This window comes from Spermophilus citellus (genome assembly GCF_964194105.1).
Source record: "Spermophilus citellus genome assembly, chromosome: 6".
NCBI lineage: Eukaryota > Metazoa > Chordata > Mammalia > Rodentia > Sciuridae > Spermophilus > Spermophilus citellus.
Window position 1 is genome coordinate 36,503,228 of NC_138187.1, and position 72,089 is coordinate 36,575,316.

General features: G+C 48.6%; 1 protein-coding gene across 2 annotated transcripts; it reads right to left on the minus strand.

Annotated features, from left to right (window-relative positions):
* Window positions 1-3,500: 3,500 nt before the first annotated feature.
* On the minus strand, window positions 3,501-46,801 carry MMD2 (monocyte to macrophage differentiation associated 2; the record flags this gene model as incomplete). Of its 2 annotated transcripts, XM_081297752.1 has the most annotated exons (7): window positions 3,501-3,704; window positions 6,050-6,188; window positions 6,801-6,902; window positions 14,740-14,814; window positions 17,123-17,283; window positions 19,497-19,578; window positions 46,755-46,801. In XM_081297752.1, 7 exons carry the CDS (start codon window positions 46,799-46,801, stop codon window positions 3,501-3,503), a joined length of 810 nt encoding a protein of 269 aa, XP_081153878.1. The 2 variants fall into 2 exon arrangements, with proteins under 2 accessions (XP_081153878.1, XP_081153877.1); XM_081297751.1 differs by lacking the exon at window positions 46,755-46,801 and having other exon boundaries at window positions 6,050-6,119.
* Between the last annotated feature and the right edge of the window lie 25,288 nt (window positions 46,802-72,089).

Here is a 72,089-nt window from a genome sequence, read left to right on the forward strand (position 1 = left end):
GTCCTGGTTTTAAAGCTTTGCTCAGCTGGGTGCCCTTGGGAAAGTCATCAGACCTCTCTGTGCTTTGGCTTTCTGCTTTGTAAGATCCTCTAATGATCCTCCCCACACAGGGAGACTGAGTCAGTCAATGCAGGGGGCATCTAGGAAACCACTAGCAAAGCCAGAGACCGCCACCACCTCCCAGTAGGAGCTGATACGGGGAACCCCACCTCCACAGCTTCCTGCTCCTTATCTGCATTGGAAGTGACTGTTGGGATTGTCATTGGCTTTTTCTGGCCCTCACGGATGCTGTTCCCAGAACCAGCACGTCTACATCAGGCTATTTAGTCTAGGGAGAGGCCTGCAGGTAGCTTCCCAGTCAGTGATAAATACCCCAGGGGAGATGCAACCCTGAGATCCCCAAGAGTTCTCAGTGCTGGCGCCGCCCTACTGTGCGTGGCCCCGCCCACAACCAAGGCGACTTTCAAATTCAAATCAAGGCCCACTGCAATTCCCAGCTCCACATCCTCCTCCCAACTGCCTAGAACTTTCCTGGGTTTCCTCATCGGAGCCCCAGGGGATAGACAGAAGCTCAGCCTTGCGCATGCGCCAGACCTTCAACTTCCAATCAAGAGGAAGGGCAGCTCTGAGATTTGGGGGGGGGGGGACGGGTACCAGGGACTGAACTCAGGGAAGACTCGACCACTGAGCCACATCCCCAGCCCTATTTTGTATTTTGTGTAGAGACAAGGTCTCACTGAGTTGCTTAGCACCTCACTTTTCCTGAGGCTGGCTCTGGACTCGCAATCCTCCTGTCTCAGCCTCCAGAGCCACTGGGAGTACAGGCGTGTGCCATGGCAACCAGCCAATTCTGTGATATTGATCCAAATTCTTCTGGGGTAGCCACAGGAACACAACCTAGGATGCTTCTGAGACAGCCTTACCCACCAGAGGGACTGGCCAGATGGAACTTCTCTGAACTGTTTGTGATGCACTGGGGGAGATCCAGAGTCTGGATCCTGGGAAACTCAACTTCTGAATGATGCTGGGAAAAGAAAGGTTTATGGGAAGCATGTCCTAAATTGGAACTAGGGCAGGAAAGGTGACCAAGACTCCTCAGAACGCTGCCTTCCAGAGTCCTCACCAGCCTGACCACAGTCGGAAATTCTACCATTAGGGATTCATTTCTTTGGCTGACGCCCCTGAGAGTGTCATCTTTGTTATCACAACTTGCCTCTCCAGTGGACAGCTAGCAGAACGAAGGAGCGTGCAAGGCCCCATGTCACACTTTCCTTATCCTGCTGTGTCTTCAGGCAGCCCTGTAAGGTGCTGACGTACAGCTGTAAGGTACTCATCTTACAGCTGGGGACATTGAAGCTCTCTCATGGGGATGCCAGGTTTGGCCCCAAGCCTAGGGAGACACAGCTCTTCCCTCAGGGAGCATACAAGTACCTGGATGACAGACAGGTCCCTGAGCACTGGTGTAGGCGAGACAGGGAGGCACAGGAGGCCGAGCCTGGAGTCAGACCAAGGACATGCACCTCAGTGCTGATGCCCGGGCTGGGTTTTGAAGGATGCGTAGGAGTTGGGTGGATAAGGAGGTGAACAAAGTTCCCTGCAGAGGGACTGGCACCTCAAGAGGGGCACACAGGGGTGGCTGTTTTGGGAAAATGTACCATCAAGTGCCTAAGAGGAGGAGCACAGAGAGATGCAGGTCCCAGACTCAGGGGCCACTAGAGAAGCCCAAGTCAACATTCCCAGCACCTGCCACTATTTCCGGGAACCTGCCTGTCCCCAGCAGCATCCTGATGTCGGGACTTTTGGTTGGCCTGGCATGGTGCCACACTTCCTTCCCACGCAGCACCTCAGGACCTCCGGGACTCCCTTTCCCAGCCTCAGGCCCAGGCAGAAGTCGGTTCTCTGTGTCTCTGACCCCAGGCGGGAGACAACCTCTCCCCGGCTGCCCTCGCCTCCAAAGCTTTCCGTTCCCTCTGACCTCCAGTCCTGGCCCCAGCTGATTGGAGACACCTAGGGAGTCACAGGGACAGGCTTACCCAAGACACCTGCCAGGAGACGGAGGGCAGATATGCAGGTGTGCACACATGGACAGGTAAACAGAACCAGCCCAAGGCATCCCCCACTCAGAAGCCAGCTGTCTGAGGAATGTGTCAAGATGATTTAACACTGGCTCGGACCAACGGGATTCCAGGTCCCCGGGAGCTCAGAAATGCCCTGGAATGTCCTAGAAGGAAGCATAAGGCACCCTGTGTCGGTCCACCTTTGTCCACCCCAGTCGGGTTGGAAGTCGTGGAATAAGAACCTTCAAACTTGAGACAGATGTGTTATTACCCAGAGGTTCTGAGATGCCAATTCAGATCCCAGAGCCGGGCAGCCACTTCTGTCCTGTCCCCAGCAAAAGTCCAGAGAGAGGCTGGCCCCGTCCCGCAGGATGTGGGGTCAAGCCCTTGGGGGCTGTGGTGTTGGCTGGGTGGGCCCTCCAGAAGGCCAGGACCCGGATGCTCTGCACAGGTCCACATCCAGGTGAGGCCGAGGAGCGCAGCTGAGTGGCCTCTAGGAGCCATGACCTGGCACCCGGAGAGACTCCCAATGTTGGCACCACCACAGGCAGAGGAGCAGGTTCCCAGGGACCTGCTTGTCCCCTCTGATGAATGAATGAGTCATTGTTTCTCTGGACTCTTCAGGATGAGAAGAAATGGCCAAGAAGCAGCACCCACGCCTCTCCTGCTCCCTCCTCCTCGGTGCTGAGGACCAACTCTGGTTCTTGGAGGCATCGGGGGCTGCCCAGCTGGGGTGCCTCAGTCCCCGCTAGTGCCCAAAGCTGCCCACTCCAAGAGCTTCTCCAGAAGGAGAAAGGAAGAGGGAGTCGAAGGCATTAGTGCCATTAGCCCCGTGGTGACTTCCATCTGCTGTGTCCGTGATCCCTTCAGAGGACGCCAGACTGGACGGGCTGGGAGGTTCCATCCGCAGTGCCAAACCGATGGGTAGTGGGCACCCAGGGCACCGAGTGGAAAAGAATTCTGACCCCAGGCACATGCTGTGATTGACAGGCGCTCTCTTCCACGGTCAAGGGTGTGATGCCCCACCTCTCATCTGAACAGGGGACAATTTCCCAGCTGGGACTTTGGCAGCACAGAGAGAGGCCCTGGCAAGTGGGTTCTGTGCCACCCACTAGACTCCTCAGGACCTTCAAAGGCACGGCTCGGCCCATGGTTCCCCAATCTGCCCTTTCTGAAGACGTTAATGCTGGTTGTTAGGAAACGCTCGTCTACGATAGGAACGCACGGCAGGGTTAGTTTCTCCTTCGTGGAGATGACTAAAAGCTCTCCTTCTTACCAGTCTTCAGGGATGGCCTGGCTGTCACCAGAAGGAAACTCATACCCTGCAAAAACTCAGTCCAGGGAAGGGCAGGGCCTCGGCACTGATTCCAGTGACAGTTCACAGATCATGTCCAGTGATGCTCTGATCCAAAAGCCCAAGGGACGGGTGGAGTCTGGGCCATCTCATTTGGACACCTTGGTTTGCAGGGTGCTGGGCAGGTAGAGGTACCTCCAGATGGCGTAGTAGTGGGTGCCAGCACCGAATGCCACAAAGAGGTGCCAGATGGCGTGGGCAAAGGGGATCCTGCCGTCACTCTTGAAGAACACCATGCCCAAGCAGTAGAAGACCCCTCCCGTCATCAGCTCCCAGATACCATCCGTGTTGGGCTGTTAGCAAGGACAGGGTGGGGCACAGGTCAGAGGAGCAGCCAGCAGCCCCTACCACCCAAACCAAAAGACAAGTAGGTGTCGAGCCAGCCCAGAGTCCCCATGGGAGTCTTGAAATTGCTGAGTGGACAATCCAGCTGCAGTGTGATCCTTTGGGGATCACTCCCCAGGTCCCCGAGGGACCCTGCCCACCTGCCCACCAGGTACTCACCAGTCAAGAACCTTCAAACTTGAGACAGATGTGTTACCCAGAGGTTCTGAGATGCCAATTCAGATCCCAGAGCCAGGCGGCCACTTCTATTAATTACACAGTCATAGTAATTCCCAGTACTTTCTATGGGCCAGGTACCATCTTAAGTGTGTATTTGAATTGTGTAACGTCATCTTCATGAGAATCTTATGAGGTGGGTTTTATGCTGTGGACAGCCACGGGGAAATGCCCGTGACATGGTGCAAAGAAAAACACAGGTATAGAATAGTCCATTTCAATCTTGTATAATAAAAATAGACACCAGACGTATTGGTGCACACCTGTAATCCCAGCAGCTCGGGAGGCTGAGGCAGGAGGATTTCAAGTTCAAGGCCAGCCTCACCAACTTAGGGAGGCTCTAAGCAACTTAGTGAGATCCTGTCTCAAAAAAAGGGGGGGGCTGGGGATGTGACTCAGTGGTTAAGCACCCCTGGGTTCAATCCCTGGTACCAAAAAAGAAAAAAAAATGAATAATAGACAAGGCAGTATGTGTCTGCCTATCCCCAGATACCTGCATCTAAAATTTTAAAATGGAGGGCTGAGGATGTAGCTCAGCAGTAAAGCACTTGCCTAGCATGCACAAGGCCCTGGGTTCTATCCCCAGCACCACAATAAAAGTAAATCTTACAATAGGAAAAGATACACAACAAACTGTTCATGGTGGTTACAGCTGGGGGTATTGTGCTCTGGAGAGGGTGGGAGGTGCCATTTTATGCAGGACTTCTCTGTTGAGTGACTACATGATTACACATGCATCTACTATGTATGTATCTAAAGATATGATACATAATTTAATGAATATGTTATAATTTAATAGATGAATATATATATTTTTAAACAAAAATAAACTCAAGTGGGGAAAAAAGGTAATCTGGAAAAACAAATACAAATATAAAGGGAAACTGTTGAACAGGTAGAACAATATGGAAAGATTTCACTGCCCAGTATGAAAATGCAGTTAAAGCTGCCCACGAAATCGTTTGGTAAAAAGAAGCCAAAAATGGAATCTAAGAAACAGTTCTGTCTATCTAGGTGGACATTTGAATTTCCCATATAATGCAAGGAAGATTTGTAAATGGTAGATAAATGAAACAATGGCTGACCGTTTGGGGAGGGATCACCATATACAAAAGAAACCACAATGAATAGAAAAGTAAAATGTGGCCAGGTGCAGTGGCTCATGCCTGTGATCCCAGAGATACGGGAGGCTGAGGCAGGAGGATTGCAAGTTGCAGGCCAGCCTCAGCAACTTAGCCAGACCCTGTCTCAAAATTTTAAAAAGTTAAAGGGCTAGGGATGTAGTTTAGTAGTAGAGCACCCCTGGGTTCTATCCCCAGTGCCAAGATAAATAAGTAAATAAAATAACAACAAAAGGTAAATGTAAAAAACAAACTATAAAAGAAATAGGAGAGGGCTAGGGCTGTAGCTCAATGGTAGAGCGCTTGCCTAGCATGTGTGAGACACTGGGTTTGATCCTCAGCACCATATACAAATAAAATAAAGGTATTCTATCCATCTACAACCACACACACACACAAAAAAAAAAAAAAAACTTAAAAAACATTTAGAGACAGGGTCTCACTGAGTTGCTTAGTGCCTCACTTTTGCTGAGGCTGCTTTAAACTCGTGATCCTCCTGCCTCAGCCTCCCGAGCTGTTCAGATTACAGGCATGCAACATTGCACCCAGCCCATTTTTTTAAATTTTTGATTTGCAGAGCTGGGGATGGACCCCAGGGCCTTGCACATACTAGGCAAGAGCTCTCCCACTGAGCTACACCCCCAGCCCATTTTTTAAAAAATTTTGAGACAGGGTCTCACTACCTTGCTGAGGCCATCCCTGAAATTGAGATCCTCCTGCCTCAGCCTCCAGTGCAGCTGGGATTACAGGTGTGCACCACCATGCCTGGCTCATGGGTCTCCCACTAAATCCTTAAATTCAAAGTAGACCTGAAGCACAGGAGTTAGCAGACCCACTCGGGGTTGGGTGGACAGGGAGTGGTGGGGAGCCCAGGGTGGGGCCCCAGGATTAACTCCCATGTTCTCCTGCCCCCTCCAGGCTGACTGGACACCCCGTGCTGGACATGTGGGACTCACCATGGAGAGGATGACCAGGGCCGGGAAGAAGCCCATCACGACGTAGCAGAGCAGTTCCACGAGCTTGTACCTGGCAGGAAGAGAAGCCGTGTTGGCCTCAGGACGAGACTGCCCACGAGGAGACCGCTTCCTGCTCCCGCTGTTGGGGAAAAGGGGTGCCCTGACCAGGAAAGGGAGAAGAAGGGACCCTCTCTGCAGCACTCCTTGGCCCAGCTTTGACCAACTGCATCTCCAGGCAGTCGTGTGGCTTTGGGAAAATCTCTTTCCCTCTTGAGACTTAATTTCCACACTTACAAAATGACATGCTGGAGCTGGACCAGGGACAGCCAATATTAGAGCAAGCACATGGGCTCTCCCAAGGCTCAGTCCACAGCAGACATTACTATTCGACCCCAGCATCTCTTCCCACAGGGCACAAATAGCCAGTCTCCATCGAGTGAGTTACTTGATCAATGAAATCTGGGTGCCATCCTGGACACTCTATAGAGTTCTCATCTGCTGACACAGTCCAGGGAAGGCAGGTTACAGTGACCCAGTTCAATGGGCCTAGCAACCTGTGATGTCTTTTTGAAAAATCATTCAAATTGAATCTGTGGGCTGGGGGGCTAGGTCCAGTCTATGGGCCTGGACATTGGGGGTGCCAGGCAGAGCTCTGCTCTCATTTTCTGGGGTCATCCTGGGGTCTCATCTGCCTAGGACACTAGGAGGCTTCCAGAAGCACCCCAACCTCCAACTCCCAGCCTGGGCTTACCGCTCATGGAAGAAGAAGACATAGATGGTGCCAACAGAGGCCATAATCCAGACCAGCCACCGCATGTGGGAGGCCCAGGGACCCAGCTCCCGAAGGTTCAGCCTGGGGGAGAGAAGCCGAGGGCACAGGCTGAGGGAGGTCCATTGGGACCCAGCCCTCCACAGCTGGCCTGCTGCAGGAAGCTGACCCCAGAGAAGCCCTGTCCCCTGCAGCTGCCCAGGCAGGACAAGGATTCTCCGTGGAAAGGAAGAAAGGACACGGTAATCCCAGCAGCTTGGGAGGCTGAGGCAAGAGGATCGCAAGTTCAAAGCTAGCCTCAGCAATTTAGAAAGACCCTGTCTCGGGCTGGGGATGTGGCTCAAGCGGTACCGCGCTCGCCTGGCATGCGTGCGGCCCGGGTTCGATCCTCAGCACCACATACAAACAAAGATGTTGTGTCCGCCGAGAACTAAAAAATAAATATTAAAAATTCTCTCTCTCTCTCTCCTCTCTCACTCTCTCTTTAAAAAAAAAAAAAAAAAAAAAAAAAAAGAAAGACCCTGTCTCTAAATAAAATATAAAATAAGGCTGGGGATGTGGCTCAGTGGTTAAGCACCCCTGAGTTCAATCCCTGCTACCATAAAACAAAAAAAGGCACTAACTATATTGAAGGGGCAAACACTCACAGGCTGAGGATCCCTCATCTAAAATGCTTGGGACCGGAAGGGCTTCAGATCTTGGAATATTTGCATATGCATAATATGGGATGGGACCCAGGGCTAAACTTAGAATTCATTTATATCTCCTAGACACTCATGCACATGGCCCGAAGGTGAGGTTGCACGATATTTTTAGTGTTCCAGTGTTTGGGCTCATGTGTGGTCACGGGTGGAATTTTCCTTTCATGATGTCCCAGAGGTACTCACAAAATTTGGATTTCAGATTTCCAGTTTTCAGATAAGGGGATGCTCAACCTGGATCAGAGGGAAGTTGGCAAAACAGGTCATGTCCAAGAGAGAAGCGGAGGAGCACCTCAAAAGAGTGGGACATCAGGGGGTGAAGCATGTTCAGGGGGAAATTTGGTAGAATCCATAGAACTTTGCAGTTTGCATCCCCAGGATTCCAGTTCCAGCCGAAAGCCAAGGAAAGAGTTGTGTGCTCATTACCGTCCTACTGCCAGATCCACCTCTGCTCCTTTTGCCTGCACTGGGATAATGCAGCTGGGCCTTGGGAATAGCCTGCCTTTGTAGAGGGTGCAATATTACGTTTTGGCAGTAGAGGGCGGTGGGGAGCCGCTCCTCTGCAGGAGGCTCTTCCTCCTGGCTCCCATAATCCTCCGGCTTTTTTCCTGCCTTGCCCAGCCCTGTCTTTCTCCAGTGCCAGGTGCGCGTGAGGCACAGCTTTTTCTAGCACCTGGCTTCAGTATGATTTAAGTAACCACGGCACAGCCAGGGGCCCCAGACAGAGCAGGCCTGGTCTGTGCTCTAAAGAGTGACTCCCTGCATGGTGTTCTCAGCCCTGCACACATGCTTGGGGTTCCCACAGCACTTCCCATGCAGCAAGCTGACCATCTAGCTGCCCCAAGGGTCCCTGCAGAGGGTCCACTCCACTGCTGTTCCAGCAGCACACAGTGACCCCCAGCATGGAGCAGGTGCTGACTCAGCACCTCCCAGTGGATGGCCTCCTCTGGCATCTTGAGGGCCGGGTGCCAGCAAGTCACATCAGTGGGATCTTCACCAACGTCTCTGTCACCCCATGTACTGAAACTGTGCCCTCTCAGGAAAGGTGAGATCTCAGCCCTGGGCAGAGGGCTCTTCCTTGGGCATCAGAGCTCAGCACAGGTTTCAGAGGTAGTTGTGATCTCTTATAACTTTACTACCACTGTTCTTTAGAATTGTCTCTTTTTTTTGAAGGGGGGGGGTACCAGGGATTGAACTCAAGGGCACTCGACCACTGAGCGACATCCCCAGCCCTATTTTGCATTTTATTTAGAGACAGGGTCTCACCAAGTTGCTTCCCACCTTGCTTTGGCTGAGGCTGGCTTTGAGATCCTCCTGCCTTAGCCTCCAGAGCCGCTGGGATGACAGGCAGGCACCACTGTCGTGGCACCCCGCCCTCCACAGAAAATCTTAATGAAGCTTCTCCAGAAACCCTCAACATAATTGTCCTTAGACTCACAGCAAAGATCCTGCAAAAGGATTTTCAGGCAGGGGGTATAATTGCAGCCTCAAGAGTTGGAGAAGAAAAAGTAACTAGGGCCCAGCCGTCACAGAGGCGTTTGCATTTCAAAGGACAACAGTCAGGCCCTGTGGAGCTAGCTGTGGGAAAGAAAGGGAGGCAAACTCTCCCTTGCTTGGCCGCTGGTTTTCCCAGAGAGTGTCCTTGATTTTGTATCCTGGCCTGGGTGGATTTGCCCAGAACAGGGAAAAAAAGCCGCTTTTGTGTGGACATCTGCAGATTGTGAGCCTCTGAGCCCCTCCCCCTACACACTGGGTCTAAAGTTCTGAAACTTTCTGAACTTGGGGTTCAGAGGGATTGACTGATTGGAGCGAAAGCTTTTCCCCTGTGGACCTGGCTGCAGCCAATAAACCTGCTTCCTGCTAATTCCTCCGTGTCCATTCCTGTGGTCCCACCACATCCGGCTTAGAGCAGTCTTTTATTCTTATTAGCCAATCCCCTGCCACTTCAGTTCTCCATTAATAATTCTTAATATTGGGGCTGGGGTTGTGGCTCAGTGGTAGAGCACTTGCCTAGCACGTGTGAGGCACTGGGTTCCATCCTGAGCACCACACAAAAATAAATAAATTAATTAATTAAATAAAGGTATCATGCCCATCTACAAGTAAAAAAAAATATTTTAAAAGTATCACATTTAATTTTTTTTTTTTTTTTTTTGGTATGGGAGATTGGACCCAGGAACACTTACCACTGAGCCACATCCCCAGCCCTTTTTTATATTTTATTTAGAGATAGGATCCTGCTGAATTGCTTAGGGCCTCACTAAGTTGCTGAGGCTGGCCTTGAACTTGAGATCCTTCTGCCTCAGCCTCCCTGTGGCTCAGGAGGCTGTGGCTAGAGGATTGGGAGTTTAAAGCCAGTCTCAAAAACTTAGAGAGGCTCTAAGCAACTCAGTGAGACCCTGTCTCTAAATAAAATATAAAAAGAGGGATGGGGATGTGGCTCAATGGTTGAGTGGCCCTGGGTTCAATTCCCAGTACCAAAAAAAAAAAAAAATTCTCTTAATTGGTTAAATATTGTTGCAAAGTAGTTTTTCCAAAAACTCCTGAGTACTGCATTCCCCGACTTCTCTCATACATCAGAATGGTCACCTATTGCTCTCATGGCTGTGTGAGAGCCTCCCTAGATGATGTTCCCTGAAAGCCTCCCTTTGAGAAACTGCAGAAGACTCCATTGTGTTTCAGGATCAAATAGTGCGGTGGCCACATTCAGAGGCTGGCCTGATTTTTTTTTTTTTACCCTTTGTCATTGATTTATGATTATTTTCAGTCTCTGCCTGAAGAACTTACCTGTCTTTCATTTCTTTTACTTCCTCTCTGATTGCTTGACCTTTCCGCTTTTTATAATTTTGTGTATGCTCCCTGATCATCTCATGCCTGTTCTCTGTGTCAGCGTGTGATTTTTTTGGTAGTTGTTTTACTGGTGTTTTTTTTTTTCCTGAATTGAATTCATTAATTTATTCGATGTACTATCCTATCGTGATGTGGATTTGTTCTTCAAATTGTTTCTTTGGGCTTGAAGTCAGTATTTTGGTTTCCATTGGTTGTTCTGTTATCTCGTTTGGGGGCTCTTGTTTAACTGCGCTCATTTTCTTATTCAGGGCTAGAAGCAGCTCGGCCCAGCCGGGCAGCAGTCGGAAGGAAGTTGGAACTGAAGTAGAGGAGTGGGGACCGCCAGCCTGCATCTGCCTGCCACCACCTCTAACCTCCAAGACCTAGGAGCATGAAGCAGGGACCAGCAGCAAAAGCTGGGAGACCAGCACTGAGCTGCAATATGTGCTTCTCCCGAGATCAAAGACACCTGAGAAAGAGATCCTAGGTCATCAATTAAGGACGACGAGCATGAGCAGCAGCCCCGGTGCCACATACAAGAGGGCGCTGCTTCCCTTCCACTTTCCAGGGATGGCAGATCCGGGCCGCAATACCCACGACGCACACCAGAGGGCGCTGCTTCCCTTCCACCTTCCAGAAACAATGTCCTTGAGCAGCAGCCCCAGTACCATGCACCAGAGGGCGCTGCTTCCCCGGAATCCACCCACTGCTGAACTCCTCACACACACTTTTCTAAGGAGCCTTGTCCAGTGTCCAGGACAGAGCAGGATGTCACCTGCAGGGGTGGGGTTACTGGCAGCGTTTCTCTAAACGGCTGCTAGAAAGTGAAGTGACGCATCCAGCTGCCGCTGTGCTCTGCCCCAGAACGTTCCCTTTCTGAAATCTCAGCCTTGGGTTCTGTGCTTGTCCAACAGGTGATCCTGGTGACAGTCTTTGCCCTCCAAAATATTTATAACTGTATTTTTTTTTGTTTGTTTAGTTTGGTGTGGTTTTTGTTAAAGCCCCAGGAAAGCTTGTGTCACATGTGATTTTCTACACTTTCCTGCCTCCCTAATCCTGGGACTGGTTGGGGCGATGGACAGTGTGTTCTTATCTCATTTTTCCTGGCTGCTGACAGGGGCGACGGGGTGGATCACCACTGTCCCCACCTCACAGGTCAGGAAAACTGAGGCTCAGGCTCAGTCAGTTGCTCAAGAAGCAGCAAAGCTGGGACAAGAACTCCCCATACAGCCTGTTCTCTTTCGATTACAACAGAACCTTTCAATGTTCTTTTGGCCACCCAGCACCCTTTCTTTCAATAAACAAAATCTTATATATAAATCCAATGTGTAAAAAAAAGGAAAAACAAATGTTTTTTGGTGGGAATGGGAAAACCCAGAGTCATTCATGTCCAACTCCCCTCCCTGGTCCTCTGGGGACCCTCCAGGGCTCTGCAGAGAATAGCTTAAAAACCAGAAGAATGCAAAGAAAAACACCCACCTGGTGATTCCAGGCCACCTCACCCCACACTACCCTGTCACCATGCACCCCGTAGCCACTTTCTCTGTCTCTCTTGCCCCCGTGTCAACCCTCCCGCAAAGTCCTGCCAATTTTCCCCCGGGGTGCGCTCACAGGGCGCGTCTCCCCTCCTCACACCCAGTTTACTCAGTGGTGTGAGTATTGGACCAGTGGCTCTGTGCCCTGTTGCTGCACAAGGACAGGCTCAGGCTTCCGGTGCTTTGGTTCACAGCGATCCCCTCCCACAGGGTCCCAACGGAGCGGTGCACAATCAGGGCAGAGAATAGAGGCCCGGGCACTCCATCAGGCAGGGGAGAAACTGCGTTGGAGGGAGTGAGTGCAGCTAAGCACACACTCAGCTTTGCTTTTCTTGAAAAAGACAACCAAAAGGAGCCAAGGAGATTGTCAAGACAGAAGGTAGCACCCAGAGACGGCACGGGGCCAGGAGAAGCCGCTGCTGGAATGAGCATCCTCCAGGGCCTCTGACTGCTCTTGCCTTCTGCTCCCGGCAGCCCCTGCGGCCTCCACCTACCTGCTAAGACTGCGGCCCTCAACCTCGGCCTAAGTCTAGACTTCTCTGCGGGCCTGCCCACCTGTGTCTGGCAACCAGAAGTCCTTGGCTTTCAGGCCCCTTCTGTCACTAAGCCAGCTGTGCATGGGGATCATGTGCCACCATGTCCCCAGCCAGATGGCACCAGGGCTGCTCTGCTCCCAATAGACACTGACCTCTAACCCCATCCCCACCTTCAATTACAGTCCACTCAGAGGTTCCTGCTAAACTTCTTCTTAGTCCCTCCTCTTGATCTCCTTGGCCACCTTGATGGCCCAGGCTACTGCTGTTTCTCCCCAGAGACCTCTGCACCCCCCCCCCCGGGCCCTTTCCTGGTGCCTGGGCAGCCCATCATCGCAAAAGACAAAAGCACACCAGAGTCCTGTTCAGACCCTCCCGTCCACTGCTCAGTGCTGACCCAGCAGGACCACGTACTCCTGACCTATCTGCAGGGACAGGAATGTCTATGGGTCCATCACCCATGACCCTGAAACCTGGGAACCATGCAGACCCCTATCAACAGGAAAAGGACCTATTCACCCTGAGCAAATGGCAGCCCTGCCGCCATCTGCCTGGGGAAATGGTGGGATACCAGCGCCACGCCCAGCAAGAAGAAACAGGTGACTCTTGCACATGGGACCCCATGAGTCCCTGCCTGACTGACAGGATGCCCTGGAGAGGAAGGAGGTGCTCAGAATGGAGATTCCTGCCTGTGGGTCCCAGCAGGGGGCCACACTACCCTGGGACTGCAGGAGTCAGAACTGCAGCTGGCTTTGGGGCTCAGGGCCAGGGGCAAGGGTCTGAGCACAGTTTCAGGGCAGCTCTGCCAGGTCAGGTCCCGCTGAGCACTCATGGCTGCTGTGTGTCACTGACCCGTCACAAGCCTCCCTCCACCCACCAGAGCCTCAGCAGCTTGACCCTGGCACCGATGGCCATGGGGACACTCATTCCACAATTCTATGCAAAATCATCTTCCCCCTCAGTGGCCTATGGGGTCCTTGGGCTACAGGTGCTTGGCCTGAAGCTCAGTGTTTGTTCCATCCAGAACTGTCTGGATTTGTTCCTAGATCAAGTTCAAAGCCCCTGAGACATTTACTGAAGGAATTTAAACTGGACACTTTTTTTTTTTGTTTTTCTTTTTGTACCGGGGATTGAACTCAGGGGCACTTTACAATTGAGCCACATGCCCAGTCCTTTATTTTTATTTTTTTTATTTTGAGATACAGTCTCAATTGCTGAGACTGGCCTTGAACTCTCGATCCTCCTGCCTCAGCCTCCAGAGCTGCTGGGATTACAGGTGCGCACGCCACCATGTCCAGCTTAAACTGGACAATCTTGGTGGAGGGTGATTTGGCAACTTGTACCCGAGTTATTAGTACCTACCCTCCAGGCCCAGGAAGAACAATTCTAGAAGCATTCTTCCTCAGAGATGAAGCTTAACCACATGAAGTCCCTGCTTCTGTAAGCCAAAGGTTGGCTATCAGCAATTTCATGTGATTGTAGACAACACATCCATGCACCTTTGCTAAATGTTACATGAAGATGTGCACTGATAGGCACTTTCACATCGAGAAATAGACACTATTTATGGGGTAGCAAGGGAATATTATGCATCTGTTAAAAATGGAATATGGGGGCTGGGGTTGTGGCTCAGCAGCAGAGCGCTTACCTAGCACATGCGAGGCCCTGGGTTCTATCCTCAGCACCACATAAAAACAAATAAACAAAATAAAGGTATTGTGTACAACTAAAAAAAAATTTTAAATGGGATATGATCTTTTTTTATTTTACATACAATGGAAATATTCAATGTGCTAACATGCAAAGATATCCCTGGCTTCATTCCTAAGAGTTACCAAAGTAAATTGCAGAAGGGTTTGTATAGCATTCTTCCTTTGTATTAAAAATAGGCAGAAAGCAGAACTATAAATATACACTTCATAAATATCAAAGGCACTTATGGGGCTGGGGGTGTAGCTTAGAGGTACAGCTGAGGATGCCTGAGGCCCTGGGTTTGATCCTCAACTCCACAAATAAGTAAATAACTTTAAAATACATGCATGTGTATACACATGTATACACCTATAAGTATTTATTTATACATGCATAGACACAAGCACATACATATATACATATAGTACCTATTTGCTCTTTTATGCATGCAATAACTCTAGGTTATGCAAGAAATGTAATCAACAGCAGCTTCCTGACGGGAGAACAGGGCAGAGGGTTCTTGTCACCACCTCTTTCTATGCCAAGTCAACCTATTACCCAGTTAACTATAATCATGAATGTGCAGAGCAGCGAAGCCAACCCACCCAGGGTGGCCACACAGAGTACTCACCAGGGCGCATAGGAGGCTGCTATGAAGAAATAGATGACCATCCGGTCAATCATATGCAGACAATGTTCCACCATCCTAGGGAGGCAGAGAAGGTGTTGGTCACGACCCTGGGCTGGAGTGCTACCTAGGGACACCTGCAGCTTCCCCACTGGGAGGGGATGGGCTGGGGCAGACTCGCCCCCATCCAGCCAGTGGGACCCCAGGGGCCTCAGTCTCCCTGCCTGTAAGTGACCAGAGCAGCAGTTTTCAAACCCGGCTCCTTGCTGTTGTAGGGGTGCACGAGTTGCCCCGGGGTTCCCTGAGGTGACTACTGACACACTCCCTGCATGCAATTCTGCATTTGGGGTTTCTATACTGGGATCTTCAAAAGATGCCAGATTGAGAGAGAATCCTATAACTCAAAAGCATGTACCACTGCAAAAACAAACAAACCAAAACCGACGACACTATGCACCCCTGGGTTCCAGCATCCTGCTCAGAAGACCTCCATGACTGGCTGCCTGGCCTTGCCACCCAAGGACCTGGCAGGAGTCACCAATCCTTCTTAGCTCTGTAAAATAGGAAGGAGACTGTATCCCAACCACAGAGTCCTTGGGAGCACTAAGTGAGTTACTATTTAGCACATCGCACAAGAAGTGCTCAATTAATGCTAAATCCTGCCATGGCCTCCCCTTGAACAGTTGAGCTGTGGCCCTCATACTAAGGCTGGTGACCAGCCTCCAAAATGGCACCATGAGCCCTGCCTCCTGGAATTCTCACCCTGTATAGTCCCACCCACAGGGGGAAAAAAAAAAAACAGGGCAAACTCATGCAACCAACAGGCTCTTACAGAAATAACAGGGTGTGATTTCCAAGGCTGGATCATAGGATATATTACAGCATCTACCTTGTTCTCTTGGGCCACTAACTTTGGGGGAAACTAGCCATCATGTGGTGTGGGGAAGTTCATCCGGGGAAGAAATATTTAGTTGGCACTAAACATCCAGCGCCAACTTGCTAGCTCCAGCCCCGCTCCAGCCCCCCGTCCGGCCTTCAGATGACAGAGCACCAGCCAACAAGTGACTGACCCCCAGACCACAGCTGGGGAGCTCCCGATCCTCTGAGGCATTGACAGAGGACGCACATTTCTTATTTTTAAGCTACCACATTTGGGGGCATTTTTGTTAATGCAGCGATCAAGAACTAATACAAACTGTGATTCTCTCCAGTAAACCGCAGTCCTGAACAAGCTTGAACAGGGACTCAGCAGGGGTTCAGCCACACCTGTTTCTAGACAAGAAGACAATGATAATGGCTGCCACGTGGGGAGCCCATGCCACCATCAGCAAGCATGCTGTTCTAGGCCCCTACTGGCGCTGACTGGCAATCTTACCTACAAGGCTGGTCCTTCATTTTTTTTATGGGGGTGGTAGTTACCAGGGATTGAACTCAGGGGCACTCGACCACTGAGCCCCATCCCCAGCCCTATTCTGTATTTTATTTAGACACAGGGTCTCACTGAGTTGCTTAGCACCTCACTTTTGCTGAGTTTGGCTTTGAACTCACGATCCTCCTGCCTCAGCCTCCCGAGCTACTGGGATTATAGGGGTACATCACTGAGCCCAGCAAGGTCCCTCATTTTTATCTTCCACATCACGGTGAGGACAGAACAATCATGCTGCTGGCTAGTGGGCCCTAAAACTAATGACTGGTATCTTTAGAGGAGGAAAGAGAGAGACATGTGGACAGAAACACACAGCAGGAAGCCGAGGCAGAGGAAGATGGAGGCTGAGTTAAGAGTGCTGTGGCCACACTCTGAGGAGCTCCTGGAGCCTCCAGAAGCTGGTGGGGACAGGAGGGAGCCTCCCCTGGGGCCTTGGGAGGAGGCCCTGCCCACACCTTGATCTCAGACTCTGGCCTCCAGGACTGTGAGGAAATAGATTTAAGATGCTTAAGCCTCTGGGTCTATGGTCATTTGTCACAGCAGCAACAGGACACTCAACCTGTGGGGCTCAAGAAGGACCTGAGAAGGATTGAAAGGATGGGGACAGGAAGGGAGGGACAAGCTTCATCGGGAAACCGGCATCCTGGAGAAAGCTCTGCTCAGACAGGAGCAGCTGTGTGACCTTGAGCAAGGCCCTGTCCTGAGCCATGATGTCACGCTCTGAGCGAGAGGCACATGTGGGGGGCTCCTGTGAGTGAGGGGTCTGTCCAGGTGGGATCAACCCAGCTGCCCAAGGCAAAGCTTGTCCCCCCCCCAAGTCAGCCTAGGGGTCACCCCACCCTCAGTCACTCTGGGCCTGGTTAAGCAGGTCCCTGGCAAATTCAGTTCCCTGCCCTGTCTCTTGGGCTGAGGCCACCCCATCCTGCTGGTGTCCCCTCCCATGGGTTGGACAGAGGCTACCTGAGGTGGCTCTTCTTCCAGGAGACAGTGTGGAATATGGTGGACACCACGAAGAGGGCGCAGAGGCCAAGGCCATAGATGGAGGCGGAAATGGTCTCCCAGCTGTCGTCGGACAGGAAGTAGAGGTTGGAGCTTCCGAGGATGCTGGGGATGATCCAGAGCTGGGGACAGGGCGGGACAGCGCTGTGGGCCACTGGGACGCGCAGCCCAGGCCACCACGCTTACCCCCCCCCACTTCCTCTAGACCACACTGACCAATGTGGCGCCAACATGGTGGCCTCGGGGCATGTGATGGGTGGCCGGTGGCCCTGCAGAACTGAGTCGGTTTCTTTAATTGCATGTGAATGGATTCACATTGACAGTCCAGTGGCCACATGGGGCTAGCAGCCACCAAGGTGGACCACGGAGATCCAGAGCATTCCTTAGGCTCTCCAGGTGCGTAAGAACCACCACTCAGAGAACAGCAACTCCGTAGCCCTGGCGCCACTCGGAGCCACCACCTGAGAGCCAGATGGGCCATGTGTTATACCATCACCTCCTTGGACTTCCCTGAAGGCCGAGCTCAGGTGCCCAGGTGCCACGCAGCTTGCAAAGGGTTTAAATAGCAGATGATGCATTATGGTCGGCCATAGAGGACCGGAACCGCAAAGTCCTTTGCCTTTACAAATGCATCATCTGCCCCCTGGGTCCTTGAACTTGACCTCCAAGCCCTTCCTTCCTGCTCTGCCCAGATTACATGCTCTGACCTTACTGTCAGCCACTCCAGGGTGACAGTTTTCCTGCCTCAGAGCCTTTGCACATGCTGTTCCCTCCCCTCCTCGGGTGGCTGGCTTCTTGTCAGGTGAGACAGGAGCCGGGACAAAGGGGTCAGAGTTATAGATGTTCAAAAATCATTTTTCTTAATCTTCTATGTCACCTTAAAAAGTGAACCGCCAGCATCTCGTGCTTCTGCATGAGGCTGTCATCCTCTTTGTGACCACCTCCTGGCCCTCTTCGGCACCTAGTCACTCATTCCTTCCTTCCTGTGAGCGCTGATATACCCTCAAGCGAAGAAGGACTCAAAGCTCACTGCGGGCATCCTGCCCCCCCCAGGGGCTCCCAGGGGCTGGCTAAGAGGGTGTACAGTAAGTGCTCAGTTAACAGGGGGCCAGGTGGTGGCTCAGTGGTAGAGCACTTACCCAACATGTGTGAGGCACTGGGTTCGAGTCTCAGCACCGCATATCAATAAATGAATAAAATAAAGCCCACCAACAATTATAAATACATATAAAATTTTTTTAAAAAATAGAGGGCTGGGACGGGTGCTGCTCCATCTCCAAAGGCTGCTGGGCACAGCCATGACTGTCTGCAGCTTCAGGGCCCAGAGTAGAACAAAACAGAGGCTCCTCCTCAGCCTCAGGCCCCACCCCCCACCCCGCTCAGCACCCCTTCCCCCCCCCATAGGCACTTGCATTTGCCAGGAGGATACATAGTGGCTCCAGGGACCCTCAAGCCACCCTTGAGAATGACTCATGACACCATTCTGCAGACGAGGAAACGGAGGCTCCAGTCGCTCAATGACGGAGCTGGGGTTCAGAGACAGGTCTCCCCTCACTGGAGGTTTGCTCTTGGGACTTGGGGCAAATCCTCTGGCCCCAGCCTGTTTCCTCCTCTGTAAAACCTAGAGCTCCTGTTCTAAGGGGGTTGACTAAGAGCAGCACGGGCAGGATGGGGCATCTGTGTGGAGCCGGGCACTCACCATCTCAGTGCCATCCAGACGAACCCCTCAGTTCTGGGGCTAAGAGGTGGGAGCGGGGGCCCAAGAGGGGTGGGGCCAAGAGAATTGGGCGGGGCCAAGGTGAGTGGGCGGGGACAAGTGGGGAGGGACTAAGGTGAGTGGGCGGGGACAAGTGGAGGGCGGGGCTGGGTGAGTGGGAGGGACCACGGGTGGGTGGGACCAATGAATGGGCGGACTTAAATGAGTGGGCGGAGCCAAGAGGCGGGGGCGGGGCTGAGAAGTAACGCAATTCAGCTCGCGAGTTCACTGGCAGCCTCCTAAAACGCCAAGGAGCCACCTCAAGGACTCTAACCTTGTCTGGTCAGGACATGGGCAGTCTGGCACCTCCAGGGAACCGGGAACGGCTTGCAGAATGGGCGAGCAATGGGCACTGCAAGGCAGCAGGGCATACCACTCAGGGCTCCCCAGCAGCGGGGCAGCCGGGAGGGACTTCGGGGGAGTATCTCGACAAGGCCACAGAGGACGAGAAGGGCTCCAGGGGCGGAGGTGGCAGGTGTTCCCGGCAGTGGGAACGGCATGTGCAAAGTCGCGCTGTCTCCCCGGCCCCACCCAGCAGGGTCCCCCTCGCAGCCCTCGGCCCCCCGAGGGCAGACTCACAGCGTGGGTGGCACAGTTGGCGGCATGTTCGTACTCGGTGGGCTGGTACCGCTTGTGGGCGGGGACCCGGTGGTTCATGAACCTGGAACAGAGGCAGAAATCCAGGGAGCTCAGCTGGGGAGCCAGGGGCCCTGACGACCTCCCCCCTGGGGGAGGGGACAGGCGCCTCTCCTCCCTCCAGTTCAGATGGAGCCGCGTCCCAATAAAACCCCTCGGAAGTCAAACGTGCAGTTATAGCCCGACTCACCCATCATGAGGGAAACCCCAGACTGAACCAGCGTTAGTCAGGGGCTGTCAGCTGCAGGATGCCATATTCTATTGCCCTCCCTCCCCTGGGGATTGAACCCAGAGGGGTGCTTAGCCACAGCTCTGGGTTTGCTCCCAAGCCGCTGGGATTACAGGTGTGCACCACCGCATCTGGCTTCTAATTTTTTAAAGTATAACTCACACACAGTTTGGCTCCCCAGGGGTAGAGCTCCATGAATCTTTACATACACACACCCACATAACACCACCCGGGACACAGCCAAATCCCCTTCTGCCCCTCCCCAGTGTGCACCTTTCCTCAAAGAAATCACCTTTTGACATTTGACTGATTATAGATCAGTTTTCCTGCTCTTGAACTTGCTATTAATGGATATATATTGCACACAGTCTTTTATTTCTGGCTTATTTTGTTCCAATGATTTTTGTGATATCCATCCATGTTATTAGATACAGCAATTTGTTGTTTTCGTGGCTGCATAGTATTCCACTGGGTAAATATACCACACATGATTTATTCAAACTGTTGCGGGTGGACATTTGAGTTTAGGACAACAAGGGATAATTCTGTTCATGAACACTTTTGTGCACATCTTTGGGTGAACATGTGTATTTGTTTTTGCTGAGTTAGGATCTACCTGCAGAATTGCCAGGTGACTTCATTTTAAAAATAAACATTCATGATGTTTTGGTGATTGGAAACTTTAAAGTGTCACCACCTCTGGTCCTCACGGGAGCACCACGTGGAATTATTATTGGGTTTACGGGTGGGGAGACTGCCGTGCAAAGAGGTGAGAAAGCGAGGTCGGTCAGCAGGTGACTTGGGACTCCACCTGTCCTAGCTGACTTCCAAACCTGGCTTCACCATGACATGGCTGTGTGGGGCACTGGGTCAGCTTGGGATGTCACACAAGTGAGAGCTGGTGGTACCTGGCTCTCAGGACAGGGGACAGGAGCAGCGTGAGAGCAGCATTCAGTTCCTGGAGCGCATGGGCTCAGATCAGGTAAGTAACCAGTTCACCTTGAACTTCACCAGCATCGTCTACCAGAGGGATCAGCCGCCACTCAGCGCACCAAAACACTCTCCCCCAAGATCTCCATTATGACTATGTAAACACACACACACACACACACACACACACACACACACACGACAGAAATGAGTGTGTTGAGAGCCACAGCCGAGTCGGAATGGCCCCTGGCATTTTGCCAGAAGTAATGGTTGAGAGGTGAGGCATTAAGATGATGCTGGATTAATTCAATTGTACATTAGACCTTTGCTGTCAGGTTAATAGGATGGCTCTTGCTGTGTCTGGCACCCCGCTACTTTGGAGTTCCCGTTGAGTTCTCTGAGTTCTCGCCGGGTAACAAGAGTGAGTGCGCAGGCAGCCCAGGGGAGGGAGTTCCGGTTGGTGTGTGATGTTCCTGGAGGAGCCACGTGGATGGCATTAGGGAGAGAGTTCCCGGGGAGCATGTGTGGAGTGTGCTGGTGGAGTTCAGAAATAAAGTTCGTTCCTGCTTGAGTGGCTTGTGATTTGTGCCCAGCCAGACTGCGGCATGAGTGTATAGTTCAGAGCCCAGGGCTCCAAGCAACTTGGTTCAATGAGCATTTATTGAACACCTGCTGTATGCTGGTATCATGTGGTCCAGTTTATGGGGGCATTTATTGAGCACTTTCCATCTGCTGGAACCATGAAGTAAAATCTCTGGAGCACTTGTTGAGTGCCTTCTGTGTGCCAGCTTTATGTTAACATAGTTCATGGGACATTCATAGAGCCCCTTCTGTATGCTGGCTGTGCATATACTAGTGTGGCCAGGGCAGGAGCAAAGGCTGGAGGAGGCTCTGCCAGGCACTGACACTGACCTCCCCTGGGGTCCCCAGGGTCCGGTTTCCCTATGCTGGTCCCCTGGCACCTGGATCAGGTCAGGGGTCCAAGTCAGCCCCCGCACTCCTCCTGTTCTGATCACTGACCTGCCTGCATCAGGCCCTGGCTCCATGGTCATGTGACTCCGTGGTCAGCATCAGGCCGAGCCCATCAGACCCAAGAAAGCTAAGACCCCAGTCACTGGTCCCAAGGCTTCTGGGCTGAGCCTGCCCAACCCAGTGCTCCACATCCCTGCTCTGAGCACTTTGGCAGGAGGAGACTGAAAACGAGGCCTAGGATCTCAGAGGGAACGGCAGGAACCCTGCAGAGGGGAGCCCCCAAAGCAGAGCCTCCCTGCAGATCCAGAACAGCAGGCCCAGCAGCCACCCTCTGCCCAGGTGGCCCGGGACGTCAGCAGCAGCCAAGACCAGCTTCTCAACAAAAACCATGCTGTGGGGCGAACCCAGGGAGAGACAGCCACGAGGTCACACGGGCAGAGACAGGAGTGAGCCTTCTGCAAACCCAGGAGCATCCTGGGTGCCAGCCGCCACCAGAGCCAGACCCCCAGCCTGCTCATGCCGTGATCCTGGATTTCTGTCCCTGGAACCAAGTTCGTGCTCCTCTGTCACTGCAGCCAGAAGACACTGTCCCAGGTACACGCTGTGGGCATGGCGATGGGCTCTGCCCAAAAGCCCCCAAGGAGATGGTGCTAATTGCCATCTATACCGCCGCCACCGGGCCGGGGACCGCAGCAGCCAACTGCGAAGGGACCACAGGTGGGCGCTGCGTCTGTACCTGCTCCAGGTGTGACCTGGCCACCTCTCCTCCCCTGCACTCAAACAAACACCCTGAGCCACCCACAGCGCCAGCCACCAGGGTTCAAGGGTGATGTCATGGTTTCCGTGGTGACCTGGGACAAGCCGTTATTTATTTGTTTCTGGGCTCCACAAAACTCCCCTTGTCTGTTACTTATGCTGCAGCTATTGAAGGCCAGCGAGGGAGGGGATGAGAGGCCAGGAGACGGGGGCCAGGCTGGGCAAGTGCCCAAAAAACAGTTCCCACCACCCCAAAGACCTGGGGACGTTGCCTTTAACCCCTCGGGGACCAGTTTCTTCATAAGTCCCACTTTAAGACGATAGAGATTTTATTTTTTTAAGTTTACATCCATAAGGTTTTATTTTTCTGCTATAGTTTTATGAGTTTGGATCACAGAAACATCACCACTGTTGAGATAAATAACAGCCCCTTCAGATCCCCACGTCCCTAGGTCCTTGGTCCCCAACACCTCTCCAGCCTCAGCCCCAGCGATGGCTGTTCCATCTCTTTCTAATTTTTGCCTTTTCCAGAATGTCACATAAACAGAGTCATCCCACAGCTATAGAGCCTTTAAAAATGTTTGAAGAGATCTTATGATATCAAGTAAAAGTGCATTTTCCAATTTTACTTATTAATTTATTTTGGTACCAGGGATTAAACCCAGGGGTGTTTAACCACTGAGCCACATCCCCAGCCCTTTTTTATATTTTATTTAGAGACAGGATCTCGCTAATTTGTTTAGGGCCTCATTAAGTTGCTGAGGCTGGCTTTGAACTCACAATCCTCCTGCCTCAGCCTCCTGAGCCACTGGGATTATAGGAAAGCATCGCTGTACATTTTTAAGTGAAAAGGAACTGTGTTTTGGATGCCAAACAGGACTTGCTTATTTTCTACTAACATGAATCTAAGACAGACTTATTTACGCTAAAGGCAAATGGAGTCTCCTGAAGAGAACCTCACCTTTCTGAGCAATTGCTCCATATCTTTCATTCTGTTTCCACATACAGGCCTCTGAGCCTGGCTTCTCTCATTTAGCATTTGGGAATCATCCTCAATGTTGTATGTGCCTTCATTTTATCTACTTTTATCTCATTTAATTATTTTATTTTATGGGTGCCGGGGATTGAGTCCCTGGCCATATTATGTACACATTTCACCTCTGGGCTACACCCGTAACCCTCCTTCCTTTGCAGGACTGAGCAGTATTCCATTGTATGAATGTACCAGAATTTATGCATCCCCAAAGGGACAAGGGGACTCATTTTTTTTTGTACCAGGAATTGAACTCAGGGACACTCAACCACTGAGCCCCATCCCCAGCCCTATTTTGCATTTTATTTAGAGACAGGGTCTCACTGAGTTGCTTAGTGCTTTACTTTTGCCGAGGCTGGCTTTGAACTCGAGATCCTCCTGCCTCAGCCTCCCAAGCGACTGGGATCACAGGTGTGCGCCACCTTCAACAGCTTCATTTTTAACAGATGAAATTATAATTGAGATGTTTCAGAACAGAGTTGGCCAAGAGACAACCTCAAGATTCCAGAAAGTTTCTCTTGAAAGAGGCCAATACTTCTAGCAGCATGTTGCTGGTTAAACCAAAGAAGGAAACTGGGGTTTTTTCTCCCTCCTCTCTGGAGAACAGAATCCCCATTCTGTGGCCAACCTTTGTAGCTTTGATGACCATGTGGCCACAACCACTTGGAGGGCTCCCAAACTGAGCCAGGATCCAGACCCGAAGCTGGCAGGAGTTGAGCACCCTATGCTGAATCCTGAACTGGAGGGGCCAGGGCTTTGGAGTGAGGCACAGTGAGGAGGAAGCCCTCTGCATGGTCACTTAGCTGCTGTGCCAGCTAGTGGAAATTACTTAACATCTCTGGGCTGCTGATTCCTGGTGACTGAAAGGAGATAAAATACTCCCTAGCCTGCAGGACCCACAGGAGAATATGGCTCAAGACTCACATGGGACCAGACATGGCAGGTGACCAAACAAATTCTCCTTTTCCCTCCTCCCAGAGAGTTCCCCCAAGAGCCCAGCACCTTTTTCTTACTGAAGCCTAACGCACCCAGGTACTTCACATTGGTTGGCAGGGGGTCTCACTTATGTCCACAGCACGGGTATAAAGCACACAGTACCAATATGAAGGGAGGTTGGGAAAGGTTAGGCCACTGGTACTCAATCTTGGTTGCCCTGTAAGAATCACCTGGATGCCAAGTACAGTCCCAGCTACTCAGGAGGCCGAGGCAGGAGGATCGCTCTAGCCCAGGAGTTCAAGACCAGCCTGGACAACATAGCGAGACCAGTTTATATGTATCACCTAGGAAATGGCTGGGTGGAGAAACAAAATGTGGTCTACCCATACGGTGGAATATTACTGAGTCATAGAAAAGGATGAGGTACTGAGAGATGCTACAGCTCCAATGTACCTCAAAAACAAGACACTAAGTTAAAGAAGCCAGACACAAAAGATCACATATTATATAATTTCATTTATATGAAATACCCAGAATCAGTAGGCATGCACCGCTGCACCTGGCCAAGAATCTTTGTGTTAGCCAGGTGCAGTGGTGCACACCTGTAATCTCAGTGGCTCGGGAGGCTGAAGTAGGAGTATCCCAAGTTTTGAGGCCAGCCTCAGCAACTCAGCAAGGCCCTGAGCAACTTAGTGAGACCCCTGTCTCAAAATAAAAATATAAAAAGGGCTGGGGATGTGGCTCAGTGGTAAAGCACCCCTGGGGTCAATCTCAGTATCCTGCCCCCCAAAAAGAATTCTCTTAAGGGCCCTGGGGGAAGTTGATGGGAGATGGTTGATGATGAGTATTGACTCTGATGTGGAAGATTCTGGGAGCAGTGTGTTGAGCTTCTGTAGGAGAACGTATGCTGATGGATTTAGGGAGGAAATGTCAAGGCGTCTGCAGAGAAGAGCCACAAACAGGGCAAGACGTTGTGAAATGTCAGCAGCTGGTGAATCTAAGTCAATGGCGCGTGGATATTCATTGAATTTTTCTTGCCGTTCTCCCTTAAGCAGAGGAAATTCGAGGCTACACGAGACACCCCCAGCAGGTTGGGCAAGCGGACCAGAGCGAATGTAGCCACCCAACTCCGTCACTAGGCCAGATCTTAAGAATCCCAATGCCCAGGTCCCAGCCCAATCGGAACAGGATGGCTGGGGTGAGGCTGGTATGTTTCACAACTTCCAGGTGATTTCAATGCACAGCCAAGGTCAAGTGCCCCGGGACTGGTTGGAGAGCCCTGCAGAGGGGGACCACATGGCAAGGGACTCATGATTCCCAAGGCCACCATGCCAGCGCCTGGCCCAGCAGAGGTGGCAAGCAGGCTCCTGCCCACAAGCCAGCTCTCCTGGATGTCACTAGAGGTCCTGAGTCTAGCAGCTGGAATGAAAGCTGTGGGGAATTAGCAACGTCCGCACTGACCCAAGGCAGGCCGGGCACAGCCGCCCCGGCTCAGCCCAAGCAGCTGACACCACCTTCACTTTATCTGGGGACTCAGAGAAGGTATCTTGAGACTCCAGATTCACCTTCTCTAATGCATCCACTGGTCCTTTCCACACCATCTGTGCTGCTAATGGGAGAGTCCGCATCAGCCCTTCACACTATAGTATAATACAGCTGGCCATCGCTCCCAGAAGGAAGATGGTTGGGGCCCTGAGGCCAAGGAAGGGAAGAGGCAGAGCCCTTTTTCCGGCTTCTACATCACAGCTGTGAACGATCCCTGCTCTCTCTGAACCTGGTAGGCCATGCTATTGTTTGGATGTGAGGTGTCCCCAAAGCTCCTGTGTTCATGCAGTATATTCAGAGGTGAGATGATCACATTATGAGAGCTGTAACCTAATTGGTCCATCCTACTTTGAATGGACTGGCGGGGTGATAGGTGGGGCGTGGCTGGAGGAGGTGCGTCACTGGGGGTGTGTCCAGGAAGGGTCCATCTTTCCCGTGACCCCCCACCCCTTCCCTCTGCTTCCCAGCTGGCCACCATGAGATGAGAGGCTTCCCCCCATCACACCCTTCTTCCCTGATGTTCTGCCTCACCTCTGCACAGAGCAATGGCCTCAGCCACAGACTAAATCTCTGAAACCTTGAGCCCAAATAAGCTTTTCCTCCCCTAAGCTGTCCTTGTCTAGTATCTTGTGTCACAGTGACACAAAGCTGACTAACATAGTTCCTTCACCTTAGAAAGTCTTCATCAAATGCAGTGTGAGCTCAGGAGGCTGAGGCAGGAGGATTGAGAGTTCAAAGCCGGCTTCAGCAAAAGCCAGGCATAAGCAACTCAGTGGGACCCTGACTCTAAATAAAATACAAAATAGGGCTGGGATGTGGCTCAGTGGTTGAGTGCCCCTGAGTTCAATCCCCGGTACCCCCAAACCCCCCACAAGAAGAATGCAGAAATGCCAGATGAGTTTAAAGGCCCTGTGTTCTGCAGAGAATTGCTTCTTTTCTTTCCCATCCTTGGCCCTGCGATTACCCTCACCCTAGGAAAGCTGTCTTGTGGCCCACAACTGTCATGCCTCTGGGCCTTCGACACATCATTTCCTAGGCTTGATAGTCCCTTTCACTCTTTTCTAGTTGGAGAACTCCTATTTGTCCTTCAGAGCCCAGGTCAAAAGGCCCCTAATCTGAAAAGTGTTTCTTGACTCCCACTCTCACACCCTGTCCTTGTCAACTGCCTTCTCCTATCTCCTAGGCCAAGGCACAAGCTGTTTCCTGCCTGGGATTGCCCTTCCTCTCTTTGGAGAACTTGTAGAGAGACCCCACAGCTTCCCATGTGACCTCACAGCACCTGTGATGCAGCCTTGCGTCTGTGTGTTTCTGGGGTCTGCATGGGCCCCTCGGTTGCAAACCTGGTCCTGATTCATCTTTATCTTCCCAGTACCAACCAGGGCCAGGTGAGCAACAGATAACTCCTGGTAAATAAACAAACAATCCATCATCTCAGAGAGTTTATTAAATCCTTCACAATGGGAGATAATGAGTTAGGAACAGACTCTTCAGGGCTGTGAGGCATGGTGGTGCACACCTGTAACCCCAGCAGTTCTGGAGGCTGATGCAGGAGGATCGCAAGTTCAAAGCCAGCCTCAGCAACTTAGTGAGGCCCTGTCTCAAAATTGAAAAAAAATATAAAATGTCCCCTGGGTTCAATCCCTGGTACCCACCTCCCCCAAAAAGAATCTTTTGGGGCACCAACTGAGACAGTTTCATCTAAGCAGGTCCACAGAGTCACACAATCTTTATGGGCCAAGGTTAATTTGCCAACCTGGAAAAAAAAGAAAATACAAAGGGAGGCAAACTGGACCTTATCTGAGCTGTAGGGAGGTGAGAGGGGAGGAGCAGTGATAAATACCATTTCCTTGATACTCCTGTGTTACTGGCCAGTTACAATGTTCATTTGCTACTTTAAGGTTCTTTTTCTTTCTTAGTCTTTTTGCAACACTGGGATCCACAGGGCCTTCCTCAGTTCTAGGCACTGAGCTCCATCCCAAGCTCTTAAGTGATTGTTTTAAAAATCTAATGGAACAGAAATATTTTAGCACTTGTGAGGCACTGGGTTCAATTCATAGCGGAGGAGGAGGAGGAGGAGGAGGAGGAGGAGGAGGGTGAAACAAAACAGAAATGTCTTAAATATTGAAATCTAGGTTTGAAATCAACATTCAAGACCAGAGGTTCTCTTCTGCATCAGAATTGAGAAGGGAAGGTGCTGGCCAGAGAGACCTGGCAACTACCCAGATACCTGTCACAGGAGAATGGGAATAAAGGGGAACAGCCACACCAAGGCATACTAGATGCATCCAGAACAAATCTCTGCGCCCAGAGACCCGCATGCAGCCCAGAGCGAATGCATGCCCACTTTGGTCCTATTTGTATCGCTTTCAAAAGCAACATGAGTCTGATGATTAAAAAGCAGAAGAGGGTGCTCCCTCCCTGGGCAGGGATGACGGGGATGAGGGGCAGGAAGAGTTTCAGGGCCTGGGTGCTGGGCTCAGCCCGCTCCAGCTCCCTCCTCTGCAGTCTGGCAAGAGCCAGGCCCAACCTCAGAGCCCAGTTTCTGCAATTCCTCCTTCTGCTGGCCTGTCCCTGGTGGGGGTCTGCACCCCCCATAAAGGAGGCCCAGAGAGAAGGGCAAGCTGCTAAGGATGCCCCTTCCCAGCTGGGCTGGTGCCTGTCAGCAGTGACCCTGAATTCTTTGGACAATGCACTAAAGAGGTTTGCCCAGGCTCCTAGACAAAGGGGCATCTGTCTGTCTGTCCCACAGAGGCCAAGAACAGCCCAGGGCCAAGCGTCCCTGGGAACCCTCCCCCCACCTCTCCAGCAGAGCCCCCCCCCCCCCCCCCCGTTGTTTCTTTGTGTCCATTCATGAATTCAAGGCTCCTCCTGAAAGGCCCAAGCATCCTGGCTCAGTCTTTGGGAAAGAGCCCTTGGGCTGGTGCCACGTGGGGAATGGCCAAGAGATCAAACCCTGGGGGAGGGGGGCGGGAGCAGGGGATGGGGGGCAGGGAACGGGAAGGGGAAACTGAGCAAGAGGTTTAAGATGGTTGAGGGGAACATGTGCCAGGTCAAGGGACTCTGGCATTCTCAGCAGGACAGAGCGCAGGGCCAGACCAGCCAGAGACAGCGGTGCCATCCATGTGAAGGGCCCCATACCTAATGGCACTGACCAGCCAAGCCTGGGACCAGCCCTCAGCTCTGCCACGGGCTCTGTGACTCTCTGAGAAATCTCCTCCTCTCTGCAAGCATGCAGGTGCCTCCATAACGAAAAGCGAGTCCTGCGGTGGCTCGGGAGGCTGAGGCAGGAGGATCACGAGTTCAAAGCTAGACTAGGCGCTAAGCAATTTAGCCAGACCCTGTCACTAAATAAAACATAAAAGAGGGTTGGGGATGTGGCTCATGGTTAAGCATCCTGGGTTCAATCCTTAGTACCAAAAAAAAAAAAGGGGGGGGAGGGGGGAGTCCCATGCCCAGCCTTCCTGCCTCCGGGAAGATGGTGGGTGAGGAGCCATGGAATGCAGGCGGCTCTGAGTGGGGCTAGGATGAGGGCTCACCCCACAGAAACCGGGCCTCTTTCACTCCCCTGTCTCTCCCTAGGTGTTGGGGACCACGGACACCCGCCCTGGCCCGGGAGCCCTGCTCACCCCTGACCTGGAGTTCTCATCCACCAATCACGGCCCAGCTAGTCCGATGACGTCACCAGCAGCCAATCCCTGACGGGCCGGTCCCAGATGGGCGGTGCCGTTGTTACTCTTAGTTTGGGGTTTGTGGGTCTGTCCTGGGGTTGGATCGCACGGCCAGCGCCCCACCGCTGGACGGCCCCCACCCAGTCCTAGTGTCACTTTTAAAGTCCATGAATCTTCAGCCAAAAGGATACTTTGTAAATCCACCTGTGGGAGGGATTTCTAATGCCCTATGTTTTCTGTCCCGTCTCGGACTCCACGCCGCCCAGGATGACCCCTCAGAAATCTAGGACCCCACTTCAGGAGGCCTGCCTGGCCCAACTCCTTCCTCCCACTCCCCAGAGAGACCGAGGCCCTACACTGTCCCCTGACGCCCCGTCAGTGCCACCACCGCAAGAGGCAAAGGGCGGTGGGGGGATTGAGTGGCGCTGCACTCTGGGCTTGAGGAAAGCTCTGGATGAGGAGCCTGACCGCCAACACTACTAGCCCTGCAGTCCAGTCCTGGCTGTGTGACCCAGGGAACAGCACTTAGCCTCTCTGAGCTTGAGATCCTTCTGGAAACTTCACAAGCTACCTGTGAGAGTGAGCCAAAAGAAGAGCGTGGCTTGAAGATAGGTCCGTGTCTTCAGTCTTATCTTCTGGTGCTCACCAAGCTCCAGGCACTTTATACTAGTTCTCTGATTTTCTCCCCCCACTCTCCTTTAAGGACAAATGACAGCAGTTATTTTCAATGGGGTATGTGACAGAGTCTGGGCACCACTGTAGGAGGGCAGACACTGAGTTGAGAGCTGGACATGGCAGGAGGGGTTGCTTCTGCCGTAGAGACCATGGGCCCTGGGGCTGCCTAGTGGCTTCTGGGCTGTTCTCTGGGCAGGGCCGAGGAGGAACTGTGGGCCATAATGAGGGGTGGGGAGAGCAGCATCCAGTGTCTGAAGTCAGGGCCAGTGTATGGGTCATCCACATGGGTCCTGCATGACTCTGCTCTTGCCCACCCCTCTGCCCCATGACAATGTCACCATCATCCCCCATCTTACCAGCCCATGGTAGAGTGGGGAGGTGGGCCTGACACTGAGGCTGCATCTGAGAGCCAAGACCAGCACACCTTAGAGAGACCCAGGAGGACGAGTCTTGCCAGGGTCACTCAGGGAGCCACCAGTGGGGCGGAGTCACCAGACTCCCAGCCCCTCACTCTGGGTCACTTGTCCTCCTGCAGGGAGGTGCCAGGGTCCACTGATCAATCCAGCACCCACAGAGGCCCACTGTGTGCCGTGTGGACGAGCCCCTCATCTCTGCAGTCCCCTCTTCCCAGGGACACTCAGGGAAGGATTGACCAGAGGACAGTAACCAGCTTGGCAGAAAGGACAACAAAGAGTCAAATGCTGAGCTCCCCAAGGGCCACATCACAGGCAGTCCCTTCACCTGTCCCCAGTGCCAGGACAATACAGTGCTCCCATCTGGCAGATGAGAATACCAAGGCCCACACAGGAGGGTGGAGTCCAAGTCTAACCCGCAAGTGGCGAACATGGCACCCACCATCCGGGTAGTTGTGGAGATTAAACGGGACACCTGGGAGCCTTCATTGCCGGGGTGAGGGAGAGGGGGGTGAGGACGGGGTGGAGGGGGGAGGCTTGCGTGCACAGCACTTCAGTGTACAAGCTCACTCAGGCTGCCCGCTGTAGGCAGGGTGGTGTCTGCTCTGCTCGCCCACCTCTCCCTGGGGCAGGCATTGGGTTGAGACCATGGCAGCTCATGAGCTGCCCTCCAAAGCCCCTGAAGCTTGCAGAGCAGGGCTTGCTGAGCCATTTTTCAGATGAGAAGGAAGATCAGCAAGGGGGCCAGCAGGGCAGACTCCAAACCAAGGGTGTCAGGATGCAGGGGATTCTGAGAGCTGCCATTCTTAGACTCTGGTCACCAAAACACATGAGTTGTAGCACTGTTGCCCACCATCACCCTGCCAACACTGCCCAGGGCACTTGGTGTTTGCTCCCATTTTGCTGTTTCTAGAGGGGACCAGGCCGCTGCCCTCTCTGTCTTCTCCCTCATAAATCCAGTGAGCTGGGGGCAAACAGACTCTGAGATCCCTCCCCGCCAGATCTAGGTCTCTGCAGTTCTCCCTTCCCTGATACCATGAAGGAATTGCAACCCAGCGGCATTGCCTATGAGTTCAGGGAATGACCATCCTCCTCACAATGGTAGTGCCCAGGACACGCTGCTAAGATGATCCCAAACTGGATCTGCTGGGAAAAACTCTGGAGAGAATGAGCAAATCAATTCCTCTTCTCCCAGGGGATCTTCAATCCAGAGTTGGGGCATCTGGAGAGACCTCCTCCTGCTGGGACTATGGCATGCCCCGGAGCCGCCCTCCACCCTGGAGAGCCACAGGGCAGGCCCAGCAGCAGATCACTGGATACTCCACTTGGTGCTGCTACTCTGTCCAGGGAAAGGAGAAGTAGAATGTGCTGGAGGCCTCGGACATGCATGCCGCACCACAGCCCAACCCTGCCAATGGCCAAGAGGCCGACATGCCATCCGGGGAAGATTGGCACAATGAAGATTCCAAAGCAGAAGGTTCTGGTATGTGCTGAAGCCAATATCTAGTCCCCTATGAGCAGATATGTTCCTGAGTAATTCAGCTGCCTGCTTGGAGAAACAGATTCCCCCAGAGACCCACAGAGCTCCAGGGCAAAATGTGTGTGCATATGCGTGCGCACGCACACACACACACATATACACACACTCTTGCACACATACATTGTGCACACCGTCCCAGAGGCTTCACAGAGCCGAAACACTATCCACATATCTAAGAATAACCATGCTTCAAAAACAGACTAATAGATTTTTTCCTCCTCTGAGGCCTTTCTTCGAAAGAAATGATATCTTGGCTTTACCTTGAAGCCAACCACTCTGGAATACTTTGTGTGTGTGTATATACACGTGCACACATGGAGGGGGTCCTCCTTCCCTAAGAGATGATCTTGAAAAATCACAAACTCCCCCCTACTGAAACAACTGATTCAGGCAATTATAACCGATGGCCACTGAGACCACAGGAGGAGAGGTTGCCTGGCAACGGGATACTCAAAGACTGCAGAGCATCACCCCAGGGTTATCTTGCAGGACTCACTGATCAATCCAGCATCACCAGAAGCAGGTTGACCAGATGTCTTGCGCTTCCCAGTAAGAAACATACTCCGTGGTCTATGAAGGTTCTTCCCATTCCTGCCAGAAACGTCAATCCTGGATCTAATCAAGCTCATGGAGTGCAGCTGCACTAATATGGGAGCCACCAGTCTCATGGGCTAATGACATATAAATTCATTAAAAATAAATTAGTTATAGTCCCAGCAACTTGGAAGGCTGAGACAGGAGGTTCATCTGAGCTCATGAGCTTTGAATTCATTCTGGGCAACAGAGCTAGATCCTGTCTCAAAACAAATAAACAAAAATAAACAAAATTTAAAATGGAAGTTCCCCAGTCACACTAGCCACATGTCAAATGCTCAGGAGTAGTAGGACTTGAGGCTGGAGTCGTCAAGAGTGACAGTCGCATAGTGCACATGAGAGAAATTGTCCTTCTCCACAAGAGATGTATGCCTAGGAAATATCATCTGGGATTTGTCATCAAACACAGAGAAAAAACAAAGAGATAAAGCAAATATGGAAAAACACCAGCAATTGTTCATTTAAGGCTGGACGTCAGGGGCGTGTTATACCCCATTCTCTATACTCCTATGAATGAAAGTTTTCACATTGAATAGTGTAGGACTTGTGTAACACCACAACACATACACACACAGACACACATGCTACCAAATGCAATAGTAATTTTACAGGGAGACTGATCGGGATGGATAATTTAGAAATGTGAATACCCTGAAAGAGAGGGGAGGTTGGGGAGGCGTTCTGGAGTCAGGGATGTCAACAGGTATGAATGCACCATCCCCCGCCGGATCCTGGATCAGAGGAAGCTGCTGGAAGCACCAGCTGGGATGGACATCGGCACAGTCAGTAGAATCTGAATATGGAGTCTGCATTAGTGTGTGGACTGCATGTTTGTGCCCCCATGAATGCATATGTCACGAGCCTGACTCTTGTGATGTTGGTTGGGGGCTTTGGGAGTGATTAGGTTGGAAGGTGGGGCCCTCGAGAATGGGACTTGTGCCCTTGTAAGAAGACACCAGAGCCAGGCAGGGTGGCACACACCTGTAATCCCAGCGGTCTGGGAGGCTGAGACTGGAGGATCGGGAGTTCAAAGCCAGCCTCAGCAATTTAGCAAGGTGCTAAGCAACTCAGGGGGACCCTGTCTCTAAATAGAATATGAAATAGGGCTGGGGACATGGCTCAGTGGTCAAGTGCCCTTGAGTTCAATCCCCGGTACCAAAAGAAAAAAAGGAAGAGGAGGAGGAGGGCCGGGGGGAGAGGGAGGGGGAGAGGAGGGGGAGGGGGAGGGGGAGACAATGGCAACAAGGACACCAGAAGCTGGACGTGATGGCACATGCCTATAATCCCAGCAACACAGTGGGCTAAGGCAGGAGGATTATGAGGTCAAACCCAGCCTCAGCAACCTACTGAGGCCTTAAGTAACTTAGCAAGACATTGTCTCAGAATTTTTTAAAAAATTGGGGGGCAGGGCGGGGCACAGTGGTTAAGTGCTTCTGGGCTCAATGCCCAGTACAAAAAAAAAAAAAAAAACAGAAGACGACGACACCAGAGAGCTCTCCCACTTCTGCCCTCTGAGAATACAATGAAAAGTTGGCCTTCTACAACCTACAAGAGAATCTAACCATGATCCTGAGACTTGCAGCCTCCAGAACTTTTAGAGATAAACTTTTGTCATGTGTAAGCTGACTGGCCTGTGGTATTTTGTAATAGCAGCCCCAACAGGCTAAGACAATGTGATAATAATATTGCATCAATACGAATATTCCTCTTTTTCTCTTTCCCTTCACAATTAATAAGTCACCTGCTAATGTTACCATTTTCAGCTAAGTTTTTTAAACCATTTTAATTGTAGTAAAATACACCTCAAATGTGCCATCTTAACCACTTTTAAGTGTCCCGTCCAGTGGCATTAAGTACATTCATATTGTGCAGCTGTCACCATCATCCACTTCCAAAATGTTTTTATCTTCCCAAATTCAAATTCTGTCCCCATTTACCACTAACTCCCATTCCCCAGTCCCCAGCACCCCTGATGCCCCTTTCTGTCTCTATGGACTCTCCTCATGCTGTTCATATTTTTGTGAACAGAATATCTCATGGTTTGTCCCTGCTAAAGCATCAGATGTCATTTCTTTTTAAGGCTAAAGTTCCTGATTTTGACCTCATTTCTTTCCTTTCTTTCTTTCTTTTTTATTTTTTTGATACTGGGGATTGAACCCAGAGCCACATCCCCAGTCCTTTTTTATATTTTATTTTGAGTCAAGGTCTCTTTGAGTTGCTTAGGGCCTTGCTAAGTGGTTGAGGCTGGCTTTGAACTTGTGATCCTCCTGACTCAGCCTCCCGAGTCACTGGAATCATAGGCATGCGCCACCATGCCCGGCTTGACTTCATTTCATAAGAAAGCACTCTGGTCCTGAAGTACTCAAGATCGAGAAGCATGAGGTCCACCCATAACTTTTGAGCAGTCCCCAGCCCACCCCTGCTGCAATCAGGTTATGGTCTGTGTGCAGGGAGGTGAGCAAAGGGACAGGTCATGCAGCACCATCCTCTGCTCTCTAAGGAAGACTCAAGGCGATGTGCCAGGGACGCTGGGGCTTGGGACAAACTAGAAGGGTGGGCTGCGCCTGGATAAATCTGAAGGTGCGTTTCTGCAGGGCGGTGGCAGAGGAGTTTCCAGACGGATCTCACTTCCTGTTCCCTCCTACAGATTTCTCAGTTCAGCTCTTCATCTAGGAAGATCATGGTGGCTCCTGCCTGTGATTCCCAGGTTCTTGGGAGGCTGAGGCAGGAGAATTGCTTGAGTCCAGGAGTCTGAGGCCAGCCTGGGCAACACAGTGAGGCTGCAACCTGAGGTGCTAAAAGGACAGCTCCCTTGCATCAGCCCACCATTTAACTGGAACCTACTATATGCTACTTTACATCATCCTGCAAACAGCCCTAGGAAGGCATCATGATCCTTGTTTTGTCTATCCTCCGCCTTTGCCTGGCCACCTGCCTACCAGAAGTGTTATCATGAAGTCTCCCGGGTCATCTGCCTCCCACACACACTGCATGAGCTGCGGCAAGACAGAGGATCACCCGGGGCAGCCTTGTATCCCCAGGACCTAGGACACTGCCCACACATCACAGGCACTGCAATTCCTGACACAATGAGTGAATGGAATAAAGACTTGCATTGGGGGCACCCCATGTGTCCGGGTGAGGGCAGTAAAGGTATTCCTGCTTGTCCTCCCTAAGATCAAACATCATCAAAACAAGATCCAACCTCTCTCCCTCTCCTGCCCCATCTCCAGCTACAGACTCGACCTGAAGTGGTAATTATTAACATCAGAACCACAGAATCCCCAGGGCACATCAGCGCTTGGCCGCTCTCTTGCCCTCTGGTACTCCCACTATTTGGTTAGTGAGATCCGCAAACATGATAGAGCCTCAGGGCTGCAGAGGTTCAGACCTCAGCCTAGGAGCTCTGGCAGTTGGGGCTTAGGGTAGGTCTGGGATGGGTGGAGAGAACAGCTGGATTTGATCACAATCCAGCTGGCAAGATCACAGACCCAGGGCAGACAGACCTCAGTTTGCACTGGCTCTGCCTCTCACAGGCTGTCCAATCAACCTTACTCTGAACTTGAGCATCTTCATCTGGAAGATGGGGCTGTTACAACTATCTGGCAGGGTCTGGAATGGATCAGAATCAATGTACATAACGCCCAGATCAGAGTTCAGAATATACTAGACATTTGATAAATGGTAGACGTCATTACTGTGATGTGATTAATAAGAAAAAAACTAGTGGCCATCTGGGAAATTGGGAATCAGGGTAAACCAACCTCAGTCCACACTTATTTCTCTGACCTCACTATGTTATTGTTTTGCTCCTCTGTCCATTGGGAGCACCAGACTGATGTAGCTGGGCTCTTTCTGTGCTCAATGGGAAGGATGGTTGATTATTCCACAATGGATTAGTGATGTCTGTCCTGGCCACAGTAATAGATGGTGGCAAGTAAGTATATTGTTTACCTGATAATTCTATTAAACAGGTAATGATATGATAATATACCTGATATAATATAATAATATACCTGATAATTCTATTAAACAGGCAGAACCATCCTTAAAGAAGCCTGTCCTTTGGATTAGCACATCTCAAACTTTCATGAGCATAAGTTACCAAGGGATCTTATAAAAATGAAGATTCTGATTTGATAGGTCTGGGAGGGGAGCCCAGCAGTCTGTATTTCTAACAGGCATGTTACTAGATGATACCTGTGAGCCTGGGATAGAATAAGAAGTATCTATTTGGTCTTCATCCCCAGTTCCTGGCATAAGAGTTTCTAAAACCCTTGGGATTTCCAAAGTCAGGATGAGAGGAGTGTCATTTGTGATTCTAACAAGCCCCTTCCAACACTGGAGTCCCTTCTAAGGAGGTGCTTCTCGGTGGCCCCTGGTAGCCTCAGGTGGTCACAACCTTAAGACTAGAGTCAGGAACTTTCAGGACTCTGGACCTTGCCAAGCCCAGGAGGAGGAGGAGGAGGAGGAAGAGAGGGTACTAGCACCTGAGGGCAGTCACCAATGAATGACTGGTGATTTAATCAGCTCAGTGGAGGCTGTGTCAAAGCTCTAAACAGGTCAAAGCGCTAAACTTCCAGGGTAGTAAATGTGCATTCCCACCCCCTGGGGGGTGGCCCACCCCAAGTCAGCAGGGACAGAGGCTCTTGCCCTTGGGGACTTGCCTGTGCACTCCTTCATCCAGTGTTCATCTGTATCCGTTACAATATCCGTTACAGTAAATGGGTCAACAAAAGTAAAAGTTTCCTTGTCGTGAGAATCCCAGGTTTGTACCCCATGGGACAGAGCATGGGTAACCTGGAGACCCATTACTCAGGACTGGCGACAAATTGGAGACAGTCTGTGGGACTGAGCCTTTGACCTGTGATAACTCTGGATAGTTAATGTCAGAAATGAATTATTAGACAACGGTGTCTACAGTAAACTGAACACTTGTGACGTTGATGTCAGACTGTTCTGAGCCGAGGAACTTTCCTTGAACTCTGAAGCTGCCTATCCGTGTACCACATCACAGGTCAGAGTACAGGGGACCCTGCTGTCACTGACACAGATTGATTTGTTCAAGAGCCCTGGAGCACCGTGGTCACTGGGGATCCTGAGCTCATTACCGGCTCAGCCTGACACATAATCCTAAACGTCCACTTCCTGACCAACGCCTGGCAGGCCCTGATCCACAATTCTTCCTAAGTCCTCCGAACAGAAGATAACTACATAGCCGTAGGTGGAACTTTTATTCAGCTATTAAAAGGCAGAACAAGCCAGGTGCGGTGGCGCTCACCTGTAATCCCAGTGGCTCAGGAGGCTGAGGAGGGAGAATCGCAAGTTCAAAGCCAGCTTCGGAAACTTAGTAAGGCCCTAAGCAACTCAGCAAGATCCAGTCTCTAAATAAAATACAAAAAGAGGGCTGGGATGTGGCTCAGTCATTAAGTGCCCCTGGGTTCAATCCCCAGTACCAAAACAAAAAGTGACTGCATGGAATATGATTCAGCTTTTAAAAGGCAGGACAATCTGACACCTGCTACAATATGGAGGCATCTTGAGGACATGATGTGAAATAAGTCATTCACAAAAGGACACGGAGAGTAGGGATTCCACTCATAGGAGGTTCCCAGAGGAGGCAAAAACCCAGAGACAGAAAAAACAGCCAGGGGCTGGGACATGGGGAGTCAGTGTTTAATGGCAACCGAGATCCACTTTGAGAAAGTAAAAGAGTTCTGTGGATGGGTGGTATACATGTGCTTAATGCCACTGAACCAACCCGTGCACTTGAAAATGGTCACAATGAGCCGGGTGCCATGGTGCACGCCTGTAATCCCAGCAACTGGGGAGGCTGAGGCAGGAGGGTCTCAAGTTCAAAGCCAGCTGTAGAAATTTAGCGAGGCCCTAAATAACTCAGTGAGACTCTGTCTCTAAATTTAAAAAAGTAAAAAGGGCTGGGGATGTGGCTCAGTGGTTAAGCACCCCTGGGTTCAATCCCTGGTACCCCCTCCCCCCCGCAAAAAAAAAAAGAGAAAGGTTATAATGGTAAATTTTCAATCATGCATATTTCACAATAATGACGACAGCTACAAAATGACAACTGCATCCAGATGCTTCATGGGTTTGTGGGATGTGTCACAACCTACTATGGAGACAGGAGGATTTGAGCACAGACAGGCTTAGGTCAGAGGAAAAGATAGGCTGAAGCCTCTGTCAAACCCTCCTCTCAGGGAGCATGGGCGCTGCCCCAGAAAGCACTGTTTCCCGGAGTCTCAATGATGGCGTTCCTGCTCCTCTCCCTGTCCTCCCAAGTGTCAGCTGTGCTCCTGAAGAGCCCTGGGGACTTCCAGGAGGAGCACATGTCTGCTCAGGACACTGAGTGACGTTAACAGGTTCATGATGCTTCTGAGCTGGCGCAGCGCAGAGAGAGACTCAAACACTGGCAACTTGGTGCATGTGGAACTCTTATTGAGTGGTTTCATTTCATAAGATTCAATTATATTTCCCGGAAACCCAAAGGGATATTTTATTTCAGCTTTCTTGAAATCTTTTGGACTGTCATTTTTTTTTTTCCTTCCAGTGCTGGGGATTGAACCTGGAGCCTTGGGGGTGCTAGGCAAGCACTCCATCACTGAACCACAACTCCGGCCCTTGGACTGTAAATTTTATACTTGTGACTCCCTAATTTACCTGTTCCCTTTTAAATATAATAAAAAAAAAACTCTGGGTATTTCAGAATAAAAGCCATTGAAATGTTTCCATGTTTTTCTACTTGTTTTAATCTGTAGGTTTTCTTTCCTTACATTGTACATTTAAATCCTTTAGACCATTGCTCACCAGGAGAAAATTTCTACAATGATGAAATGGTTTTATTCCATTTTCTTTTTTTCACCCCTGGGATCAAAAAGACCCGACAAGAACCATTTTAGAGGAGGAAAAGTTTTATTTGGAATTGATGGTTTCAGAGATCTCAGTTCATAGATGGCTGGTTCCATTGTTCTGGGTCCAAGATGAGGCAGAACATCATGGCAGGAGGGCACGGAGGAGGAAGGCAGCTCAGGACATAGCAAGCAGGAAGCAGAGAGAGCTCCACTCATCAGGGATAAAATATAAACCCAAAAGGCATGCCCCAGTGACCCACCTCCTCCAGCCATACCCTACCTGCCTCCAGTTACTATACGGTTAATTCATATCAGTGAATTAATATAATGATTAGGTTAAGACCCTCATAACTGAATCATGTCACCTCTAAACTTTCCCGCATTGTCTTACACATGAGCTCTTGGGGAACACCTCCTATCTAATCCATAACAGAAATGTTCTGCATCTCTGCATGTCCAATATGGTACCAACTAGTCACAGGAGGCCACCAAGTACTTGAAACACAGCCAGTGAAAGTGAGCTGGCTTGTTCATTTAATTTAATGTAATTAATTTCAATTTCAGTAGCCACAGGTGGTTGATGCTACTGTATCTGACAACCCAGCTTTAGAGTATTACTATCAACAGAACCTAAATTTAAGTGGAAATTGTGAAGGCAAATAACAATGATTTTGCTGCAATAAAGTCAGGAAATAATTGCATGAAAATATATAACAATTAATAAATGATGTAGGGGGTGAGGTTATTGCTCATGCTAATACTGCTAGCCCAGCAGCAAATGCCAAAATATACGTCTAAATAGTCAAACTCAATCATCTCTGGACTTGGCCAGACTTCAATCATATAATGGCTGCCATTTATAGAGTGTTCGGTACTATCTCTATAGACACATAATTGTCACAAAAGCAGGACAAAACCCCTTTGGCTGAAAAGCTTGTCAGCTTGGATGTTAACTTAAAATATTCAGGCATATGGAATGTGGGCTTCCACTTGTGCATTTGCTCCAGCCCCACAGATGTTGGAGCAGCTGGTCAGTGAATGAATAAAGGAGCTTGGCGTACTGATGGTGTGTTCTGAGAGCCCAGGCGTGGGCAGGTAGAGGACACCAAATATGAATCTGAAGCCATGTGTCCCACAGGGAGGGAGATGAATAGGGGAGAGGGAGCTTCTCTGCAACTGTCATTGTTAGGATCATCATTACCCCCATGGTTGGTACTGCCATTGGCGTTGGTTGGCATTGGCATGATTCACATGAAAAGCAGAAAAGCAGAGAAGAAGCCAATATACCAAGATGGGATCTTACCACTTGGCCTGAGACCTTAGGCAAACCAAACAGGGATTAAAAAAAAAAAGAAAGAAAGAAAGAAAGGAAAGAAAGAAAGAAAGAAAGAGAGAGAGAGAGAAAGAAAGAAAGAAAATACCTACTCATTGGATTGCTGGAAAAATTAAATGAGATGATGTTGGAAAGTGCGTAGCACACAGTCAGGGCCCATTTTCCCCAACTCCAGGAAACCCTGTGCAGGGCCCTCAGCAATAACCCCCAGCAAGATAGGAGTGATGAACTTCACCTCCCCATCACCTGCTCTCTGCACACACAGAAAACCAATGGAGCCAGGTGTGATGGTGCCCACCTATAATCCCAGCAGTTCGGGAGGCTGAGGCAGGAGGATCGTGAGTTCAAAGCCAGCCTCAGCCACTTAGGGAGACCCTAAGCAACTCAGCAAGCCCCTGTCTCAAAATAAAATATTAAAAAGGGCTGGGGATGTGGCTCAGTGGTTAAGCGATCCTGGGTTCAACCCTGGTACCAGGAAAAAAAAAAAAAAAACGAAAGAAAAGAAAAGAAAGAAAGAGTCAGCGATGCTGCAGAGAGGATAGGAACTTGCTTTACAAAATGTCCCAAAGCCTCTCTGGGAAAAGGCAGACTGAAAATAATAATGCTGACATAAACAGCCAGCCCTTTTGAGCACCCAATTGTATACCAGGTGCTGTGCCTCACATACATTATCTTTTGTCTGTGTGTGTGTGTGTGTGGTGCTGGGGATTGAACCCAGGGCCTTGTGCATGGGAGACAAGCACTCTACCAACTGAGCTATCGCCCCAGCCCTCATGTGTGTTATTTTAATCATCTTTACAAGAACTGTCGGTAGAACCCACGGGCTTCCCAAAGCTAAGGTCCCAGCTGGAATGTGAGTAGGTTTAAGTGGCTTCAAAGGGGCATTTAGGCAGTAAGACAGGAACTGAGTCTACACATGGCCAAACAGGGCCCCTCTGGGCCTTAAGGACCCTCCTCACAGCCCACAGATGAGCAAGGCCATACAGCCAGGGCAAACTTGAAGCATGAGCTCCCAGTCCCCCTCCCCCAAGAGCCCCTCAATGCAAACAGCTGGACCTTTGCCTTGACCTTTGCCTCTCTGGCCCTGGGAGGTACTGCAAGCCCCAGGGTGGAAATTCCACAGCAGGGGCCGGTCACATTAGGGCCCATTTGACCTGGTTAGTGTCCACTGGGCAGAAAGTGAGCTTGGGAACCACAGGCCTTGGCGAGTACTGCCTGGAACTGACAATGGATCAAGTATGCTCCACCCAAGTCCTCCTGAACACTGCTCCAGAGACATCTCGGGCGGCATCATTTACAGAAGTGGAATCCAGGAAACAACTCAAATGTCCAAAAGTAGGAAATAATAAAGATGGACTAGTAGGCACACATTAAACTGAGGTTGTGAATAATTATTAAAGACAAAATAGGATTACAGCAGGTCAGAAATCTTAAATTAGAGCTTGGTATCATGGCCACACACCTGTAATTCCAGCAGCTCAGGAGAATGAGGCAGGAGGATCACAATTTCGAGGCTAGCCTCAGCAACTTAGAAAAACCCTAAGCAAAGTTAGTGAGACCCTGTTTCTAAATAAAAAATTTTTATAAAGGTGGGGCATGCAGGGGCTGGGGTTGAAGCTCAGTGGTAGAGCACTCGCCTAGCACGTGTGAGGCACTGGGTTTGATCCTCAGCACCACATAAACATAAATAAACAAAATAAAGGTATTGTGTCCACCTACAACTAAAAAATAAATATATTGAATAAATTAAATTAAATTAATTTACTTGTAGATGTATTAATCTACAAGTAAAAAAAATTAAGGGGTTGGGGATGTGGCTCAGAGGTTAAGTGTCCCTGGGTTCAATCCCTGGTAAAAAAAAAAAAAAAAAAAAAAAAAAGAAAACTTTTAAATTAGGCTACAATGCGTTATATAGAGTATCAACTATTTTTTTTTCAAAGTATAAGAAAAAAAGACTAGGAAAAAAACATGGCAAAACATTAATAGTAACAATCTAATGATGAGGAATTAAAGGTGACCATTGCAGACCTATTTTAAATTATATAAAATTATTTTCCAAGGAGCACATACTACCATTACAGAAGGACCATAAGTTGTTTAAGTAACTACCCCTATTTAAAGTCACACGGCATATGCAACAGAGGGGACTGACGTCTCCAGAGGTCAATTCACTCGTCCAACCTCACACAGACAGTATTTGTTCAACAGACTTTTCTGGTACCTACTCAGATGCCCGGTGCTGTGTGGTGGGCATGCTCCTTGAGGGAGGCTGGGTGAGACCTCATGAATAAGTCTCCCCCAGGGGATGTGAACAGTGTACTACTTATAGGGCTCCAAAAAAATCCAGCTTGGTTTTCCTCCCAAGTCAATAAATATATAATTTCCAGGACCCAGAAGCACGCCCTGTGCCCTCCCTAACCTCAACCTTATCTTTGTCCATTTTCTGTTGCTGTAACAAAACACTAGAGACCCGGTGACTTGGAAAGAATGGAGGTTCACTTTGGCTCATGGACCTAGAGTTTGAGAAGTCTGAGAATCAGCATCTAGTTGGCTTCAGCCCATGGCAGGAAGTGCCAGGGCAAGCAGGTGCATGAGGAAGAGGCAAACCAGGAGGGAGAGGCTCCCTCTGGAACAACCTACACTTTGCATGACAAATCCAGTCCCCTGAGAGGGAGAACTTACTCACCAGGGAAACAAAGGTACTAACCCAAGTGCATCATAAATTCTTTCTTTTGGTGGTGATGGTACTAAGGATCGAACCCAGGACCCCATGCATACTAGGAAAGTGGTCTCATCTCCAGCTCTACCATAGTGGAAATCAAGTCTCAGCATGAGTTTTGGTGGAGTCAAACCACATCCAAGCCATACATAGCAGACCTCTTCTCTCCCTTCCCACAGGGAACCACAGACTGACCCTTTAGAACCTTTCCTAGGTGCTCTTAAAAATATAGAAAGTTTGCCTGTTTTCAAGTGGTATCTGATTGCATTCTTCTATGTTCTGTTATGTCTGCAAGATCTAGACACATAGTTGCCTGGAACTGGAGTTTGTTTTTACTACTGGATTCTTCTCCTGTGCGTGAATTTATACCACATCCTTTGTCAGCGATGGACGTTAGGGATGTATCCAAGCCTCTCTATGAACAATGCTACTGAGAAGATTCCTGTCCGTTTCCCCTGGTGCTCAGGGGGAGAAATGCAGAAGAGGACCGCTGAGTCTTAGGAGGTTCACATGCCAACTCTACTAGACAGTTTCTGATTTCCAAAGTAGTTATAATATAAATTTTTAATTACATTTTAATTATTATTTTACTTTTAACTCTTTACTCTATCCAGAAACACCCTTTCTGTATGGTGTGAGGTAGGGATCCAGCTTCATTGCTCCCATCTGGATAATCAATTATCTCCAATACCATTGATTCAATACACCATCCTTGCCTAGGTTCATCAGCAATGCCACCTTTGTCAAAGATCAAATGCCTTTACAAGCGTGGACTGCACATAGAATAGACTTCTCTATTCTGCTCCATTGGTCAATTTGTCTGGCTCTGCACCAAGACCACACTGTCTTCATTCCAGTAGCTTTATGATAAGTATGTTTCTTGAAGTAGAAAAGCCATTCTCTCCATAGTGGCTATTACTGTGCTATTCAATATGGTGGACATTAGCCACACGTGGTTTTTGGGCACTTGGAATATGCTAGTCCAAGTTCAGATGAGCCGTAAGTATACAATACACATAAGATATTAAAAACATGGTGAAAATGCAAAAATTTTAATGAATTATATGTTCATATGGATCACATGTTGAAATCATAATGCTCTGCATATGAAGACTTAACTACACTATATTCTCAAAATTAGTTTCAACTGTTTCTTTTGCCTTCTTAGGACAATAAGATATAATATTAGGCCAGCAGTAAGCTGAAGGGCTACCAGAAAATTTTAAATTACATCTGTGGTTTGTATATTTCTAATGGGCAGCACTGGGTTCTACCATTAAACTCATTCAATCAAGGAGCCTTTATTAAGGGCTCCTAAGGGCTACACAGTGAGGAAGGGAATGGAAATAGTTCTAATCAATGTAATCCATTTCCTCAGGGGACCCATCGTAGACGCTACATCAGCCCAAGAATAAAAGGAGCCCCTGATCCAGCTCCTGCCCCAGCTGGAGAACCCCATTCCAGAGGCTGCAACACTGGAGTCAAATCTAGAGATTATTTGGACCAACCTTCCTGTCTTTACAGATGAACCAATTAAGGACCAGAAAGGCTGAAACACCTATCTGAGATCACACAACAGGTGAGCACCCACTGAACAGGGTTCAGAGTTCCTTCTCTGAGTATTTGCATCTTTGGCCTTGACCCTGGGCTTCTTCCTTCTCTATCAACTATTGCCTCAAGCCAACACTCAGAACCCTTGAGAACAAGCCTTTGGAAGTCCAAGTACCCACTACAGAGAAGTGGGCACTTCACCATCTGATCAAGAGAAAATCCCCAGGAATCACTGTCAAGTTGTACTCAGGCACATCGCCTTTCCCAGAGGGATTCCCGCTCCAAGAGGAACTGGAGACTGAAATGGAGGGGGAAGGGCTCAGTCCTGTCCTTCAGCCTGCCCTACCCTTTACAGGCCCTGGGTCTCTAAGCTCAAGTTATGCTGTTTGACTGGAACTTGTAGGGACTTCATGAGCACTAGGAGCTCTGGACACCCGCAGGGAGGTAATGAGCCACGTTGATATGAATGTGGAAAATGATGCCAATCTATCTCAAATGTACCACGGACTGGGGCTTGCACCTGCCCCCTGCCCAGGAAGATCCAGATCCAAGCCCAGGAAGGGTGAAAGGTGACCAGGCAGGGCAGGTAGGGTGCTCCCTCCACAGAGATCCAGGGGGCTGCCCCACCAGATCAGCCAGTGTCCCTGAAGACCGCTGGATACTGCCAGGGACTTCAGGAGAGGTTTTCTATGTCAGCTTTCAGGCAAGCACGGCCCCAATAAAAAATCACTGATAAATTTAATCATTGTAACTCTTGCCCCTTATCTGGGAGTCCGGACAGCTGGAGTCTGACTACCGGTCAGCAGTCTGTGGCAGTATCTGTCATGACCATTTTACGAAAGAAACCGAGGCTCAGAGGGGACCCCGAGATTGACACCATGAAAAGACCAGGATATGCAATCAGCTCCTCCTGGGTCCTGAGCCTCAGTTTCCTCCCTCTGGAAAGAGCACTTACCCATTCCTCCACCTCGCTGTGCGGGTGGACAGATGGGGGATAAGTGCACAGAGGTGACTCACAAGCACCCTTCATTGTTAACAGTAGCGCTGGGTAGAGACCGAGCAATTCCTCGGCCCCAGGCGCAGTGCTGAGTGCTTTCCAAGGATCATCTCAATTAATCCTCACGGGGGCCCTAGCGATGGGGACTCTCATGATCCCCGTTTTGCAAATGTAGACAGATGAGAAAAGAAGCGACTCGCCAAAGGGTACCCAGCTAAGAGAGAAAGAGCCGGGAATCCGAGCTGTTCCCGGGTCCAGAGCGCAAAATAGCAAATACCATTCATTTAGGAAGTCGATGCTGTACCGTTTCTGATTTTTTCGCCCCACCTCTGGCCGGGCCAGGGGTTCATCCATCAACTCCAATTCTCCAGGCAGCGGGCGACAGGAGCGCGGCGGCCCCAGAGCCCGGAGGCGGCCGCCCCCGCGCCCGCGCCTCGCCCGGCTCACCTCGCGTATTTCGTCTTTTGGAAATCCAGCAGCCTGGGAGCAAACATTGCGGCGGTTCCATCAGCACCCAGCCCTAGGCTTCGACACTGGGAACTTGGCGGGCCGCGGGGGAGGCTCGGGGCGCGGGTGCAGCAGGTGGGAGCGCGCGGGCCCGGGGCGCACGGGGGCCGAGCAGACCCGGTCGGTGCCCGGAGCCCGAGCCGGAGCCCAAGCCGGAGCCGAGCCGGAGCAGGAGGCGCCGGGAGCCGCCGCCGCCGCCGCCAAATCCCGAGCAGATGGTGGCGGGGGCGGGGGCGGGGCGGGGGGGCTCCAGGCGCGCGCCACCAATCGCTTGGCCCGGGCGGCCCCCTTTCTCCCGCCCTCGCTGGGAGCTGGGGGTGGCACGGGACCGGGGCTCTAATCCAGCCCCTTTTTCCGAGACCCCTCCACCGGTAGTTTATCAAGCGAACAGAAGACCGCCTGGACTAGACGAAGCCACTCTAACCCAGCCGGCCGGGGCTGGGCTAGAAACAAGAGGGGACACTGCCCACACGTCCGCCATTCGGCCCTGGGGTGGCCTCCTGGTCTACTTGTGGCTCATGATTCCCCCCGCCGGCGCCTCCCCTTTGCACCCCTGAGAGGCGCGACAGCACCATAGGATCCGCCCAGGAATGGCTACGATCTCCAGGAGCCCTCTTCACCCAGGACAGTGTGACTCTGGGGACCTTCTTTACCCTGAGACAGGGATATCGGCCTTTGGTTGCAGGATTCCAGTATTCCCAGGATCTGCCCCTCAGCCCCACTCCCAGATCTTCTACAAAATCCAACTTTCTCCTTGAGGGGCCCTTGTGGGGGTTATGGGCTCTGGGAGACCAGTCATCTGATGGTAGGTTTGACACCCTTGGGGGCTGCTGGAGGTGAGGTGGCCTTCCATGTGGAAGAAATGTCAACACCACCTGGGGGACACAGGACTGGTTCCCAAATTGAAGGGAAGGCCTATCCTCCCCACACACACACCTTCCATCTCCACCCCTCCTTCCGGAGTTCCAACTCCCTGTTCCTTTTTATATCAATGCTTTGTTCGAGATCCTACTGCACTCTGGGAGGATAATCCCACCTGCACCCAACCCCCTTAAGGAACTAGAAAAAGAAACAAAGAGACACAAGGACTCCACCAAATTAATCTCTGCATTCCAAAAGCTGGGCCCAGGGTGGACACACACATCTATCAAGTGGATGCATTCAGAGAGCATTGCAGGGTAGGGGGTAGAGGGGCCTGGGGAGGTGTTAGAAGTGAGGACAGAGAAGGGATCCAGGGATCTTTAGGGGGCAAGACCCAGCAGCCCTGATGATAGGTTAGAAGATGGGGGCAGAGAAGTCAGAGATGACCCCTGAGGTTTGGGCTGGCCCTACTAGGTGAGACTTGGTGCCACTTGGCCTGCACGGGGGAGACCAGAGGAGGAGCAATAGGGAGTGGGAGGAAAGATCATGAACTGGGTTTTGGCCAAGTGAGCTTGAGGTCAATGTTGGCTTGAAGCAAAGGGTAAGGAATGGCTGGTGCAGGCCAGAGGAGCAGGAAGGGCAGGACACCCACCAGTGTGGTGTCTGCCTGGGATGGTGACAGGAGGGTTGGGGAAGCCCAAGCTAGAGGGCTCCCCAGGTTTCAACTTGTTCATCTCCACTAAGTAGACTTCCAATACAGTAGCCACCAGCCTTATATGACTATTTGCATTGACATTAAGTAGAATTAAGTAATAATTCAGCCACTTGAGAGGCTGAAGCAGGAGGATCACAGGTTCAAGGCCAGCCTTGGCAACTTAGTGAGACCATATATCAAAAAAGGTGGGGTGCTGAGGATGTAGCCAGTGGTAGAGCACTCCCCCCAGTTCAATCCCCAGTACTTCAAAATAAATTAAAAATGCAGTTCCTTGGCCTTATAAGTTAGGTGTGGCCAGTGGCTACCTTATAGGATCCTTTGCAAAAATGCAGAAAGTTCTAGGGGCTAGCAATGCACTTACTATCATGGCATCCACTTAGTGGGTAGAAGCAGCATTTCAAAGGCAGATGAGACAGGAGAAGCAACTGGAAGATATTTGCACATGTTGGGAGAAGGCAAGTCCATGACACTTCTGGTTGGTTGTGTGTCCTAGTTGGGATGGAGAAGAATTTCTTAGTGTAAGTTATGGTTAAAAATGAATGAACCATTGCTCAGTGGTCAGTGCCTCCCCTCCCCTCCTATGGAAGAGGAAAAAACAGGTCTAGGGGGCCAGAGACCTTTCCAAGAGCATGTGATCCATGGGGACAGGGACTTCGCAGGGGCCCCATTCTCTGGACTCTGAGCTCATTGCCCAGAAACGAGTGATTTCTCAGGGCTCCGGGAGTTGAAATGCAAGTCCTGCATTTCTCTGCTCCCCAGCCCAATCCTGCAGGACTAGGCCTCATTCATTGCACTCTTGTCACCTGTCCCCAGGTACCAAATACACCTTAGCCCCATCCCTCAACCTCAGCTCCCAGAAAGGTCTATGCTGGCTTTGCAAAGGTGGAAGGCCCACAATGATTCCTCCATGGTCCCCTGTCTTGCTGGGGAGGCCAGGCCAGGCTCCAGATGGTCACTGGTAGCTATGGCTCCCAGCAGGCTGAGACAGGACCGCCCTGATTCTCACAGTCTCCTCCTGGTCCCCAGCTAACATCCACCTGCAAGCAGGCTGGCAGTGAGCCCCACAGGGCCCAGAGGAGACCCCTGAAATGAAATACAAGCCTAGAAATGGATTTTCTTCTCCATGAGCTAAAGAAGTTGAATAAAAAATAAGTTACTATTTTTACTGCCAGGATCCAGTTGTTATGGCAACAGAGGGCCTGACTTCTGCACCAGAGTCTGGGTTGGACTATGTCTGAGGGAGGAGACAGATGGAGGTTGCTGGAGGACAGGCCTCAAGGCCACGGCCTATCACCCAATAAGTCCACTCACCCACCAGCTACCTGGAGGCCATTCCTGATGATTTTATTTCCCTTTGACCCAAGACATCTTCTGCCAGCTCTGAGGTCTCAGACTTGACCCTGAAGCCTCTCCTTTCCACTCCTGGGAACGAGCCAAATAGATCATCCCCCTCAGCCTTGCCTGGCCCAGACAACCCCTCCCTGCTCCTCCAGGAGGTACCAGCTGGGCCATGTTGGACCATGGCCAAAATCTCCGCAGGTGGCCTTACCTGGGTTCAAGGCTTGGCTCCACCACGTACCTTTGTGTCCAAGACCAAGTACCTGACACTTGAGTCTCAGTTTCTCCACTTGTAATAAAATGTTGACAGTACTCACCCTGCCAGGATACTGGAGAGGCAAAGGACAGCAGGACACAACATTGTTACTCAAGCTGGGTACAGTGATGCTGGCCTGTAATCCCAGGGATTCGGGAGACTGAGGGAGGAGGATCCCAAGTTCAAGGCCAACCTCAGCAACTTAGGGAGACCCTATCTCAAAATAATAAAGATAAAAAGGGCTGGGGATGTGGCTCAGTGATGTGGGTTCAATTCCTAGTACCAAAAACAAACACAAAGGCAAAAGCATTGTTAACTCAAAGCTCATTGTTGGTCTGGGGATACAGCTCAGCTGTAGAGCGTTTGCTGAGCATGCACAAGGCCCTGGGTGTAGTGCCTACCAACACACACACACACACACACACACACACACACACACACTATATATATATATATATATATATATATATATATATATATATATATATATAACTATTTCCCCTCAAACCCTCTCTGTTCAGGCTACATGGTAGGTGTTCCCATATCTGATTTGGTAGCTCAGGAAACTAGGGCTCTGGTGCCTTAAGTTGCACAGTAAACTGTCCAGGTGAACTAGAATCCCCACCTGGGTCTGTCTCCCCCTGAAGCTGCTTCCACACTGTGTTCGGGGACCTAGGGGGATGGAACAGGAAGCAGAAAGTCAAATAAAGCCCTCCCACCACCTCAGCTTCCCAGCCCTTCCCTGGAGGCCCTGCCCATGTCCCCAGCCTATTCCCACGAGGCCAGTAGGTACTAATCGGGCACCTATGATGTACCCATGCAGTGCCTGAAATCAAGGAGGGACACAGAAGTCACAGTCTTTAGTCACCTGAGCTTAGAGGACAAGGAACAATTGCAAACCGTTTGTTCGTTTGTTGTCAATGAATTTGAGTCACTGCCACGTTCCTGATTCTTTACAGACATGAGCTCATGCATCATTTCAACAACTAGACAATGATTCCCCTTTGACCCACGGGCATACTGAGGCTGGGAGCCGTGGCTGGTGACAGACAGGACTTAAAGCCAAGATGTCTTAAAGCCGAGATGACCTCCCTCCAGTCACCCTGCTTGCTTTCAGAATTACTCTTCCGGGGTCTCAGCCTCCCTGCCTGGGTGAGGCCTTGGACTGGGCACTGGTCTTCACCTTGGGGCTCACAGGCTCTATCTTCCAGAAGATAGAGCCTGCAAACAACAGCCAAGGGCCAGGCAAGGTATTTGGGGCCGGGGTCGAAGATAAACCAAGCTGGACACATTGTTAAGTGGCAAGGACAGATTTTAATCAGTAGTCACTATTGCAACAGGGGAAAGTCCAACATGGACAGAGCTTCCATTTGTACAGAAGTGACTGGCATTTTTTTTAAAAAAAAAGAAGGAACCAGAAAGGGACGGGTAGGGTTCAGGGAAGTTAGAAGTTACAAGCAGCAAGCAGGGGCTTTGGCCCACGTGGAACCCCTCTGAGTTACTGCCTGGCTTATCAGGATTGAGCTCCTACCTCCCACAGAGCCCGGTACAGAGGGGCCTGGAACAAACTGAACTCTTTTGGAGGCCTTGAGCTTTCTCAGGCAGGAATGTGAAGGGGAGCAAGGCTGTAGGGAGGCAGCCTTGACCTGTTAGAAACTATGTGAATGTTTGTTCCAGGCTTTATAGGCCAAGGCTGAGGTGGAGCTGAGAAAATGGCTCAGAGGAGCCTGGCTGGAGTTCCTTCAAGAAATCTTCAAGGGGGGGCTCGTGGTTAGGGAGGGGGAAGGGCAGGCAAAGCTTCTCAACTGAGTCTTGGAAGATGGCCAGGGGCAGAAGAGATGGCCAGGTGGGGAGAGGTGGCCTGGTGGGGAAATGTGTTCCACCTGCCAGGGCTCAGTGCCATGCGCAGCCTGGTATGATGGGGTCCTTCCTGAAATCTAAGTTAGGGGTCCAGTCTCCACCCTAACTGGGGAAGCCACAATTCTGAGCAAGGGAGGATGGTGCTGTGATCCTCAGAGAGGATGGTACTGCCATTTGGGGCAGGAGCAGAGGGCTCCAAGCTGAGCTGAGGGGACAGGGAACAGAGATTCTGGGAGTTTTTTGTTTGTTTGTTTGTTTGTTTTCAATGCTGAGGATCCAACCCTGAGTCCTTGCATATGCTAGGCAAGTGCTCTACTGAAGCCGCATGCCCAGACCAGCTTCTTAACAATCATACCACATTTCATCACATCTAAGACACCATCAGCTCTAAGATGCAAGTTTCTCTTAGGTGACACCGAAAAAGACAAGGCCCTGGACATTCATTTAACTGATATTTTTTTTTAAAGAGAGAGTGAGAGAGGAGAGAGAGAGAGAGAGAGAGAGAATTTTTTAATATTTATTTTTTAGTTCTCGGCGGACACAACATCTTTGTTGGTATGTGGTGCTGAGGATCGAACCCGGGCCGCACGCATGCCAGGCGAGCGCACTACCGCTTGAGCCACATCCCCAGCCCATTAACTGACATTTTTTTTAATATTTATTTTTTACTTGTAGTGGGACACAATACCTTTATTTCACTTATTTGTTTTTATGTGGTGCTGAGGATCAAACCCAGGGTCTCACACATGCGAGGCAAGTGCTCTATCGCTGAGCCACAACCCCAGCCCTAACTGACATTTTATTATTAACTTATTCAAGCACTCAGAGATGTTAAAAAGAATTGTACAGTGAACACACATATAGCCACCTCCTAATATCTACCATATATATGTTCTATCATGTAAGTATCCCTCAATCCACCCCATCCATCCTTTTTTTTTGGGGGGGGTCCTGGGGATTGAACCCAGGAGGGCTTAACCACTAAACCACACCACTATTTATTGTTTTTTAAAATTGAAACAGGGCCTTGCTAATTTACCGAGGCTGGCCTCCAACTTGCCATCCTCCTGCCTCAGCCTCCTGAGTCGCTGGGATTGCAGGTATGCACCACCATGCCTGGCTCAATTCATCCTTTTCAAGTACATTTCAAAGTGGCTTGTCAACATGAGGAATGGAATCACACAGACCATGCAGCATGCCACCTTCACACTCCGTCCATGCTGTGGGTGTCGGGGACTACCATTCCTTCGCACCACTGAGTCATTCTGCAGGCGAGGGTGTACCCATTTACTACTGTCCCTTATGGACACCTGAGCCACTTCCAGTGCTTGGCTATTATGGATGATTAAAAAGCCATTGATGTTGCAACACATCCTGATTTCAGAGATGTTCAGGGACGTGAGCTGACATGACCTGAGCACCTGCTAAGGTGTGTAAGGTGTGTAAGGTTTGTGCTTCATTCACTCATTTCATCTTCACAGGGTCCTTAGGAAGATCCTATTTCCCAAAGCAAGAAACTGAGGTAGAAAGGAGGTTAAATCATCTACCCAAAGTCAACCAGCGCGTCAGAGGAGTCAGGGTTAAGCCCAGGCAGTTTGGGTCCAGAAACCAAATGCTCAACCACTGTGCCACCCTGCCCTAGAGCTGAGGGCAGGACCCCCCAGGGAGCCCTGAGGCCTATCTCAAGAGGATACCGCTGACCAATTATTTCTTTGGGGCCTTGCAAAGATTTAGTCTGCAGGGGATACTGCAGACTCTGAGGCAGACCAGGGTGCTAGAGTGGAGGGAAGACCCACTGGAGACCCCCAAGACCCCCACCCAGGGCCCAGGCAGCTGTGTTGGGGTTCGTGCTGTGAGCTCAAGACCTTCTGCTCCCTACAGGGCTTCAGGGTCCTTCAAAGGGTGGGCCTCAGGGCAGGTCCCTGAACCTCTGTGTCACTTATTCCCCTGCCTGGGATATAGTCAGGATAAAACATGCCCCTGCCCACCACCCACTCCGAACAAATGCCTGGCACTCCCCAAACGTGCCGGCTCCCTCCCACTCCGAGGACAGGCTGTTCCCACTGCCCGGAGCTTCCTTCCTACTTGGCATCTGGCAGACTTCTGTTCATTCTGAGACCCAGCTCCAAGCTCTCCCCTGAGAAGCCATCTGACTTCTCATTGACTCCCCCTCCAATGCCATCCTGTCGGTTCCCATCACCAAAGGCCACCGAGTGCACATGTGTACCTAATGTCCCAGCAAGGTGGGCCTGTGGGGATCTCCAGAGGAGGATGAGAAAGACTTATTTCAGGGTTTGGACTTGGTGCTTCCTGGCAGGGTTCAGGAGTTGGGGCTTTAGTTTTGATTGGATTTTGGGGGGGGAATTATCAGGGATTGAACCCAGGGGTGCTTCACCACTGAGCCATGTCCTCAGCCCTTTTTAGTTTTTGTTTTGAGACAAGGACCCACTAGGTTGCTTAGGGCCTCACTTAGTGGCTGAAGCTGGCTTTGAACTTGCAATACTCCTGCCTCAGCCTCCAAAGTTGTTGGGATTACAGGCAGGCGCCACCGCACCTGGCTGCAGTGACATTTTTTTTAAATTAATATTCATTTTTTAGCTGCAATTGGACACAACACCCTTGTTTCATTTATTCATTTTTATGTGGTGCTGAGGATCGAACCCAGGGCCTCGCATGCGCTAAGCAAGCGCTCTACCGCTGAGCCACAATCCCAGCCCCTGCACTGTAATTTTTGACTGAGTCTCTTGATGGCTCTTAGAGTGAGGGTAAAGCTATGATTGGAAATGACAGTCACTCATTAGCCACGAGAGGGCTATCTGGTCATTGAACTTTGCACAGTGACCTATTTTGTTGTCTGTGACTTGGACCAGTTTTCAGTCTGATTTTGGTTTTTGTCTCTCTTTGTCCTGGTCGCAGAGTGACCTTGTGTGACATTGGTGAACTGAGACTGTTTATATGCAATAGGAGCACACCAAGGCAGGGCTGTGTCATCCAGTTCCTGGGGTCAGGGCTACTTGGTATTTTTCAGTCCTCTGTTGTCATATCTGTTCTCTTGCTCAGCTGGAGGATGGTCCCAGACAGAGCTAGATTCACAGTGAACATTTGCCCCAGGTAGCTGAACAGGAGATTGCTGTCAGGTGTAACTTCTCTGGCCTTGACTTTGCACAGTGTCATGCTCTCTTTCTCTCTGTTGCTGGGCATCAAACCCAGGGGCTTGTAGTTGCTAAAAACCCCTCTTCCACTGAACTACACCCCCAGCCTAAAGAGGAGCTGGGTGGAGTCTAAAATTGCCTCTGATTTGGGCCCTAGGACATTGTGGTCTAATAAGAAATACATTCAGTTGGACACAGTGGCCCACGCCTATAATTCCAGCAGCCCAGGAGACTGAGGCAGGAAGATCACAAGTTCAAAGCCAGCCTCAGCAACTTAGCAAGGCCCTGTCTCGGAATGAAAAAAATAAAAAAGAGCTTGGGATGTGGCTCAGGGGTGACGTGCCCCTGGATTCAATCCTGGTATCCATCCCCCACCCAAAATAAAGAAATACTCTCTTATCATTTTCTGGAGTGATAAAGGGGAAGGGAGGTGTTTATTACTTATCACAAGCCTTTCAACCACCCCTAGTTTGTGTGAATGAGGTGACGTTTGGAGAGCCTAGAAGGATGGGGGCTAGCTGCCAGGGGACCAATGGGTGAGTAGAGGGCTGGGCCTTCAGCAACCCTCCTGAAGGGGCAGAGACAGAATGGATTGGAGACAGCTTAATCTCCAATGGCCAGTGATTTAATTGATCCTACCACCTACCAGAACCTCCATTAAAAACCCAAAGCCAAAGGATTCACGGAGCTTTGAGGCTGGTGAGGACATCAGCGTACATCCAAAAAGGCATAGGAAGCTCCATACCCCTTCCTCCGTACCTAACCCCTTGCACCTTTCTTCACCTACCTGTTCATTTGTGTCCTTTGTAAAATAATAATAGTAATAATAATAATAATAATAAAGCAAACTGTTTCTGTTCCTGGGTTCTATAAGCTATTCTAGCAAACTCTGAAACTCCACAAGGAGAGGTTTATGGGATTTGTAGCAAGTAGGATAGCAATTGTGGGTAACCTGGGGACCGGCCACTCATAACTGTCTTCATATTGTGGGCTAGGCTCTGTGGGGGTCTGCAAACTCTCTCTCTCTCTCTCTCTCTCTCTCTCTCTCTCTCTCTCTCTGTGTGTGTGTGTGTGTGTGTGTGTGTGTGTGTGTGTGTATCTGAAGTGCTTTGTGTCTGGGTCTAGTAGATAAACAGTCTACTTTCCTTGGGGGACCTTAATGCACTTAGCTACCCGTCTCTTCCTAAGTCTCCTCTCCCTTCTCCTTCCCACGACTCCCGTCCCCTTGGAATAAGACACTTATCTTTCTTAGCCCACAGCTCCAAGTCCTGAGCTTTGGAAGCAGCTGGGATGAGAGCAGGAAGCACACTTGGAAAGGAGGAATGGGACAGATCTTGTGCCCTGTGGTCTTTGTCTGCTAGACAACTCTTATCTGGGAAATGTACACCAAGGACTCAGTGTCCAGAACATTTAGGAATAGAGACTGCATTTTCAAGATACCCACATGCACCAGTCAAATGAAACCCGCCTGGTTTCCCAAGAGTGTACCAGGTCAGAATTTTATTTTATTTTTTTTAGGGGATGCAGTCAAATTCAAATCCCAGAAGGTCTGGGAACAATCAGAGCAGGCAGAAAGCCAGGCAAGTGGATCAATAATAATAGCCTAAATTGTCAGGTAAAGATCACCAAACATCTTGCTAGGAAATGTGGTGGCTTCCCTGTGTTAGGTATTGTCCACCCACTTCTGATTTCAAAATTAACCTGGGCACTAAGTGAAAAATGCTATTTGCACAGCCACATCTATGTTTATACAGCACAATTCACAATAGCTAAACTGTGGAGCCAACCTAGATGCCCTTCAGTAGATGAATGGATAAAGAAAATGTGGTATATATACACAATGGAATATAGCATTAAAAGATAATAAAATCATGGCATTTGCAGTTCTAAGATGGAGTTGGAGAAGATAATGCTAAGTGAAGTTAGCCAATCCCCAAATGCCGAATGGTTTCTCTGACATAAGTATGCTGATTCATAATGGGATGGGGGGAGGGGAGCATGGGAGGAATAGACAAATTCTAGATAGGGCAAAGGATGGGAGGGGAATGGAGGGAGCATGGGGGTATAAAAGACGGTGGAATGAGATGGACATCACCACCCTAAGTACACGTATGAAGACATAAATGGTGTGACTGTACTTTGTGTACAACCAGAGATATGAAAACTTGTGCTCTATATGTGTAATATGAATTATAATGCATTCTGCTGTCATATATAACAAATTAGAATTAAAAATGCTATTTGCAAAATATTCACAAAAACTGGGTGATATGAGTTGGGCGTGATGGTGCACATCTGTTATGCCTGCTACTTGGGAGGCTGAGGCAGGAGGATCCCAAGTTCAAGACCAGCTTTGGCAACTCAGAACTGGGGATATAGCTCAGAGGTATACATTCCTGGGTTCAATTCCTGGTACAAAAAAACTGGGTGATATGGTAAGGAGTTTGAAAACTTTCATTTTTGTTCCATATATATAAGCCACCCAAAATTGATATTTTATCTAGACATGTATTCATTGCATTCTTCTCAAATCTTACAACATTGGAACGTCTGAACCTGACATTTTACTGACCCAAAAAGCACCTGAATGAAAAAGCAAGAGACAGTTCCAGCCTCTGACAGCTTCAGAACCTCCAATCATACCCTCTCTGGACCTCAGGTGGTCCATCTTGAAAATGAAGTATTCCAGTTCTAAGACTGTCAATTAAATGAAAATGTAACTGTGCCGGAGAAGAAAAATGTTGGAGTAATATATACGTGACTTCAATATTCACTATAAAACTACATGATGGGAACAGAGTGGACAAGAGAAAAGTAAATACCTGGAAGAATGGAATCATACAGAGAGTTCCAAAGAAACTTTTTTTTTTGGTGCAGTACTGGGGATTGAACACAGGGGTGCTCGATCTCTGAACTACATCCTCAGCCCCTTTTATTTTTGATTCTGAGACCCAGTCTTGCCAAGTTGTGGAGGCTGGGGATGGATCCAACTTATGATCCTCCTGCCTCAGCCTGCCGAGCTGCTGGGATTCCAGGCCTGGGCCATGGTTCCCTGCTTAGAAATAGACCCTCAAGTTTTTTACAAAGATGTCAAGGTACTTTAATGGAGAAAGGATGGTCTCTTCAACGGATTATGCTGGAAAAATTGGACATCTGAATAAAAAAGAAAACCTTCTACATTATATATCATACATAGAAATGATCTCACTATCTCAATATGAGACCTAAAATGATAAAATTTTTAAATGAAAATCTCCATAGCCTTGATTTATGCAAATATTTCTCAGGACATAAAACATACAGATAATTAAATTTAAAAAGAGGAACTGGGGCTAGAGCTCAGTAGTACAGCATTTGCCTAGCATATGAGAGACCCTGGCCAAATAAATAAATAAATAAAATTGTTTTGAGTAAAGAAAGAATCAGGCATGATAATACACACTTGTATTTCCAGCAACTCAGAGGCTGAAGTAGGAAGATCACAAGTTAAAGGCCAGCCTCTGAAGCTTAACAAGACCCTGTCTCAAGATAAAAAAAATTAAAAGGGCTGGGGATATGGCTCAGTGGTTAAGGACCCCTGGGTCCAATCCTCAGTATAAAAAAAAAGGAAAGAAAGAAATAGATGAGTTGGACTATATTAAAATTAAAGCCTGTTCTTCAAAACATTCCACAAAGAAAATAAAAAGACAAACCACAGATTGGAAGAAAATATAAATATGTTTTTTGATTTGGGTACCAGGGATTGAACTCAGGGGCACTCAACCACTGAGTCACATCCCCAGCCCTATTTTGTATTTTATTTAGAGACACGGTCTCACTGAGTTACTTAGCACCTCGCTGTTGCTGAGGCTGGCTTTGAACTCACAATCCTCCTGCCCCAGCCTCCCAAGCCGCTGGAATTACAGGCATGAACCACTGTGCCTGGCTAAGGAAGAAAATATTTGTAAACACATATCTGATAAAGAAACAATAACCAGAATATATTTTTTCAAAATGCAATAATAATTATAGCAGTAATATTCATACCAATTGAACAATGGAAATAACCCAAAGGTCTACCACCTGGTGAATGGATAAACTGGATCATGCAGATGGTGGAATACTACTCTCCTGAATAAAAAGAAACTAATTCTGACCCATGGTGTAACATAGATGAACTCCATTGTGCTTAATGAATGGAAGCAGATGCAAAATACTACAAATTGTATGAGATTTTGAGAAAACACAAGTTTATAAAGATAGAAAGTAGGCTGATGGGGGTGGGTGGGTAGAGAGCCAAGACCAGGAAATAACTACAAATTATCACAGTGGAACTACTTGGGGCAATGGAAATGTTCTAAATCTGGCTTTGGCAACAGTGGCACAGCTTTATATATTAGTTAAAATTTTTTAAATACCTCAATAATAAGAAAACAAATAACTCAGCTTAAAAGTGGGTGAAAATTTTGAGCAGATACTTAATCAAAGAAGTTACACAGGTGTAAAATAAGCACATGAAAGATGCACATTGTTAGTCATGTGAAAATGCATGATTCTACTATATAATTCTTAAAATGGCTCAAATCAGAACTGACAATACCAAGTGCTGTCAAGGATGTGGAGCAATTGGAACTCTCCTGCACTGCTAGAGTGTTGGTCCACTCCTGCCTACTTGGTCCCATAAACCTGCCTGCATAATGCAAATCCTTGGAAAAACAGGTTGGCAGTTTCTTATGAAGTTAAAATATGCATGCTTTGTGGCACAGCAGTGTGGATGTACTTAATGGCAATGAACTCTACACTTAGCAATCATAAACTTTATATTGCATATGTGTACCACGATAAACAAGGTATAAAAATACACATGCCATGTGTCTCAGCTATTCTACTCTTGTGTATTTATTCAAGAGAAAGGAAGACATGGCCATACAAAAATCCGAATGCATGTTTTTATAGCATCTTCATTCATAATTACTGAAACTAGAAGCAACCCAAATGTCCGTCAATGGGAAATGGATAAATGCACTATGATAGGGCCGTAAAATGGAATATTGCTCGGCCATAAAATGTGAAGGACTGCTGGGTGTGGCAGCACATAACTGTAATCCCTGAAACTCAGGAGGTTGAGGAAGAGGATTGCAAGTTCAAGGCCAATCTCAGCAACTTAGTGAGACCCTGTCTCAAAATAAAAATCAAAAGGACTGGAAATGTAGCTCAATGGTAAAGCACATTTGGGTTCAATCCCCAATCAAAAATAATAATAATAATAATGAACTACAAATACATGCAACATGACTGAGTATCATATGCATAATTAAGTGAAAGAAGCCAAGTTCAAAGGCTGTGCACTGTGATTCCATTTACTGAAAATTCTTGAAAAAGGCAAAACTGTAGAGATAGAGATCTGTGGTTTCCAGACACTAAGGGGTAAGGGAAGACAGAGGTTGACTACAATCGAACATGAGATAATTTGGGGAGGTGGACTTCTTGTGTATCTTGCTTGTGATAATGGCCATATGATTGTATACATTTGTAGAATCATGCAGAACTGTATACCTAGTGAGAGTAGATTTTGCTGCATGTGAATTATAGGTCATTAAACCTGACCAAAGACTGAAAGTAAAAAGATAGAAATTGAGAGCCAGGCACAGTGGTACATGCCTGTAATCCCAGCATCTCAGGTGGCTGAGGCAGGAGGATCGCAAGTTCAAAGCCAGCACCAGCAACAGTGAGGTGCTAAGCAACTCAGTAAGCCCTGTCTCTAAATAAAAAAACAAAAATAGGGCTAGGGATGTGGCTCAGTGGTTGAGTGCCCCTGAGATCAATCCCCAGAACCACACACACATATACACACAAAAGTTGTTGATATACCATGCAATGCAAATGGAGTCCAAAAAGAAGCAGGAGTAGCTACTCTCATATTCAACAAAGCAGAATTAAAACCAAAATTAATCAGAAGAGACAAAGAAGTTCATACTGGAAAAGAGAACAAACCTATGAAGGCAGTTCTAGGAGGAATTTTATAGCTATGAGTGCCTACATAAGAAAATCAGGAAGATCCCAAATAAACAACCTAATGATGCATCTCAAGGCCCTTGAAAAGAAGAATAAAACAATTCCAAAACTAGCAGAAGGAAGGAAATAATTAAGATCAAAGCCAGAAATCAATGAAATAGAGAATAAAAAAGAAAATACAAAGAATCAGTAAAACGAAGAGTTGGTTCTTTGAAAAGATAAACAATATTGATAAACTCTGAGCCAAACTAACCAAAAGTCTCTGGCATGGTGATGCATGCCTATAGGAGTCTGAGGCAGGAGGATTGCAAGTTCAAAATCTGCTTGAGCAACTTAGCAAGGCCCTAAGCAACTTAGTAAGAACTCTGACTCAAAATTAAAACAAAATAAAAAAAGGGCTGGGGATGTGGTTCAGTGGTTAAGTGCCCCTGGGTTCAATCCCTGGTACCAAAACCAAAAGAAAACAAAAAGCAAACTAACAAAAAGTAAAACAAAAAAGGCCCATATTACCTGTCAAAATTGAATCAAGACAACACAGAAAACCTAAATAGACTAATATCTATCAGTGAGATAGAAGCAGTAATAAAAAGCTTGCCAACATACCTTTTCAGGTCCAGATGAGTTCTTAGTTGAATTCTACCAGATCTTTAAATATGAACTAATGTCAATGCTCCTCAAATTATTTCATGAGGGGCTGGGGATGTGGCTCAAGTGGTAACGCGCTCAGCTGGCATACATGGGGCACTGGGTTCGATCCTCAGCACCACATAAAATAAAGATGTTGTGTCCACTGAAAACTGAAAAATAAATATTTAAAAAAATTATTCCATGGGACAGAAAGAGATGGAACACTTCCAAATTCATTCTATAAACCTAGTATCACTCTTAGACCAAAACCAGATAAGGACACTTCAAGGAAAGGAAACTATACACCAATATTTCTGAAGAACATAGATGCAAAAATTCTCAGTAAATGAGCAAATCATATTCAACAGCATATTAAGAAGGTTGTACATCATGACCAGGTTGGTTTATTACAGAGGTGCAAGGATGATCTAACATGTGAGTCAATAAATGAAATTCACCACATAAATAGAATTAAACACAAAAATCACATAATCAGCCAGGATGTTGGCACACTCTGTAATAACGGTGGCTCAGGAGGCTGAGATGGGAGGATGGCATGTTCAAGGCCAACTTCAGCCACTTAGCAAGAACCTAAGCAACTTAGCAAGATCCTGTCTCAAAATAAAAATCAAAAGGGCTGGGGATGTGGCTTAATGGTTAAGCACCACTGAGTTCTGTGCCTGGTGCAAAATAAATAAATAAATAAATAAATAAATAAATAAATAAATAAATAAATAAGAGGGTTAGGGATGTAGGTCCATGGTAAAGCACCTCCAGGTTATTTAATCCCCAGTACTCCCTCTTCCCCCAAAAATCACATAGTAATCTTTTGTTTGGGAAGGGGTTAGTGGGTGGTACTGAGGATTGAACCCAGGGGCACTTAACCACTGAGCCTCATCCCAGCCCTTTTTAAACTTTGAGACAGGGCCTTGCTAAGTTGCTAAGGTAGGCCTTGAGCTAGCAATCCTCTTGCCTTAGCCTCCCAAGTCTCTGGAATTAAAGGTATGTGCCACCACACTGGGCTACATAGTCATCTTAAAAAATGTATATATAAATATTGAGAGCCACAGCCTAGTTGGGATGGTGCCTAGCATTTTGCCAGAAGGAGTGGTTGAGAGGGGACACCAGCAAGCCATTAAGATGATGATAATTAAGTTAAGCTGTGTATAATTGTTGTGACTGGATGATGCTGGATTGAAACAGGCTGTGTATTCAGTTGTATATAGACCCCTGCTGTCCAGCAATAGCATGGCTCCTGCTGCCTCTGGCGCCCACTACTTTTGAGTTCTCCCGGAGTTCCCTTTGAGTGCTTGCCAAGCCGGTTGAGGGCAGAGAGAGTTCCCAGGGAGTGCGCCTGGAGTGCCGGTGGAGTTCGGGCAATAAAGGAGTTCCTGTTTGAACCTACAAGTGCCTTGTGGCGGCTCAGTTATTTTGTGCCCAGCCAGACTGCGGCATATATATATATATATATATATATATATATATATATATATATATATATAAAGACAATATCTTTATTTATTTTTTTTTTAAAGAGAGAGTGAGAGAGAGAGAGAGAGAGAGAGAGAGAGAGAGAGAGAGAGAGAGAGAATTTTTAATATTTATTTTTTAGTTATTGGCGGACACAACATCTTTGTTGGTGTGTGGTGCTGAGGATCGAACCTGGGCCGCACGCATGCCAGGCGAGCGCGCTACCGCTTGAGCCACATCCCCAGCCCCATTATTTTTATGTGGTGCTGAGGATTGAACCCAGTTCATCACACGTGCTAGGCAAGCGCTCTACCACTGAGCCACAACCCCAGCCCTAGTCACCTTAATAAATGCATTAAAAGCCTTTAAAATCCAGCATTCATTCATGATAAAAACGCTGAAGAAACTAGGGATAGAAGAAACACACCTCAACATAGGCTCTATATGACAAGCCCAAAGCCAGCATCATTGTAAATGCAGAAAAAAATGAAAGCATTTCCATTAAAATCCAGAACAAGTCAAGGATGTCCACTGTAACCACTCCTTTCAACATAGCACTAAAAATTCTAGCCTGAGCAATTAAACAAGAGAAGGAAATTAAAGGGATAAAAGAGGAAAACGTCAAATTATCACAGTTCGCAGATGATATGATCCTAAACTTAGATGATATGATCCTTCCTATACTTAGAAGATCCAAAACATCCCACCAGGAGACTACTAAAGCTAATAAACAAATACATCAAAATTGCAGATTACAAGGGCTGGGGATGTGGCTCAAGTGGTAGCGCGCTCGCCTCGCATGCGTGCGGCCCGGGTTCGATCCTCAGCACCACATACCAACAAAGATGTTGTGTCCGCCGAGAACTAAAAATAAATATTAAAAATTCTCTCACTCTCTCTCTCTCTCTCTCTCTCTCTCTCTCTCTCTCTCTCTCCCCTCTCTCACTCTCTCTTTAAAAAAAATTTCTCTCATCTTAAAAAAAAATTGCAGATTACAAAATCATCATGTGAAATCAATAACTTTCCTATACACCAATAATAAATCTGCTTAAAAAAGAAATTAGGAAAACAATCCTATTCACAATAACCTAAAAAAAAAAAAAAAAAGGAATAGATCTAACCAAGGAAATGAAAGACCTCTACAATGAAAATTGTAGAACACTGAAGAACGAAATTGAATAAGACTCCAGAAGATGGAAAGACCTCACATGTTCATGGATAGGCAGAATTAATATTGTTAAAATGGCCATTTTACCAAAATCGATATACAGATTCAATGCACTCCTCAGCAAAATATCAATGACATTCTTCACAGAACTACAAGAATCAGTCCTAAAGTTCACCTGGAAGGAAAAGAAAAACAAAATAGCCAAAGTCAAAAAAGCAATGCTGGAGGCATCACAATACCTGACTTCAAATTATACTACAGAGCTACAGTAACAAAACCTGCATGGTACTGGCCTAAAAACAAATACATAGACCAATGGTACTGAAGAGAAGACACAGAGACAAACCCACACAGATATAGTCATCTGGTCTTTGACAAAGATGCCAAAAACATGTTGAAGAAAAGACAGCCTTTTTACAAAGAGTGCTGGAAAAATGACTATCTAAATGTAAAAGAATGAGACTAGATTCCTATTCTTCATCCTGCACACACACACACACACACACACACACACACACACACACACACACAAATCAACTTAAAATGGATCAAAGACCTAGGAATTAGGCCAAGAACTACACAACTCCTAGAAGGAAATGTCGGGTCAACACTTCACATATGGGTACAGGCAACAACTTTCTCAAGAGGACGTCTAAAGCTCAGGAAATAATACTGAGAATTAATCAATGGATTGGCATCAAATTAAAAAGCGTCTGCACAACAAAGAGAAACCATTAAGAATGTGTGGAGAGAACCTACAGAATGGGAGAAAAATCTTTGCTAGCTACTCTTCTGACAGAGGAATAATATCTAGAATATTAGCAATTAGCTAAAGAGCACAAAAACTTGACACCAAAAAAAAAAATACAAATAACCTGATTAATAAATAGGCCAATGAATTAACCAGACACTTCCCAAAAGAAGAAATAGAGATGGCCAACAAATATAAGAAAAAAAAATATTTAACATCTTTAGCAATTAGGAAAACACAAATTGAAACTACTGAGATTTCATCTCGCCCTGATCAGTATGGCAGCCGTGGAGAATACAAACATTAATAGATTGTAGAGAAGATGTGGGGGGAAAAAAAAGAACACTGTTGGTGGGATTGTAAATTAGTACAACCACTGTGGAAATCAGTATGGAGGTTCCTCAAAAGTCCACAAATGGAACCACCCTGTGAAACAGCTACACCACTCCTGGGTATTTATCCTAAAGAATTAAAATCATCATACAACCATATAGCGATACAAGCATACCCATGTTTATAGCAGCAGAATTCTCCATAGCTAGACTATGGAACCAGCTAGGTGTCCGTCAGGGGATGAATGAATAAAGGAAACGTGGCACCTAAACACAATGGAGTTTTATTCAGCCATAAAGAATGAAATCGTGTCATTTGCAGAAAAATGAATGAACTTGAGAACATCGTGTTAAGAGAAATAAGCCAAATTCAGAAAGTCAAGGGTCATGTTTTTTTTTCTCATATGTGGAAGCAAGAGAGGAAAAAAAGAAAAAGAAGGTGGAAGAATCTCATAAAAATCAAAGGGAGATGAGTAGAATAGAGAAAAGGAACCCAGGGGAGGGGGGAGGGAAGAGAAAGGGTAAATATTGGGGAAATATGCTGGCCAAATTGTATTGTTATATCATGTGCATGTTTAAATATGTAGCAATGAATCCCACTATTATGTATAATTATAATGTGCTAATTAGAAAATATGGAGCCACACATGGTGGCACAGGTCTGTAACTCCAGCGACTCAGGAGGCTGAGGCAGAATTGCAGGTTTGAGGCCAGCCTCAGCAACTTAGTGAGACCCTGAGCAACTTCACAAGACCCTGTCTCAAAATAAAAAATAAAAGGACTAGAGATATAGCTTAGTGTAGAGCACCTCTTGGTTCCATCCCCCAGTACCAAATTTTTTTTTGTTGTTTAATTTGATTTAATTTAAAAGGCCTGGGGATGTACTCAGGGGCACAATGCCTCTGGGTTCGATCTCTAGGACAAAAAGAAAAGAAAAAAAAAAAACTAAGAAAGCATATTAAAAATACATATATAGAAGGCTGAGGTTGTGGCTCAGTGGTAGAGCACTTGCCTCAAATGCATGGGGCACTGTATTCGATCCTCAGCATCATACAAATAAAATAAATAAACAAAAATAAAGGTATAAAAATACATATATAGAATCTATCTATATCCATATAGTCTATATATATATGTATATATACCATATGCATATATATATGTGTGTGTGTGTGTGTGTGTGTGTGTGTGTGTGTGTGTGTATTCAGAAAAAGAAAAACTAAGACCTCATCTTTGCCCCAGGACCAAGCAAGTCTGCATGGTATTTGGAGACATACTCAATGCTGTCATTGATGACTGGCAGCTTGGATGACCATGTCTTTTTTTTTTTTTTTTCTTAGTACCAGGGATTGAACTCAGGGGCACTCCACCACTGAGCCCCATCCCCAGCCCTATTTTGAACTTTATTTAATAGAGACAGGGTCTCACTGAGTTGCTTAGCACCTCACTGTTGCTGAGGCTGGCTTTGAACTCACGATCCTCCTGCCTCAGCCTCCGAAGCCACTGGGACTACAGGGGTGCTCCACCACACCCAGCCTTGAGCATGCATTTTTAATCCCAGAAATATTCAATGCTTGACTGTCCAGGAACCAGTCACTAGATCTGATACCCAGCCCTTCCCTCCCCAGGACCCTCTCTGACTTCTCAGCCTCTCGTCCTCTCCTGCAGGGTTGGCCCTGATCACTAGATTTCAGCAGCTCTTTCAAACAACACCCCATCCCTAGTAGAAGCTCATGCTGCCCAGATCTGGGAGTGGTCCACTGGTTTCCATGTCCTGAGCCAGAGTGGCCTCTGGTGGCCAGAAGCAGAATCATTACATGTTAATGGCGATCACAGTGGACTTTGGCTGGACGAGGCAAAGTGTATTCTCATAGAGCCTGAGATTCTACGTGGACATCAGCTTCAGGCAGCACCTACCGATATGTGAAATGCTCAGAACTTTGGCCCATAGACCCCCACTCTGGTGGGGGGGACCACAGATGAAGCAGCCTGCCAAAACATATTTCCTCCAATTCTAAGAAAAAGAGATACAAAGAATCTTCTCGCCCTTGGTTCAGTGATACCACAGGAATGCAATCAACTAAATCCACAATGCACGACTGTCCTAGGACCAATGATTGCTCTCCCAACAGGCACCAGCATAATTTGCAGAGGGTGGGGGACTCCTGATCAGAGAAGACCCAAGGAGCTTCTCAACCAATGTCATGAAGAGCTGATGTTTGGATCCTGGTTCAAAGGCATCAACTCTAAAAGGACTTTTAGGAGACAGTCAGGGGACATGGGCCCCCAACTGTGTGCAAAGGGGCTTGGGGAGTGAGTGTCACCCTTTGAAGGTGACATAATGGCATAGTGGTCATGTGAGAGAAAAACAGTTCTGAAGTCCGTGGGGGTGAGATGAACTGATGACTAGGATTGATTTTGGAAATGCTACTAAAAGGTGTCAGAGGACAACTGAAACAAAATGTCAATCCCCACTGAAGCCTTGGTGCCTGGAGAGTTCCTGTTGATCTGTTTTGGGTATGTGTGGGAATATCCATAATCTTTTTTTAAAGTCCTAAGTGCTAAAAGATTCAAAGGAAACAGATGGCTGTGGCGGGGACTTGGCTGACAGGGCCACTGGGACTACAGGTGTGCGTCACCACACCCAGCCTTGACCATGCAGGGGAGCCTGTGCAACCTTGGTTCTGAGGGGTTCCGTTTTAGCTGGAACACAGGAGCAGGGACAGCTTCTACATCAGGGAGAGTCTTCAAGCTGGGAAAGACAAAACAGAGAGAGGAACTGGAAGAAAAGAGATGGAGAGAGGTGGGTGGGGGGTCCCAGGCGAGACAGGGAGGTAGATAGAGGTGGGATAGAGCACAGAGACCAGGGAAGGAATTTGGGAGGATTCCCTGGTCCCTTGGCTGCTTTTGGATTTGGTTTTGTTTTTTGTGTATTAGATATTGAACCCAGGGACACTTTACCACCGAGCTATATCCCAGCCCTTTTAAATTTTTATTTTGAGACAAGGCCTCACTTGGTTGCTGAGGCTGGCCTTGAACTTGTGATCCTCCTGCCTTAGCCTCCTGAGTTCGCTGGGATTACAAGTGGGTATCGCTGCATCCAGCTTGTTGCCTTTTGAAGTTGCTCTGAAGGACGTTTCCAAGGGCAAAAACAGTGAGAGTAGAAATATGGAAAGCAGAAGGGAGCCCTTGTCTTGCTCGAGTTGGGAGATAATGTTGACGGGGGAGGCAGGGGAAATGGTTGGGTTCTAAGTATATTTTGGAAGTAGGATTTGCATTGTTGAATCAAGATGTAAGAGAATTGATACAGATGGTCCCCAACTTATGATGGTTGGACTTTACAGTGCTATCAAAGCCATCCACATTCATTAGAAACCATACTTTGAATTAGAATTTTTGGTCTTTTCCCAGGTAAGCATCTGTAATACGATACTCTCTGTGATGCAAGACAGTAGCAGCCAACCGGAGCTCCCAGGAGGGCCTAGGATCACAAGGGTGAACAAGGACACTCTACAGGGTGTAGTTGCTGAGCTAGGATATTTGGAAGGGTACAGAGCGAGGAGCCACCCGTGAATTACTTGAAGGTCTTCTCTCAGTATGGAGCCCTGGAGATTTAGGTTTCTCCTTGGGAACTATCCATGGCTCCCCATTGTGCAATAGATTGCCCAAGGCACAAGACCTCTAACTCTGCTCTACTAGGAAGACCCCTCTGTAGCTCCGGATTTGGGCATAACCCCCTGGGTACTGGACAGCCCACCTCCTACTTATTTGGCAAAGAACATTCCATGGAAAACCTTTGATGTTCCATGATATAATTAAAGCAGGTGTGGGCTCCAGTTCGCTCTTTCCAGTGTGAAATCTTAATCCCTAAGATCAGTGAGCCCATCCCGTCCCACTTTTAAAATTATTTCCTGTATTCTGTGAATTTTTTCACCTCTCTATTTTTTTTTAGCCTTTATTTTGCAGTCATCCCATTCCACCCAGAGGAACCCCATTTCCTCTCCCCTTGTGGGATGTGGGCAGGAGTTCAGTATAATAAATGCATTTTGATTTATATGATATTTATGATATTATCAGGGACATCCTCCCATCATAAGCGGAGGAGCATCCATATACAAATGGACGAAGCCCAGACTATATACAAAGACACAACTGTATCCTGAATTCTGCAACCATCAATATAAGAAGTCAATCCAATATCTACAGCAAAGGGTCCAGGAAGCCAATCAACCACCCTTGCAGCAATCAGTCCCAAAAAAGTAGGGATTTGATGAATAACTGATGGTTTCCCTAAGTTATGTCCCCATTTCCCAATCTAGGACCAATGGGGAAAAAGCAAATATGCCCCCTAAACAATAACAGGATACCCCACTTCTAGAGAGCTACCTCCAACTTCCTCAGGCCAACAGCCTCCAATCAGGGTTCATCTGAGCCGGTCTCTTGTTTCCAAACTCTTTCCCATTCCTCTGCCCACCTTTCAGTCTCTGCCAAATGCAAGTGATGGTGGCCGACTCCCTGCAAGCATTAAATATTCTTGCTTGGGTGGCTTTGGTTTATTTCCACAGGTGAGAGAGAGGGGAGAGGGCCTTTCGTTAAACAATGAAAGCTCAGGGATGCATGGTTTCAGGACACCAAGCACCTGCTTTGTTTTTTTTTTTTTTTTTTAAGTTAAAGATGCTTGAGAGAGGGGCTGGGGTTGTGGCTCAGTGGTAGAGCGCTCGCCTAGCATGCATGAGGCACTGGGTTCGATCCTCAGCACCACATAAATGTAAAATAAAGATATTGCATCCAACTAAAACTAAAAAATAAATATTAAAAAAAAAAGATGCTACAGGCTGGGGATGTGGCTCAAGCGGTAGCACGCTCGCCTGGCATGTGTGCGGCCCGGGTTCGATCCTCAGCACCACATGCCAACAAAAGATGTTGTGTCCACCGAGAACTAAGGAATAAATATTTAAAAAAAAATTCTCTCTCTCTCTCTCTCCTCTCTCACTTTCTCTTTAAAAAAAAAAAAAAAAAAAAAAGATGCTTGGGAGAGCCAGGCACAGTGGCCCATTCCTGTGATCCCAGTGACTTGGGAGGCTAAGACAGGAGGACTGCAAGTTTGAGGCCAGCTTCAGAACTTAGAGAGACCCTGTCTCAAAAGAAAAAATAAAAAGGACTGGGGATGTAGCTCAGTGACAAAGTGCCCCTGGGTTCAATCCTCAGTACCAAAAAAAAAAAAAAAAAAAAGATTCTTGGGACATCTCCAAGTGGAGCCCCTGTCCATGGAAAAGTTGGCTTGAACATTCTGGAGCTCAAGGGAGTGGTCTGGACAGAAGGAATAAATGAAGGAGCCAAAAATGTGATGTTATTTAAAGACACAGGATCATGCAGGGAGAGGGTATATAGAGAAGAAACATAATATTGCCAGAAATTGTGGGGAAATGGGAGCATTCTACATATCTGTCACCTTGGAAATGCTATTTTAAGTACAGCAGGATATTTATAGAATGGAATCCTATGCAACTGGACAGAAAGAATGTGTCCATTCGGAAGTGGGAGGGGGGCTGTCCCCAGGATACATTATTCCCTGAAAAAGCAAGAAGCAGAGGTGAGACTTCCAAGTGTTAGAATACAGGACTTGGCCCATCCTCCCCAGCAAGAGGACAACTCAATTGGCAAAGATAATAAAATGCCATTATTCAGAGTCTGGAAGTTGTCCTGAGGGCATACAGCAGATAGTGCAGTGTTCATTCAAGAAAATCCACCAAATCTCTTTAAAAGCAGGAAAATCTGTGGCTTTTGTCATCCACCCCAAGTTCTGGGTCATGGAAACTCTACCTAGAGCTGGTGGTAGACGGAACCTTGGGGGTCCTTCTCTTCATTCTGGGGCTATGTTTTCCTTCTAGGAGGGGCAAGGTTGCCCACATTTCTTGTCACCGCAGATGCTTAATCCTGGCAGATGTGGCTGGCTAAGAGGACCCAGTCCCTCCCCATCCCTTTCCCAGCCCTCACTCATGGAGAAGCTGCATCCCAGGCACTTGCAAGAAGGCAGGGTCATACTTGGAGGTGCAGGCTCCACACCTGGAGGAGCAAGATGAGAAAACCAAGGGCCACCACCCGACCCCATCCCACCTTTCCTGGCCCCAGAACTCATGGAAGAAAAAATAGTCCCCACTCCTAGATCCAGGAGTGGCCCAGGTCTTTGCCAAGAAGGAGGCAAGCAGGCCTGACGGACAGGTTCAAGACATCTGTGCCTAAGGGGACTGAGTTTATCTGGTACCAGGAGATAACTCTATGCTGAAAGGGAAGTCTTGCAGAGATCACAGTGGGGATCCAGGAGCAGGGAAATAGGGAAAGAAGATAGCCAAGAAAAACCTTCCTGGGGTCAAGGACAACACAGGGGTCAAGAAGGCTGTGAAGTGCTCTAGGCTGCAAGACTCAGGAGTAATAACAACATGTAGGTGGACCTCAAGACACATCCTGTGGGCACTGAGACCCATGGTCACATGCACAAGGGGCTTGACACACACTCTGACCATGAGACTAAATGATAAGCCACTCCAATCCAATAGAACCTCGGAAATCCAGGCTTCAAAATGATGGCCTGGTCGCTGCAGCTATCTGAAGGCTGTGCGTGCCCAGGGCAGCACCCTCTCAGGAGCTATCATGGAGAGAAGTCCAAGCCCCTAGTCTCTGGCTGACCAAGGGGCTAAAAGGGGAAAATCTGAACCATGATCACAGTCTCTGAGCCACACATATGTAGATG